This window comes from Vipera berus (assembly GCF_964194415.1).
Source record: "Vipera berus genome assembly, chromosome: 1".
Taxonomy (NCBI): domain Eukaryota; kingdom Metazoa; phylum Chordata; class Lepidosauria; order Squamata; family Viperidae; genus Vipera; species Vipera berus.
The window spans coordinates 350186165-350258253 of NC_138202.1; the positions used below are offsets into that span (position 1 = coordinate 350186165).

At 43.2% G+C, this 72089-nt stretch overlaps 1 protein-coding gene across 1 annotated transcript; it reads left to right on the plus strand.

Moving 5' to 3' along the window:
- Positions 1–26858: 26858 nt before the first annotated feature.
- CCDC92B (coiled-coil domain containing 92B) lies at positions 26859–53406 on the plus strand. Its single transcript, XM_081346630.1, has 3 exons — positions 26859–26991; positions 43929–43976; positions 52604–53406. The coding sequence occupies exons 1-3, from the start codon at positions 26862–26864 to the stop codon at positions 53356–53358; spliced, it is 933 nt and encodes a 310-aa protein (XP_081202756.1). The 5' UTR covers positions 26859–26861; the 3' UTR covers positions 53359–53406.
- The last annotated feature ends 18683 nt before the right edge of the window (positions 53407–72089 follow it).

The following is a 72089-nucleotide window of genomic DNA, read 5'->3' on the forward strand; positions in this document are numbered from 1 at the left end:
GTCAACAGTGTGTTTCATCAACAGAATGTCATCGCTAATGCTGCTCAGCCTTCGTTGTAGAAAATTTAAAAGTTTACCCATAACACATGGGCCAATTGCGCATGCAAGTAATAATAAAATTAAAGGACCAGCTATAGCTGAGAAAAGGGTGGTCAGCCAGGGAGAGAAGTTAAACATTCCTTGATACCAAGTATAATGCTGCCATGGAGTCAAGCACATTCAAAGAAATACTGTTAGTAATACTTCTGATAAAAATAGGCAAGACACAAGGTAAAATAATACATCCTAATACAAGCATACTAATAAAAGCTACAATAGCTTGTAAACCAGGTACTTTGGGAAACCAGGAGCCAAGTAATTCCTGAAAGTTGAAACCATTTCAAGTTTGGACAGGAACATGAGCTACAGAGTTCACATAGATGATGATAGTAGACTCGTTGTTAACAACAGGTTGTTCCTTCTGGGTCCATGCGATGGGCAAAAACAGTGTGAAAAGAGTCATTTTTGACTGGAACCAATGTCAAAGGTGTAAAGAACAGGATGGGATAGCTGGTGAACTGGAGTTGACGTCTGGGGTGAGCTTTCAGATGGAATTGTGTTTTAGTGGCATCAGTCAGTGGTGTAAGAACAAAGCTGAAAAAAGTCACAAACCATGCTGTCATCTTTAATGGGTTCTGCAGTTGTGTTTGTGGAGGCATGATACGAATGAATGTGGCGACCTGGGATCCACAGCACTTTGTCTGGCAGTTGAGTAGCTGTGTAGCCTCTTCCCCAAGTGAGAAGGTCTGCAGGGCCTTTCCAAGTTAGGTCTGGAAGTTGGCGATACCAAACTTGTGGTTTAGGGAGATCTGAAGAAGAAGAAGAAGAAAAATGCTGCTCTGCAGCTGTGGTTAAGAGATGGCCAGTGAAGTTTGAAAAGTTCAGAGTGTAGAGGCAAAGGTTAAGAATTTCTTGCACTGCTGGGAGGTTGGAGTTTCGTTTTCCCCTGTTCTGATTTTTATAGTGATCTAAAGCATGTTTCAAGGTTTGGTTAGCCCTTTCCACCAAGGCTTGGCCTTGGCTATAATATGGAATTCCGAATTTGTGTGTTATTTGCCAATGATGACAAAATTTTGCCATGGCTTGACTGCTATAGGCAGGGCCATTATCTGTTTTGAGTTCTTTTGGACATCCCAGCACTGCAAAGGTCCGAATACAATGATTGATTACATGTTTGGTGGCTTCACCCCTTAGGGGGGTGGCCATGATGAATCCTGAAAAGGTATCAATTGAAACATGAAAATAAACTGCTTCTGCAAAGCTTTGGAATTTTGATGAAAATATGAATGACTTTCCCAGGGGGTGAGGGGTTGCAAGGAACAGGCTGAAGGTCCGGAGGCAGCCTGATCTGCAACATTGTTTCCCACTTGCAAAAAACCTGGAAAAGGGACTAAGAATGTGAGCAAAAAAACAAAAAGATGTTGGCGTGCAAAAAGCAAATTTTGCAAGGTTAAAAAAAGTTGTAACAAATCTGGTTGAATGAAGGGAGATAAATAAGATAAATCACTTGAATTGTGTGATAAACATAGGTTGAAAGGGAAAAAAAAATTTGACAAGCAAAAATTGAAGCAGCCAGTTCAGCTTTTTGAGCTGACCGCTGGGGTGTTGTTTGCTTGGTTAGTGCGAACAATTTGCATTGCAAACGATAATCGGGTGGTGGGTGGCAAGAAACCTTGCCATGCCAATCAGCTAAGGAAAATTGCAATTCACTTGAGGTTTGAAAAAATGATTCCCAAATTTGCAAAGACATAAAAATAATTGAGCTAATTGTGCTTCTCTGGTTAAAACAGAAACTTTGGGCGTATGGGATAAATGAATCTACTCCAAAATTTTCAATTGGTTAAACAATAGCAACATTCGACTCCCATCATGCAACATCTACCTCTCACTTTCTACTACTTCCCATGTTTCTCCCTATAGTGCATTCTTGTTCCTTCAGCATTCTAAGGCTTGTGTTCACAAATCCGTGCAAACCAACTTAAAAACCACTTTTCTGTGTCTCCCTTCTCTTTTCCATTCATTCACTGCCCTTCTGCCATTCTGGCCTAACTTCTGACTTTTCTGCTTCCAGCTTCTATCAACTTTCGCATGAGCCAACTGTTTCTCTTAGCTATTAATCAATCCTCTACATTAATCATATTAACAATCTCAGAGCCTGTTGTAAGGCATAAAATAGTGCAGATTAAGGGAGGAAAATTCTCCCAGATATCACCTTCTATCAATGTGTCCTGCACACAGACACAAAAACATCAAAAACAAGAAAACAAAAACAAAAAACAACTCCACAAAAAGATCAGAGTAATTTCTTTTGGGTGATGTTTAACTAAAACTCAAAGAATTCCAAAAACTTCTTTTGGGTGATGTTTAACTAAAACTCAAAGAATTCAAAAAACTTGTCCAACAAAGAATCTCTCCTCTTTCGAGTAAAAAAAATTGCAAGCTGAAACTGCAAGAGTGGGCATCAAGCTTCACATCCACCCCCCCTTTCTCAGACTGGAATTCTAAGCAGAGAAAAAAAAATGGTTAAAAGAACCAGCCACCCCCCCCTTCTTCTGGCTGTCTCTCCCTTTCTGACTCTTAAAGTAACACAGCAGGGTTGGGGGGGAGTAAAAGAAACTTTACAAAAATCTCACCACCAAAAAAAAATAAATAAAAGTTTGCTCTCCTTTACATGCATTTACTCTCACACATCATCCATGGCTTTTACAACAATAAAATCTGCAGTTTACTGTTCCTTTCACACACTCACATTTACATATCAGCAAATTAACTCATTCACTTCCATTCTGACTGCTTGCATAAACAATTTCACATACAAAAATTTCATTTCATACTTTCTGCAGACAAACCATACATTATTAAATAAGGCCTTTTTGTTTGGTGTTATCAGAGAGGATTTTGACCCTCTTCCAAGTCTTGGAAATAACACAGAACAACACAGACAGACATATATACACAGATACTATTAAAACAACATTTATTTAGACATATGGCTTGTCCTACGAGAGGTGAGAAAAATCATGAGTTGATTCCAACCGAACATGGTTTCTATAGGGCCCTTTAACCATCTCCTATTTTTCTCACCATTCCAAGTCCAAGCTTAATGTTCCAAATGTCCATATATATACATATATATATATACATACACATAAAATAAAACAAAACACACATATCAATTTGGGGTTTTAGGCCAAAACAATAATCCAAAGAGCTAGCTAGATCTCAGGCAGGTCCAGGCAGTTGAAATCAACAGGCATGCCCCTGGATTTTACTGAGAACAGCTCGCCCCAAGAGGCTCTTTCAAGCCCCACATAAGCCAATTTTAACAGGAGTTATCCACAAAGTCTGAATAAGCCTGATTGGGATCTTGATAAACCTTTGCAAAACCTTCCTGTATCAATTTAAAAGCCTCCCTTGGGCTTTGAGCCTGTTGGTCATTAGTAATGAATTGTCCCGTGCCAAACAATTGATCCCTATTTATTCCTTGAGGTAATACAGCAGAAATTTTTCTCTATTTCTTTTTTATTTATATTCAGATTCCCAAACAAGATATTGTGATGGAGTCAAAATCATGTTAGCTTACCTATACTTATTAAAAATCCTTACACATAGTTGATGAATTCATGATGCAAGGGTGAATTGGTTAACCTCCGGCTGCTGGTGGCGGCAAAAAATTAACAAGATAACAAGATGACAAACTGAAAAAGGCTTAATGAAAAAGAGAATCCGTGAGAAGTTCAGATGGGTTAGAAGCATTAAGAGGAGAAAAGAATAAAAAAAATGTCCCGGGGGGGCATGAGCTACAGGCATAGAGTGAACTAAAGGTGCCTCTTGAGTGAGGAGAGAGATTTGGAGAAGGAGGAGGAGGGAAGGGGGGAGGGGGGGGTTTTGAAATAGCAACAAGCTCAGAGGCTTTTTCCTCTTTGCCGAGAGCAGAAAGAGAGACAGGCACAGCAGGGCAAAAATAAAAGGCAGAAGGAAGATTCTCCGGAGGCAGAGCAGAGGGGGGGACATGCACAGCAATAGGAGGAAGTTTCTCTGATTTTTCATAGGGTGGGGGTGGCACGGATGAAGGCAGAAGATCAGAAGAGTGATCAAGAGGTTTAGAGATAGAAGATGTTAGATCTAAAGGAGATGGCAAGAGTTTTAATGCTGCCATCACTGCTTGCCATGCAGACAAAATATCAGCAGGCGCCCTGGGATGATTGTGAAGATATTTACGTAGCTTTTCCCAGGTTATAACAGACAAAGTGCCTGATTCTGGATAAGCCAGACAATTTTTGTTAATATATTGTAAAAGTTTTGTTAAAAGTCTCCTTCCTACAAGATGGACCATGGTGCCATTGTGTTTTTGAACAAAATTAGCCTTCTGCATTATATTAAAAAGTTCGTCCCTATGCCCTGACGAAACTTTGAAAGGTGATGAGCCCGTTTACTCACGAGTAAAGCCTTCTCCGAGGTGCGTGGAAACAGGAATGCAGGTAGCACACCCCTAGACAGGAGTCGTACTACGGAGTTGAAGCTGAGCGATCCAACGGACGAGCCCCCAGTTGTTGCGATGAGCGACCGGTCAGGGTTCTGGCTTCAACTCTTAGAGCCCCTTAACAGGGGTGGGAATTTAGAGAGACCCTCGCGAGGGTGGACACCTTGAGTAAGGAAGGATCTTGCCTTTTACCACCGACCCAGTATGCCGGAAGTTCCGACGGTCATACTTGGGAACTGCGATGATTTAGGCAGAGTTAGAGACAGAGTAAGACAAACTGAGGCACCTAATACAAGAAAGTGAGGGAGCATGGAGTGCTCGGGGTGGATGATGTGTGCCCCCTCTAACAGCTCCACAAACCCTCCTTTTATTAAGCTGTTTCATTTGGGAGGGGTGAAGTACACATGAGGAATTAACATAAAGGAAAAACATAACTCATTGCATACATCTGCTAATGAACATATGTGAGGTCAAAGGAAACAATAAAACATAGTTTATGCTAACAGAGAACTGATAATGAAGAGGGTAAAGGTCATTACAGGAAACAATAAAGCATAGCTTATCATATTACAGAGAATACAAGGGTTGTCATAACTTGAAACATAACTTGAAACATAAAAGACAAGTCTTTGTTATAAATGAAGCAAGGAGCAAAGGTTTATCACAGGAAGGCAGAGGCCCTATCTTGAAGCAAGGACATCTTCAGGAAAACTATATACTGGGCAATTTAAATGAAACAAGTCTTTGTTGTATACACATGTGAATCAGAGACAGGAATGTGGTTGTAAATAAGAAAAGAGTTTTATCACCAGAGGCAGAGATGGAATGTAGGAATGTGGCCTTACAATTGCAGATTTGGAGAGAAGGCAGAAGTGTTAACTTTGCAAATGGGGGGGAAGGCAGAAGTGTTCAAAGAAGGTCTTTTGCAGGCAGAGGAAAGCAGATTAATATAGGAATTAAAAAAGGTCTTTTGTAGGTCTGGGTTCTCTACACCCATCAGGCCAGGCCAGCTTGTTCGAATAGATGGGTCTTTAACCCACGCCGGAAGGAGCGAAGATCCGGTGCCATCCGGAGCTCGACCGGCAGTTGGTTCCATAAAGCCCACAGAGAAGGCCCTCCCCCTGGGGGCCACCAGCCGGCATTCTCTGACCGGGGGCACCCTGAGGAGGCCCTCTCTGTGGGAACGCACAGGGCGGAGGGGAGTCGACGCCGGCAGCAGGTGGTCTCCGAGGTATTCCGGACCCATGCCATGTAAGGACTTAAAAACCATCACCAAGACCTTGAACCTCACCCGGAAGACAACTGGTAACCAATGCAGGTCGCGGAGCAAAGGTGTAACATGGAAATACCGGGAAACTCCCAAGACAACTCTCACGGCCGCATTCTGTACCAGTTGGAGCCTCCGAGTGGTCTTCAAGGGAAGCCCCATGTAAAGAGCATTGCAGTAGTCCAGACGAGAGGTCACGAGCGCATGAGTGACCGTACACAGGGCATCCCGGTCCAGATAGGGCCGCAACTGACGCACCAGGCGAACCTGAGCGAAAGCCCCCCTAGTCACGGCTACTATATGATCTTCTAGAGTAAGCCGTGAATCTAGGAGGACTCCCAAGTTGCGAGCCCTATCCACGGGGGGTAAAAACTCACCCCCCATAGAAAGAGATGGAACATTTTGAGTGTCCCGGGATGACGGGATGTACAGCCACTCAGTCTTGTCAGGGTTGAACTGAAGTCTGTTCCTCCCCATCCAGACCCGAACCGCCTCCAGGCAATGGGACATCACAGAGAGGGCATCACTGGGGTGGTTTGGGGTCAAAATGAAAAGTTAGGTATCATCAGCATATTGATGATACCCAACTCCAAAACCACGAATGATCTCACCCAGCGGTTTCATGTAGATGTTGAACAGGAGAGGCGAGAGGACCGACCCCTGAGGAACTCCACAAACGAGAGACCTAGGGGTTGACCTCTGCCCCCCTGTCAACACCGACTGCGAGCGTCCCAGGAGATAGGAGGAGAACCACCAAAGAACTGTGCCTCCCACTCCCAGTCCCCTGAGACGCCACAGCAGGATACCATGGTCGATGGTATCGAAAGCCGCCGAGAGGTCTAATAGGACTAGGACAGAGGAATATCCCCTGTCCCGGGCCCTCCAGAGATCATTCACCAGAGTGACCAATGCCGTCTCCGTGCTGTACCCGGGCCTGAAACCCGATTGGTACGGGTCTAGATAATCCGCTTCATCCAGGACCAGAGGAAGCTGATGCACCACCACACTCTCAACAACCTTCGCAAGAAAGCGAAGGTTGGAGACTGGACGGAAGTTGTTTAACACAGCTGGGTCCAAGGCAGGCTTCTTGAGGAGAGGTCTCACCACCGCCTCCTTCAAGACAGTGGGGAAATTACCCTCACTCAAAGAAGCAGATATAACTGCCTGGAACCAGCCTCGTGTCCTCTCCCTAGCTGCATAAACCAGCCAAGAAGGGCACGGGTCCAATAAACATGTGGTGGAGCTCAACCTCCCCATAATCCTGTCCACTTCCTCAGGGGTCACAGAATCAAACTCCTCCCAGATAACATTGACAGGACCGCCCGTGTCCTGATCGTCGGACTCTGCCCAGCTGGAGTCCAAACCGGTCCGAATCTGAGCGATTTTATCCGACAGATGTTGACCAAACTCCTCGGCACGACCCTGCAAGGGATCCTCCCTCACCTCCTGATTAAGGAGGGAGCGAGTCACCCTAAACAGGGCGGCCGGGCGATTATCTGCGGACGCGATGAGGGCAGAGAAGTAATTACACCTCGCTGCCCTCATCGCTGCGAGATAAGACCTAATGTAGGTTCTTAGTCGCAACCGGTCGGATTCGGATCGGCTGGACCTCCAGCAGCTCTCTAGGCCCCGTTTCCGACGCTTCATCTCCTGGAGCTCCGCGGAGAACCATGGAGCTCGTTGGGATCTGCACCGGGTCAGGGGCCGCAAGGATACAACTCGGTCAAGTGCCTCAGTGGCTGCCCTTTCCCAGAGGGAGTCAAGCTATTCTCCAAAGCACCTGAGAGCAGGACAAGAAGCAATGGATGGAAACTAATCAAGGAGAGAAGCAACCTAGAAATAAAGAAAGATGTTCTGACAGTGAGAACAATTAATCAGTGGAGCAACTTGCCTCCAGATATTGTGGGTGCTCCAACACTGACGTTTTTTAAGAAGAGGTTGGTCAACCATTTGTATGAAATGTTATAGGGTTTCCTGCTTGAGTAGGGGTTGGACTAGAAGACCTCCAAGGTTCTTTCCAATTCTGTTATTCTGCTATGGTTGTTGAGTCTCATACCAGTTGCTGGTTTGTATCTATAAAGGCCTTCATGGCTTGGCACCCAGATACTTACAAGCAGTGCTTTTTTTGTAAAAGAAAAAGGTGCCGGAACTCACACATGTCATACCTTGCCTACCCTACAAGGTTCTATCCAAAAAAGGTGCCGGAACTCTGAGCATTCTATGAGAAAAAAAGCCCTGCTTACAAGAATACAAGTATGCTGACAAGGGAATTCTGGGAGTTGAAGTCCACACATCTTAGTGGCAAAGGTTGAGAAACACTTCTAGATGACATCCTAGAATCGCAGATCAGTGGTTAAGGAAATCAGGAGACTGTGAATTCTAGTCCCACCTTAGCCATCATAGGCCCCTGGGTGACTTTGGGGCAATCACCAGGAGACAATGAGTTCTAGTTCTGCCTTAGGCACAAAAGCTGGCTGGGTGACTTTGCCCCAGTCTCTCTCTCTCTCTCTCTCTCTCTCTCTCTCTCTCTCTCTCTCTCTCTCTCTCTCTCTCTCTCTCTCTCTCTCTCTCTCTCTCTCTCTCAGCCCATCCAACTTCACAGGGTTATTGTTGTGGGGAAAATAGGGGGTTGAAGGAGTATTAGGTGTGTTCTCTGCCTTGGGCAGGGGTAGGCAACCTTGGCTCTTTTATGACTCATGGACTTCATAGCTGGCTCAGGAATTCTGGGAGTTGAAGTCCATGAGTCATAAAAGAGCCAAGGTTGCCTACCCCTGCCCTTGGGTTATTTCCAAACATAATAAAGTTGGAATACATAAATAAATAAATCATAGAATTGGAGGGGGGCACGTGGGCCATCAAATTATGATATAACTTCTGCTCTGGGCAGGCATCAATAGCATCCAAACAGACTCTTGGCTCTGCTTGAAGAAAGAGATCTCGCCACTCACTGGGTAATCGGATATTTTATTTGTGCTCATGTTTTCATTTATTTCTTTTAGGCACTGAAAAATCAATGAACAGCAATAAAAGAGCCTTGCACTGGTAAAGTTATGCTTCTCTGTTAAGCCTTGCCTTTCCACTTCCATTCACGCAAATTGATTCTTGTTTTTATTTTTCCTGGAAGAAAGGAACCGCAAGGGCAAGGCAAGGCTGAAGAGAAGGAACATCTGGATAATAGGCCAGGCATGTAAGAAGCTAAGAGCCTTGGTGGAGCAGTGGGCTAATGCCTCCTTAAGTAACACCTGCTGCCTGCAATTAGTGCAGGTTCGAGTCCCACCAGGCTCAAGGTTGACTCAGCCTTCCATCCTTCCGAGGTAGGTAAAATGAGGACCCAGATTGTTGGGGGCAATAAGCTGACTTTGTAATAATGCCGCTTGGGGCGTGTGTGAAAGCCCTAATAAGCAGGCATATACATAGAATGAAGGCTACTGCTAAGCTTGTAAGCCGCCCTGAGTCTTCGGAGAAGGGCAGGATATAAATGGAATTAAAATAAAAAATAAATAAAAAATAAGAATAGACACACATAGAGGAGAGCAATTCTGTTGGATCTGAACAGTCTTTCTCGGTATGGACTTAAACTTCCCAAGTTCCCAACCAGGACAGGATAATTCTGGAAGTTGAAACCCACATGTCTGGAGGTTGTTCAGGTTGGGAAGATCTTCAGGCCAGAAAACGAAAAAAGAAAGCTCGGCTGAGACATGTGAAAGATGTATGCACATACATACACAGACACGTACACAGATGCTGTCATTTATCTAAGGCAGGGGTAGGCAACCTCAGCTCTTTTATGACTCATGGACTTCAACTCCCAGAATTCCTGAGTCAGCTATGCTGACTCAGGAATTCTGGGAGTTGAAGTCCATGAGTCATAAAAGAGCCGAGGTTGCCTCCCTCTGGTCTAGGGCATGAGTGATTGCGAGTAGGGATTGTTGGTCCAGGAAAGGGTGTAACCAGAGCATAACTCAAAGTTGCACAAAGGCCCTTCTGGCCACAACTGCCACCTGCTCTTTGAGCAGGAGTCACAAGTCCAGGAGAACCCCCAAATTATTCAGTGGTTCTGTCTGGGGCAGTGCAACCCCATCCAAGACCAAAGATGGCAAATCTCCTTGGACCAAAGAAACCCAACCCAGAGCCACTTGGTCTTGCCAGGGTTCAGTTTCAACTCCTCATCCAGCCCCTAACAGCCTCCAGGCACTGCAAGAGGGAAATTGTGGCATTGCTTAACTCACCATGGGCTGAGATACCCAACTGTGGTCATAAGTTGAGGACTACCTGTACTAACCGGGCCTGACATTACTTAGCTTTCCAAATAACAATGGATATAAATCCTCTCTAAAATTTTATTTAGTGTATAGAGGTTGTGTGTGCTTGTGTGTGTGTGGGTGTGTTTGTGTGTTTTCAAAGTATCAAAATGTGAAAGTGTGAGAAGGAAAAAGAACTCTACTTAACAGATGATGATCAAACAGAGGTTCTGTCTGGTAACACAGGGGTTCCCAACCCCTGGGCTGTGGACCGGTACCAGTCCACGGCCTGTTAGGATCAGGGCAGTACAAGTGAGTGAAATTCATCTGCACATGTGTGGGATCTAGATAGCATGTGAAACCACACATGTGCACCTCATTTGTGGGGGAAAAATCCCCACAGAACTGGTCCCTGGTGCCCAAAACTTTGGGGGCTAATAGATTCTTCTTTTGTCAATCAACTGTAAATAGCAACTATGAGCATCGGATTTTTCAGATGGAAAAAGAGGAGTAACAGAGACAGAATTGCAAAGGAAGGTGCATAAGGGTCTCAGACCTGACCATTTGAATGACAAAGGCCCAACCCTTTGAGGCTTCCTATCCTCCACTGGGAGCTGGAACAGATGGTCCTCCGTTGAGCCTTCCAACCCTTATATTCCAAAACTCTATGATCCTGACAGTGATTCACAGCCTTGCTGAAAACGATAAGGCAGGTGATTTATCACTCAGGCTAGCAGAGCTGGACCCCTATAGTTTTTGTAAATTCTCCCAGCAAATTTAGGAGAAGAGAAATTGGAAGGTTGACAACCCTGCATGATCAGGGAAAAGGAGAACATTTCCAACACTTCTCAATGACAAAAATTCCTCTTTTTTTAAGTATAAGAGTCTTTAAGTAAGGGTCCTCCCTTTAAGTAAGAATCCTGCTCTTGACTGGAAAAAGATTTTTGTTTTCCCTGAACATTTCATGGAAATGAATGGAAACATGGGGAATTAGGGAGGCTGCAGACAAGCCTTTCATGAGAACCCACGTAGGCAGAAGCTGCCATACCTAAAGTCAGGGCTTTTCAACCTTTTCACCCATTGTACCACTTTTAGGATATGGCAACATCCGAGTACCACCAGTCACCTAGCAAGGTGTCAAAAACTTGATGACCAAAAAAAAGGGAAAAAGTAATGAACTACAGGCAGTCCTCAGCTTACAACAGTGACTGTTCGAAGTTACAATGGCACTGAAAAAAGTGCCCCCAAGCCACAGCCGAGCAAGACACCTGCCTGCCCGCCCGGTGGCACTCTTCCTCCTGTCCGAGGTTTTCATTGTTGTGAGCATTTCTGTTGAGGATTGGCAGCGGGGGTGGGGTGGGGGGGAGTTTGGTTTTTATTCCCCCCATCTGCTGGACGGTTGCAGCAGGTTTTGGTCACTTCACATGACCCTGGGACACTGTGACCGTCATAAATATGAATCAGTTGCCAAGCATCTGAATGTAAATCACAAAACCCGGGAGATGCTGCAACATTCCAGCTGATCGGCGCTTCTTCTGGGCTCAGCAGAAGCGCCAGGATCAGCACTGAGCTCCAGCTGGACCCTGGCGCTGACCCTGGTGCTTCCGCTGAGCCCTGACAGACCTGCAGCTCCAGCCATCTCTCGCTCAGGCTTGTGCGGTGCTGCCACCGGTTCAGCTCATTCCCCTCCCCTGCTACCACTTTTCTAGGATGGTCGCGTACCACTTGCCAGGTGTCAATGTACCACAGGTGGTACCCATGCCACTGGTTGAAAAGCCCTGCCTAAAGTGATGCAGGCAGATTCCTGGCTAGGGTGGCTAGCCAGGAATATTGTCTAAAAGATCCCTTCAGCAGATAGATAAGACAGAACCAAGTCGTTAAGGAAACAAAGGAAAAATGTTACTTAAACCAGACAAAAGGAGCTGGGCCTGAGCATATGGGGGGGGGAAGGGAAGGGTAAGGATTTCTCTGCCCAGTCCTATCTGACTTTACGAGGCAGTGCTCATCTCCACTTCTTTCTTGGAAGAAGGAGCCAGCGTTGTCCGAGGACATTTCCGTGGTCATGTAGTTAGCATGGCTTTGCCTTCTCACCAAAGTGGTACCTATTTATCTACTCACATTTGCATGCTTTTGAACTGCTAAGTGGGAAGGAGCTGGGGCAAGGAACGGGAACTCACCCTATTCAGCAACGCTCGGGTCTCAAACTTGGGCTGTCAGCTTTCCAGCTGGCAAGCTCAGCATAATAACCGCTGATCCATCTTGTCCCTTTTTGTTCTCCCCAAATCCCATCAGCAGCTACCAGACTGTCACAAAAGTAGCTGCCAATCTTGTGAGTCAACAAAGCAAGGACTTTGGGGGATAAAAGAGGGCCTGAAGCCCACCCAGTCTTTGAGCTGTCTTTGGATCCAGACTTGGTGGCTAGTGTCTTCCAGTTGAGGGTAAGTGTGGATGAATGGGCTTGTGCATGTGTGAAAGAGCAAATATATATACATTGTAACCAATGAAATTCACTGGTCCTCCATATTTTCTAAAACAGGGGTCCCCAACCCCCAGTCCATGGATCAGTACTGGGCCACGGCATGCTAGCAACCAGTCTGCAGAAAAAAACAAAGCCCCATCTGCGGGATGCAGGCAGCACACAAAACCACACACCCATCGGTCTGCGGAAAAACCTCTCTCCACGGAACCGGTCCCCAGTGCCCAAAAGGCTGGGGACCTCTGTTCTAAAGAACCATTTGTGCCTCAGTGTTCGGTTGAAAGTGATTTGAGTGTGGCTATTTTCCAGGGCGGTATGTGAGTGAATGACCATAAGCCAAACCTGGGAGAACGCAGGGTAATAACACTTATTAACACTTAGCCACCTATAAACCTTCTGCCTGTGCAAAAGCATTATCAACCATCTATAAGATGCACAGAATTATGAAGCTGGAAGGTGTCATGGGATCCAAGCATCTGGCCAGTGCAAGAATACAAATTTTAAGCATCCCAGAGAGATGAGTGTCTAGCCTCCACTTGAAGACCCCCAATGGATGTCTACATTCTTTCCTCTTGGAACCAAAAATTCAGAGCAAATTCACACTCATCATACTAAATGAGAATGAACAAAGGAAAATATTTTTTTTAGCTCAGGGTTGAAATGCAGAGTCCTCTCTGAGTTTGGCTGTTGTCCTGCAGATGTTTCATAACCACTAGTAATGAAGTGCTCTGATGAAGTTACCTAGTTTGGATAATGAAACATCTGCAAGAAAACAACCAGATTCAGACAGCACCAAGGACCCCTCAAATGAGAATCATATGAGGGGGGGGTGGGGGGAATAGAACCACTAAATTAAGCAGGCTCCTTTCCAAATGAGAGCTTTACTCATCAATAGCCTCTTACTCATGACCTGATCTTTGCTCATAGGAAGATGAACTTACAGAAGAAAATCTCTCTTGAGGCCTGGCGACTAAACAACAATGGAAGGAGCCTGTACGGTTAGTTTAAAGAAGAGAAGGCAGGAAAAAATAAAGTCTTCCAAAAGGGACCGTCACAGGGAAGGGGAGGTGGGTTTTTATCTCCAGAGCACTGAAGCAAAAGGCAAGGACAAATGGGCTGAAGTTTTAAAGGTAAAGGTAAAGGTAAAGGTTCCCCCGCACATGCGTGCTAGTCGTTTCCGACTCTAGGGGCCGGTGCTCATCTCCGTTTCAAAGCCGAAGAGCCAGCGCTTGTCCGAGGACGTCTCCGTGGTCATGTGGCCGGCATGACTAGACGCCAAAGGCGCACGGAACGCTGTAACGTAACAGAGTGAGCGCCTGTTACTCGTCCCAGCTTCTGCCAACCTAGCAGTTCGAAAGCACGTAAAAATGCAAGTAGAAAAATAGGGACCACTACGGTGGGAAGGTAACAGCTGAAGTTTTACAGAACCTCAAAATAAGAAGCATGTGGCTGACTGTGGAAGCCACTAAACAGTGGGAAAGTTCCTGGAATCATGGCTTCAGCTGGACATTATCAAGCCAAGATTGGACAGCCATTTCTCTAGAATGGTCTGATGATGGACTGATGATTCCTCAGTAGGGGTTAAGACCCCTAGTGTTGAGACATTATGGGTAGGGAGTTAAGAGCCCTGGATATTATGATCTCTGGATCAGGGGGTTAAGACTTTCTGAGTAGGGAGTTAAGACCTCTGGATGTTATGACCCTTGGGTAAGGGGTTAAGATACCCTGGATAGGGGGTTGGGACCCCTGTGTGTTATGATCCCTGGGTAAAGGATTAGGACACCCTGCTTGGGGTTTAAGACCCGTGACTAAGGAGCTAAGATTCCTTCCAATCTGATAATTCTATTATTCTTTGTTTTTATTATTCTGTGATTCATCAGGATACTATGGGTAATGATTTAAGATACTCTGGGTGTTAATACCCTTGGGCAGAGGGTTAATGCCACTGAATGTTGATATCCCTGGATAGGGTAATAAGACATGTTGGATGTTAAGTCATCCTAAGTCAGGGGTGTCAAACTCAATTTCATTGAGGGCCGCATCAGCATTGCAGTTGCCCTCAGGGGGCCGGGTGGGTATGGCCAGGGTGGGCGTGGCCTACTGGGTGGGCATGGCTAGAGTGTGTATGGCCTACTGGGTGGGCGTGGCCAGCTCTACATCGTTCGCATCAAGGGTGCCTATGGGGGCCTGGGCAGGAGTGGGACAGATCTGAGGGTCTCTGGCAGAAGGAGGGTCTCTGGGCCAGGGCCAAGGCAGTGGGGGCCGTTCCCTCACTGTTTCCAGGATGGCTTCACGGGCCACATGAAACCAGTTCGCGGGCCGGATCTGGCCCCTGGGCCTTGTGTTTGACATGTCTGTCCTAAGTGGACTCTAAGGCCCCTTCCAACCCTATAATTCTACTGTTCTTTGCTTAGATCAGACATGTCAAACTTGTGATGTCATGTGATGTTGTGTGACGTATCAGAGCTTTTTCCCCATTGCCGGCAATGGGGTGGGCCCGCGGGCTGGCAGTTTGACACCCCTGGCTTAGATGATTATATGATTGACACAAATGAATCACTAGAGTCATGCCCTCAACTTGAGCTTACAAAAGTAGATAAATGGTTCTTTCATACTAACCTTCACACTGATTTCAACAATGTAAAACATACATCCTTGGTATTAAACCATATGATGCATTCAAGGCTCAAAATCTGAATAGTTTGTACTGTACAAAAGGATAGCATTCATGAAGGATCTCCACCAAAAACATTTTGGCTCAGCAGAGGAAAAATGGATTGCAGTATAAAACATTTAGCAGGTTGTAGAAAATATTTCAGTATTGACTGCATTGTTTTTAATCTTCTCATAGTTACCTAAGAGGGGTCTCAAGGATAAAGAGAAGTGGGTCCCAAGCTTTAAATAGAGCTGGTTGAATTATTCATTGTCAATAAGAGGATTATGTTGAATAAATTATTCAAAATACCTCATACTCCCACCTGACTAGCTCTGTGAAGGTATGATTTAGCTGGTTTCATCAAGAGCCTGAGAGAGACTCTCAAAGAGAACAGGAATGGAGATATTTAAAGCCCGTATCAAAGTTGTTCAAACATTATACCAATAAATTTAACTGCACTTAGAATACAATCTATTCCTTTAATCAAATGCAAACTGCAGGGTATTATATAGTTCAGGGTGGCTTTGAACTAAGTGGGGACTTTGCTGTGCCAAGTACAAATAGCACAAGACATATGGATGGTGCTATTTTGCTATGCTAAATGTCACTTGAAGGAGATTGTGCATCTGGGTACAATGTGGAGCTAAGTGTGAACTTGATTGGATCATTCCAAGGGTTTGCTGATGGACAGCAATTTCAAAGGCATCAGCACAAGGTCAAAGGTTGGTTTGGGCTTTCCTGTGTGTGAAACAGGAGCTTTGCCACTGAGTTCATCACACTGTGTGATTGAGAAGGAAGCACAAAAATCTTGGTTAATCTTTCCTTTTTAACTCCCATTTTTCCACTGATGTCACTAAACTCTCACTAATGGGTGCATTTTATATACTGCAAGCTGAGAAAGTACTTATGTGTTCTTATTTCCTGATAATAATTCTGTCTTTTTAAAGCCTTCTAAGAGCTGAAGGTAGTAACATCCACTCGTGTTGGAATCTAAGGATGTGTTTGTATCATTTCTTCCCAGCATGATGTATTTATTTACCCTGAACTGTTTCCAAGTCACAATATACACAGCAAAGCAGAAAGTGAAGGCCACTTTTTCTACAATATGTCAATGTAGCTATGGAAGCTTTGTCCAAAATTCAAGAGAAAGGTAGAATGGCTTTTTCCTCCTGTAGTGCTATTTGGCACTACCTCCCCCATCATACAAAACTGGCTTGACCACACCCTGAATGACAGGAGTTGTAGTCTACTCTACTGCAATGTTCTCAACCTGGGCAATTGGAAGATGTATGGACTTCAACTCCCAGAAGCTTCTCCAACTATGGGGGGAGTTCAGGGAGTTGAAGTCCACACATCTTCGAACTGCTTAGGTTGAGAAACACTGCAGAAGATTACCACTCCCATCAGTAGACTATAACTCTCATCATTCAGCTATGCTGGCTGGGGATTTCTGGGAGTTGAAATCCACACATCTTCGAACTGCCCAGGTTGAGAAACACTGGTCTACTGTAATAAATCTGGAAGGCTGCAGATGAAGGAAATAAGTTTTCAGCACCATAGACAGCTCCCGTTAGCCTTTTTTGGACAAGATGAGTTATTCTCATCCTTGTTGGTTTTTACTGCTCTAATCTGTTGTTAGGCTATTTTTCCCCTTTGCTGTGTATTCTCCTTTTCATCCAAGAAGCTCAGAATAGCTTTGGTCATTTGGCAGCAAGCTTTCCATCACCTTTGTTTCACTGGATCCCGAATAGTATTTCCATTCCAGCTGGCCATTAGGAAAGCCACCACAACCTTTTGCAGAAGTGATGAATGCATTTGTGTTTCTTTTTTCATCCCCACCTTTTCTATAATATAAAAAGCTTCGGGGAAGGAACTGACTTGTTTTATTCCCTGCATGGCAACTACTCTGAAAGATTGGGTAAACAAAATTAAGAAACAAGCAATTCTCTTCGCCAGAACAGCCATGAAAGTAGGCTAGGTTGAAAGAGGGAAGAGCTGTTCCATCCTCCTTCCCCCCTCCCCCTTGATTAGTTCCTTAGCTGTGTGTGAAAGAGGAAAGTGAGCTGAGTTCCTTATCAGTAAATTACAGTGATGATGGCGATCATTTTACCTCCCTAGAATGGATTAAGATTGGCTACAATTGATACCCAGCAGAATTCCATGGATGTCTCTCTGAAGGACATCTTGCTCACTTCAAATGCATTTGTGCCCAAGTTCATTCTGTTTTTACAGTTGTTTGTGTACGTTTCAGGGCTACGCACATTTTTTTTATTGATCCACAATGCCAAACCTTTCGTCTTCCTTTTTAACAAACATGTGATTCAATTTTGGCAGCCTGTATCCTCTGAAGCCAGCGTGCCACCTAGCAATACGAATCACACAGGCATTTTTCCATCTTGCAGTTGTATCAAAGATTCCATGCATATCAGATAGACATCTGCTTAGGAGGGACTTAAATGCCAACGGGTGCAAGTTTAGAACTCGGATTCATTTGGCAAATTCAGGGAAATAATCTGCCACACCTTCTTTCTGTTTCGCGGGCATCTGGAAGACAAAGATTTCCTGTTGTTATTTGACTGACCAGATGGAAAGATTAGAATACAATGCACAGGTTCTGACTTTAAGCAACTTACAAGCTTTCTTCATGCTGGACTTTTTAGCAAGCCAGTTGCATTCACACACCATACAGAACTTGGTTAGCGTCGGTCTCGGTTGGTAAGTTTTGTGTGTGAGCGGAGGGGGATAGATAGAGGGAAGGAGAGGGGGGGAGGGAGGAGAGAGGGAGCGAGAGGGAAGAGGGAGGGGGAGGGAGAGATGGGAGCTAGTGTGCAAACTCAGCCCATTTTGTTCAGGAGATTATGCAAAACCAGGAAAAGGGGGCAGTTCGGTAACCAGATTTAAACGGGTTGTGCGTCAACACACTCAAGTGGGTGAATCCGGGAAATGGGTATATACACCGAGCAGGCAGCTGAAGCGCGCTGCGTGAACACAACCGGAGAAAGAGAGAGGAAGGGAGGTTGGATTTGGGCATTCCCAGATGCTTTTCCCGACGCTCTCATCGCCGACGTACCACGTCGGGAAAGCCAGAGAGGAAGAGGGAAAGATGATCTCATCCTCTCTATCTTGTCAAGCGAAGCCGCTACCCCCCCCCCATCACCCCCCTCTCTCTCCCCATTCAACTCCTCCCTCTTTTCTAGTTTGCTGTTGCTGCTGCTGCTTGCTGCTCAAGCCAACCGGGGGCTGATCTCACCAGTTCCGGTCACGTTATTCTGTGTTTACGCCTTTGCTCCATCTCTCTCTGTCTCATCTGCTTCTCCTTCAACCGAGCAAGGGCAGCGGCAAAGCACCTCGACCCGCCGCCGCCTCCCTCTTTCCCACCCCATCCTCGCCGAGGGGGGGTGGGGGTGGTCGGGCTGGCCAACCATCAGCTGAGAGGCCCCAACTTTCAACCCGCTGTCCTTTTACCCATTGCACCAGGATGCTTTGAAGAAGGGGGAGGGAAAGGGGAAAAAAAACCCCAGCACATCAGCATCGGGTTTGAGGGGGGAGGGGTGTCTCTGCCCCCCCCTGCCTCATCTCTGCTCACCTCACCTCACCCCCCTCACCCCACCCCACCCCGGATTCTCAGTCTTGACGTACGGGAAGAAGGTGCTTGGATGGCCCTTGGGAGATCTCCGGAAGCCAACTTGCTCACCTTTGACTCTTCTGAAAGCTCCCCCCTCCTTGATGACCCCAAGTTGTGTCCATCACGTCTTGCTGATGCCTCTTTATTTTGCACAGGTAAGCCCGAGGGAAAGGGGGAGGGGGGAGAGGGGAGGAATTATCTGGTTTGGGGGGGGGAGACGAGCGATCAAGCCAAGGCGGAAACGAAGACCACTGAGCCTTGCCCACTGTGTCCACCTTTGGAATACAGCGAAGGAGTTCAGGTGGCAAAGCTGGACTTCGTAATCTAGGAGAACCACCACAGAACTAGAGACGAGAGGGGGGGGTCCTTTGGAGATCATCAAGTCTAGCCTTACTTGATCTGACCTTTCCTCCTCCGTCTGAAATGCCAAAGTTCCAGTCCCAGTCTGGGTCAGCCTAAATGTTAAGAAATTCCTGGAATTCTAGTCCCAATGTAGGGGGTGAACACAGGGATGGGCTACGCTGGTCTGGCCCAGGGCTGAATGGGTTCTGCTAGTTCTCCTTGGTTTCTGCTAAGACAGGTTGAGCTGAAGATGGGTACTTTTACTTCTGGGGTAGGGGGCGGTGTGTGTGTGTCTCTTCCTTGAACCCAAATGTGTGGACTGAGGTGACCTCCCAGAAAAAGAGTAGCTTTTTTTTTTAGAGAGGGGTCACAGTTCCAGGTAGTCCTCGACTTATGCCAGTTTGCTTAGTGACCATTTCAAGCTACAATGGCACTTTTAAAAAGCAACCCTCGTAGCGCCCCCTGTGCTCACGTGATCAAAATTCAGACTCTTTGGCAACTGACTCATATTTATGATGGTTGTCGTGTCCCGGGGGTGTGTGTGTCATGCGATCCTCTTTTGTGACCATCTGACAAGCAGAGTCAATGGGGAAGCCAGATTCACTTAACAACGGGGTTACTGACTCTACCGCGGCAGCGATTCCCTTAACCACTGTGGCAAGAAAGATCCTAAAATGGGGCAAAACTCACTTGACAAACGTCTCACTTAGGAACAGAAATTTTGGGCTCAGTTGCGGTTGTAAGAGTCGAGGACTGCCTGTAATTGGACAAACTGAAACTATCCTGCTCCTCCCCCAGGGACAAATCAGCGAAGATTTGCGTTGCATCGGATTTAGCACCAACTTTGGAAAAGCAGCAGGCTCCTAGTGCAGGCAAGAAACGCTTCCTTCCCCTGCCTGAAGCTCTAGGTTCAATTTCACATTTGGACACAACCCACCCACCCCCTCTTCCCCATCCGAAAAGAGCCCAGGCAAATGCAGACTCTCTTGTGAAGCTGCCGTCAGTCTCTTTCGGGTTGGAGAACCCAGTGTCCTGGTTTGGGATGTCGGCATTCTATATTCCTGTTTATATATTCAAGTTCAGCTGCGCACACTGCTCAGGTCCAATAGAAGTTTAGCTGGGGATCTGAATCTCTTGCAGTTGGAGAACAGGCTGCAAGCCTCAAGAGAACCATCCAGCTGAGTTGCCATGGCTGGGGAGGGGGGGGAAAGGCTCCATAAAGATGACTCCCCCCCCTTTCCTGTGAGCAGCTGCATTTAAATTCTGGGAAAGGAAACCCCTTGTGGATCTAAAGAACGGAGATGCTGATCCACAGCATCTGATACGATGAGCAATCTCACCGTCTTTAAAGCTTCATCGTCAGAGTCTGCCTTTGCGGCAGCAAAATCATTCATCCCCCTTCTAGGATCTGTCTGCCTAGAGAAAGTAGGGGGGGGACACAAACCCCTGAATATTTTTACTTTTACCCCCACCAGACCTACATCTCCTCGGAGACCCCTATCTCCACAGCAGTGTCCTTTTTTACAGCCCACATCAAGTCTGGCAACCAGCAGGGAACAAAATCTGCATTTCTGAATCACAAAAGTTGCCTTCCTCTGATGTACTTGATTACCCCTGTTAAAAAAATTATTTCGACCTTCCTTTAAGAAAATTATGTACAACACAGACCAAGTAGGACACTTACGCAGCACCCTGAACTCCTTGCAGCACAAGGCAACATCAAGTGAAATTTGAAAATGGCTATAGGCGGTTGATGAATGACGCTCAGATGAGTGATATTTTTGACTGGTGTTGAAAAACTGCTAATGGAGATCCAGCGTGGATCTCTTGAGGGAATGTAACTGGGGTTGCTACCAGGGAAACTAGTTAAGGATTGCATTGTATTTAATTTATTTAGCATATGGCATATGATACATGGAGTAGCAATATATTTTATTTTAAGCTAGATTAAAAAGATCTTTAAGTTCAAACACCAATTCTAGACCATCTGACCATTGAAGCTCAGCACCGTTTATATTTGTAAAAAATCAAATACTGGACCAGTATATGCCCTCAGTTTACAATCGGTCACAATGTGATCTACAATTTCATGTGGGACCTCACAGTCAGACTGAGGGTGTAGAGATCCTCTGAAGTCAAACTGCACAGCCACTGTGTTCTGCATCCCTTGAAATGTGAAACTGGCTGACTACACACTGCTTCCAGAAGTACAGTCTAGGCCTCAGAGGCCTGGAGGAGGCCTCCCAGGCCTAGAACAGTCTGCCAGAAGTGCGTATGTGCCACTTCCAGAAGTCCATTCTAGGCCTGCATCCAATAAAAGAACCGGTTGTTCAGCTATTTGAATCCCACCACTGACATGGATATATCCAGAACATCATCAGGAGTCAAGCTCGATTCAATTCAAATGTAGTCCTGTTAACCATTTAATTCATTCATTAACGGGATTTGAATGATTGAAATCAGAGTTCTGTTCCTGATCCCATTCACTTCTTTTGACTCAGGGCCACAATAACCGATCTGAAGGTTTAATGAAAACTTCAGCCCAGAATTGCAATCTAATAACAATTGCAATGTATGGCAGTGAAAGTTGGACCATAAGAAAGGCTGAGCGCAAAAGAATTGAGGCCTTTGAACTCTGGTGCTGGAGAAGACTCCTGCGAGTCCCTTGGACTGCAAGGCGATCAAACCGGTCAGTCCTAGAGGAGATCAACCCTGACTGCTCTTTAGAAGGCCAGATCCTGAAGTTGAAACTCAAATACTTTGGCCACCTAATGAGAAGGAAGGACTCACTGGAGAAGAGCCTAATGCTGGGAAAGGTTGAGGGCAAGAGAAGAAAGGGACGACAGAGAAGGAGGTGGCTGGATGGAGTCACTGAAGCAGTAGGTGTGAGCTTAAATGGACTCCAGAAGATGGTAGAGGACAGGAAAGCCTGGAGGAACATTGTCCATAGGGTCGCGATGGGTCGGACACGACTTCGCAACTAACAACAACAACAACAAAACAATTAAATGCATCTGTATCTGGGAGGGGGGGACAAGGTTTAAAAAAAAGCCAAGATGGTAGGTGTATTCAACCTTCACCACAGCCTCTGCTCCTGGGGTTTGCTGCCTTTATTTATTAATCAAATCTACATCAACAGCCAGTTTGCTGTAGTGGTTAAATGCACCAGGCTAAAACCTGGGAGACTGTGAGTTCTAATCCTGCTTTAGGTATGAAGTCAGCTGGGGGACCTTGGACCAGTCACTCTCTCTCAGCCCTAGCAAGCAGGCAATGGCAAACCACTTCGGAAAACCGTTGCTAAGAAAACTGCAGGGATTAATTAGTCCAGGCAATCCCCAGGGGTGAAAAATGACTTGAAGGCATGCACACATACTGCACACACGGTTCATCTACCGTATAGTCTCCTTTCATGTTAAGGCACTCAGCAGTCTAATGGCAAAAAGGGGGACTCTATGGCCCTCTGACTATAACTAGGTAACTAGTTAGTTACCTAGTCAGTCAGGTCAAATTTCCTGCTTGAGCAGGGGGTTGGACTAGAAGACCTCCAAGGTCCCTTACAACCTATTATTCTATGTTCTAATTAGCAATTCCAGCAGCACACAAAGAATTAATGGGTCAAAAATAACTTTCTTGGTTCTGTGGACATGTTTGCCAAGAATGTCTCTTGAGTTTTTGTGTGACAATAACATTCACAAGTCCTAATGACAGCATTAGCCCCTTTATCATTTGTTAGGGAAACAGCAGTAAGTGTAGCTTGGTTATTGCAGCGCCCTGAGGTCTGAGAGATATTCTGTTCTTGACAGAGAGTTCTGTAATAGAGAGACCTTCTTGTTCAAGCTGTTCTCTCTCAGCATCTCTTTTTCTTGGAGGTATAGATAGGTACAGTGCAAGTGCCTATGTAGAGTTTGCATAGTTTAATACAGGACTTGGTCTGTTTGGAAATTAAATTCCAGCCTCTGGGGATTAGTTGGCTACCTTGAAAGGAAAGGGTATGTATATCCTCAAGAGTTATTTTTGCCATTTTTGCATACAATACAGAATTTAATGCAATCATGAGAAAGCCCTGAAGGCTGGGCTACTTCTATGTTGATTTCTTTCAAGTATTCTCAACCAGGCCTGCACAGTTTCAGGCAGTTATTGAACTGCTAAGCTTCAACATAGCTCTAAGATTATTTTAATTGAGTCACCTGAGCCTGCCATATACCCAGGAGTACAAAACTTGGAATCTTTCAGAAGCTGATGGATATCCAGTGAGCAGGAATGCAAGGAGTTTTCATTTTAAGGCTTACAAACTTTCGAGTGTATCTGTGGTGTGTGTGTGTGTTTATTTGTGCATGTGTGCATGTGTATACAGGTGTGTGGTTTCAAGAGACCTCAGGGATACCAAATTCGTTGGCAATTTTGTCCCACAAAGACAATGGAAATTCTGACAATACTGAAATCCAGTGGAAGCCTAATATGTGAGGAAACTCCTCAATTTGCATTTATTTATTTATTTGTTTGTTTGTTTATTAAATGTATATGCCACCCATCTCATTGCTGAAGCAATTCTGGGCAACTTACCAAGTGATAAAAAGATAATATAAAACAATTAAAATTAAGAGGGAGTAAATAAGGACTAAACACCCTTAAAATGAAATTAAAACTCCCTTAAAACACCCTTAAGATTAAATAGAGACTAAAAATCAAGAGGATGGGGGACGTAAAGGTGTGTGGGGTCTTCTCTCTACCCTATCAGATACTCCTAGCATGGAGCACCATCACTGGAACTCAGGTCAGCCAACAGACTCAGGTTTGTCTGGCACAAGTAATTAGGAGCATTCGTGGAGTTCAAAACACAGAAGAGTTTATTATTGTTACCTCTAATACAAGAATCTAATCAACTAATAGTCAAAGCTCAACTGATGCTACATAAGGGTCAATGGAATATATGGGTGGGGGGGTTGAACTTACATCTCTTGTGACAACATAATGACTCTAAACTGATGACATATTTAACCCCGCCTTCCAGCTCAATCTCTTCTCCAAGGTTTTAAGGCTCTTCCAGAAGGCCAGGAGAGTGGAGGTCAACCTCACCTCCAGTGGGAGAATATTCCAGAGGGCAAGGGCCACAGCAGAAAAAACTCTTCCCCTGGACCCCACCAGCCAAAATCATTTAACCAATGGGACTCATAGTATGCCTCTTCTGCTGGAGTGAATGGGTGAGGGGTCTGGAAGTTAAACTGTATGATGAACGGTTGTGGGAACTAGGTATATCTAGTCTAACAAAGAGAAGGACTAGGGGTGACATGACAGCGCTCTTCCAATATTTGAGAGGCTGCCACAAAGAAGAGGGGATCAACCTATTTCCTCACAGTTAGAGCAATTAATTAGTAGAACGGCTTGCCTCCAGAAGTTGTGAGTGCTCCAACGCTGAGGTTTTTAAAAAGAATTTGGACAACCGTTTGTCTGAAATAGTATAGGGTTTCCTGCCTGAGCAGGGGGTTGGACTAGATGACCTCCAAGGTCCCTTCCAACTCTGTTATTCTGTTATTTTCCAAGGCACCTGAGGGGAGACAAGAAGTAACAGATGGAAGCTTATCAAAAAAAGGTCCAGCCTAATGCTTAGGAGAAATTTTCAGACAGTTAAAACAATTAAGCAGTGAAACGGCTTGCCTCCAGAGGCTGTGGTGCTCCAACATTGTAGGTTTCAAAAGAGACTGGGCAGCCATTTATCTGGAATAGTACAGGGTTTCCTGTTCGAGTAGAGCGTTGGATTAGAACAGGGGTAGGCAACCTTGGCTCTTTTATGACTCGTGGACTTCAACTCCCAGAATTCCTGGACTAGAAGACCTCCAAGGTCCCTTCCAACCTTAGTATTCTATGTTCTATGTTCTTTTTGTACAGGCTTTCAACTGCTGGTTTTAGCTGCTCAATTTAATAATTAACTTCTATTTTGCTAGTTTTTTCCATGACTGTTTTGTTACTCGCTTCATCGTGCCCTGTTTTAAATGTCCTTTTATTGTAAACTCCTGAAAGATTTAGATAGTGCTCTGGTCCATCAAGTGAAGTCAATAAAATTAATGACATGATTGCAGACATCCCCAGACCTGAGTGGGCTGATCTCGTTCCTCTATTTTTATTCTCCTCCAGTTCATTTCCAGAATAGCAGCTCTATTAAGCCTGTTGCCGCACAAATAACCCCAAATCTTGTTGCCCTTTGAAAAATCACACATTAATTCCAGCAGAAGCTTTCATGGCGGGTAACCCACTTCGTCACAGGTTTGATGAAAGGGTTGGCTGTCCAGGACAACTTTGAACTGCTCTTTGAGATGCCAAGAGGCACCTTAATGTACGTATTTTTTCCCACTCAAAACTGAAATGTATCCATGCAAGATCAGCAGCCTAGATTTTTAAGCCTCAAAGCAGAACCAGAAATAGCCTGTGGTCCTGGCAAAATGACGGAGGCGTTCAGGAAAGAAAAAGGTTGGTAGGAATGCCTGATAGACTTGATAGCAGTATTCCAGTATTTGGGAGGCTGCCACAAAGAGGAGGGGATCAATTTAATTTCCAAAGCACAAAAAGGCAAGATGAGAAACAATGGGTGGAAACTAATCAAGGAGAGAAGCAACCTGGAACTAAGGAGAAATTTCCTGAAAATTAACTGTCTTATGGAGATTCTCAATCATCCAGGTCATGGTTGCCCCAAGGGTGCTTTTTTAGGAGGCAACTGGACTTTCTTGTTTTTCTTTGAGGATGTTTCCCTTCTCATCCAAGAAGCTTCTTCAGCTCTGACTAGATGGTGGGGAGTGGAAGGATTTATATTCCTTGCAGACAGCTGGTCATTTGCATTCTTTCAGAGAGTCCTTGGGGCCATTTGGAGGTTTACCTGTGTCCTCAGGGTCCCCTGAGTAGTGCAAATGGGTCTGGAGCCTTCTTGGCTGTAGGATGTTTTCTGTCCTGTGTCCCTTCACTGTTGAAGACAGGCACAGGCTGTTGGGGATGAGTCTGTGTTGTCTGCATCTCAAACTGAAGCGCAAATGGTTCCTGTAGTCTGCAAGAGTTTTCTGAAAATCCATTCATGCGCCCGCACCATTTGAAAGGTGTTCATGCCAAAGGGCACGGCTAAAGGTCTATGGAAATTCTCAGTCATCCAGATAGGGTTGTCCCAAAGGCAGTGCTTTTTTGTGAAAGAAAAAGGTGCCGGAACTCACACAGGTCATACAACCCGCCTTGCTACCCTACAAGGTTCCATCCAAAAAAGGTGCTGGAACTCCGTTCTGAGCGTTCTATGACAAAAAAAAGCCCTGCCCAAAGGTGCTTTTTTTAGTCAGAGGTGAAGAAGTTTCTTGGATGAGAAGTGAAACAACTTCAAAGAAAAACAAGAAAGTCCCATTGCCTCCTCAAAAAGTAACTTTGGGGTTCCTGAAAGATAGAACAACTAACCAGTGGAACGGCTCGCCTTCAGAAGTTGTGGGCGCTCCATCACTGGAGGTTTTTAAGAAGAGTCTGGACAGTCACTTGTCTGAAATGGTACAGGGTCTCTTGCTTGAGCAGGGGGTTGGACTAGAAGATCTCCAAGGTCCCTTCCAGCTCTGTTCTGATTGATTGATTGATTGATATTGATATATTGATGGATAATGCAAGGGGAAAATCAGCAGCTGCTACAGCCCCGTGCCACCACTGCTGCAGAATCAGCAGTTCACAAGTTCACCTCTGTTCCCTCCAGGCTTAGACTCTTTACTGTGTTGCGATGGAGACTTTGTCCCTGGAGCATCAGATCCAAAGCGTGCAAAGACACATCACCTTCCTCAAAAAGGAGCAGATGAAACTTCTCCACGATTTGCACCTGGAGATCCTGCGCTTACAAAAATACTGCACAGGTGAGTCCCGCATCTGTCATCCAAGGAGACAGAGATTTGAAGGCTTCAGCTCCACGGATTGATAAGTAACTTGAAAAGGTAGAGCCCCATGCTGAGTGGCTCAGCATAGCTTTAATAAACCAAGATCACTAATAAACTATCTTAAGTCTCCCAAAGTTAGATGATGTCACCTTCTGGTCCAAACAAGTCTGGTCCAAAAATACTAGTTCTACCCTTATTATATTACATTAAAAAGATGTTGAGACTCTAGAAAGAATGCAGAGAAGAGCAACAAGGATGATCAGGGGACTGGAGGCTAAAACATATAAAGAACGGTTGCTGGAACTGAGTATGTCTAGTTTAGTGAAGAGAAGGACTAGGGGTGACATGATAGCAGTGATCCAATATCTCAGGGGTTACCAGAAAGAAGAGGGAGTCAAGCTATTCTGGGGACAGGAGAAGAAGCAATGGATGGAAACTAATCAAGGACAGAAGCAACCTAGAACTAAGAAGAAATTTCCTGATAGTTGCAACAATTAATCAGTGGAACATCCTGCCTCCAGAAGTTGTGAATGCTCCAACTCTGGAGGTTTTTAAGAAGAGATTGGACAACCATTTGTCTGAAATGGTATAGCAGGGGGCTGGACTAGAACAGGGGTAGGCAACCTTGGCTCTTTTATGACTCGTGGACTTCAACTCCCAGAATTCCTGAGCCAGCATGGTTGGCTCAGGAATTCTGGGAGTTGAAGTCCACGAGTCATAAAAGAGCCAAGGTTGCCTACCCCTGGACTAGAAGATCTTCAAGGTCCCTTCCAACTCTGTTATTCTATTCTATACTAAAGAAAATCTTGCAAGTTTGAAAGTACAGCTCTCCCCCACATCTTTACAATCCAAGAAACTAGGGAGGGTCCCTGTGAGATGCTTGCCATGCCCAATTCCTTCTGTGTGCTCAGCTGCCTCTTATCTGACCATTCCCTAGTCTATGACTCTTCCTGTTTTCGCCCAAGCTTATTCCCACATACCATTACACTGCAGAAGGGAGGCTTCTGGTTTTTAATATAATAACCCCCTAAGGCTTGCACTGCAGAGGGAGTTGGTTTCTCGACATTGTTGAGCATTGCAGCTTTGGCCAATAAACTGTTATAATCTTCAGCATATGCTGCCAATTAAAGACCTAGAAAGTTAGATTTGCAGAACGTGCTAACCTTGGCGAATATTAAAGTTGACCAAAGTTTTGGGTTGATCAACATATTATACAAATCCAACCCTTTTGGTTAGTGTACACTTCTATGTATTGTATAGACACTCCCACACCCCATCAATTGGATTTAATTTTTCCCTGACTATGTTAAGGAGTACTGCAACCAATTTAAGACTCATGGGTTCAATTCAATATGCCTTCATTACTGCTACAGCAGCTAACTAGGGAAAGAAACACCAGCCTGCATTCTATAGAGCTGAAAGTGTTGAGAAGACGGCATTGAAGCTCTTAATTTCAACATTAAATATCAGGAATTTCCAGGAGCTCTTACTCTCTTTTCAAAACTAACTTACTCTTTATGTAGTCCTAGAACCCGGTCCATTAATCAGACCTTGTGAAGCAGGTCAGGATTGTGGGTCCTTGGTGCTTTCTGAGCTTGGTTGGTTTCTTGCAAACATTTCATTATGAAACTAGAGAACATCATTTGTGCAGGTCAGAATTCCTAGAGCAACGGTGTCCAGTCTTGGCAACTTTAAGACCGGTGGACTTCAACTCCCAGAATTCCCCAGCCAGCATGAGATAGAAAATAGTCAGGTCATGTGACACATATTGGTTGTTTAATTTTAGGGATTTGCTTTATTTCAGTGTTTCTCAACCATGTTGGCTGGGGAATTCTGGGAGTTGAAGTCCACACACCTTAAAGCAGCTGAGGTTGAGAAACACTGGTTTATTTCATCATTTTTAACAGACTTGCACAATGTTTCTGTGCTTCCCCCCTTAAAATGGTTAAAAATAATAATTCTACCCACTTCTGGCAGTTGCAATCAGAAAGGAGTTCTGGTGGCTAAGTTGCCATCAGTTAACTCATTAGACAGCCATATCTTTAAGTGACCTTGAGGCTCACACGGAAGGCTGAAAAAGGAGGTGGCTGCTTTAAAGAGATTCTGCAATTCCATTTCCATGCATTGAGAAGCATCTTTTCTCAATAGTTTCTTCCATGAGAGTAAATTCCCACCCAGTAAAATCTGCTTAGTGCTGTCCAGGGTACTGAAGTTCCTCGTTTTGTCAAGCCTGAAGCTCTTGTCATCGTTGTTTTTTAATACATTTTGATAAACTCAAGGCAGTGGGCATACCTAAATTTCCTGTCCCCTTTTTCCCCAATAACAACAACCTTACGAGATGGGTTGGCCTGAGACAGTGACTGGCTCAAAGTCACCCAGTTTTCATGCCTAAGAGGCCTAAAACTCACAGTCTCCTGCTTTCTGGATCAGCACCTTCACCACTACACGAAATTGGTTTAACACCTTTACTACTATCCGAAACTGGCCCCCATGATGCTAGGTAGGTCCCCATATATTATTCTAAGTAAAAAACAAAGATACTTCGCTCTGTGACTCAATCATTGGGCTTGACATATTGCTTAACATTATGTATTATGTTTTCTGTAGTCCTGTTTCTGTGGATCCACAGTCAGGCTAGTGTTAATCCCAACAAATCTCGAAAAGAATAGATGCCAGGGGCTAATTAGTAATTGAACTGGCTTTTGTAAATGAAGATGACCTTGATGAAGCCAGGTAAGATCCCATAAGGAAAGTGACAAAGGGAAAAACATACCTTAAGACAGGGCTGTCCAACCTTGGCAACTTTTAAGATCTGTGGATTTCAACTCCCAGAATTACAAAGGCACTGGAAAAAAAGACTTATAACTGGTCCTCACAGCTGCAACCACCACAGCATGCCCCTGATCGCATGACCATTATTTGGGTGCTTGGCAACCAGCATGTATTTTGCGGCATCCCAGGGTCATGTGATCACCATTTGCAACCTTCCATCTCACTTCTGATAAGCAAAGTCAATGGGGGATTCACTCAGCAACTGATTTACCCAACTGCCATGGCAAAGACGGTTTTAAGATCAGGCGTGACACATTTACCAACTGCCTTGCTTAAGTCCTGTGTGCCAGTCAAGGACCACTTGTATAGCAGGTAAGATAACCACAATAGGACCCAGGATGATTCTTAGAAAATACTATTTTCCAGACCTTATTCCTACAAGACCTTTTGGCAAAGGTACTGTATATTCCAATTTTTTAAGGCAGATCTAGATTTTGTGCTCATGTTAACTTCTAAGTACATGAACAAAAAAAACATTACAATAAGAGGTAGGAAAGAAAATTACCCACTAGAGAAAATTTTAAGCACGTGTTCCTCCTCTGCCACTTAGAGGTTTTATTGCACAGAAGTTGACTAAAGCGAAATAGAGGCTATTGTTTGTATATATATGTGCTAACCCACCGTCTTTGTACAGACTCTGCATATGACATTTTATAAACATGACTCATCCATTCATTTGGAAATCTAGCTTTTCAAAATAGACAGTGGAATGGGAGCCAGAAGTTTGTGGACAAGCAAAAAAGCTCCCATTTTGCCAAAGGTCAGGTCAGGGGTCAGGTGCCCAGGCATTTGGTTCTTTTGGATGCAGAGACAAAAAGCACAGCAAAAAATCAAGGGATTTTAAGCTTTATTACTAGCTCAATCAAACAGATTTAAAAGCATAACATGAAAGGCATACATACCAAGCAAGATGATGCTCAAATTTCTTATAAGCTGCCAGAAACTCCTTAATAATGACAGCAGAGATATCCCAAGGGCAGCCAGTTTCCAGAGTACAAATTCTCCTCGGGTTATGACCACAACTGAGCTCAATATTTCTGTTGCTAAGTGAGGCAGTTGTTCAATGAGATGCGCCTCATTTTACGACCTTTCTTGCCACAGTTGTTAAGCGAATCACTGCAGTGGTTAAAGGAATCATGCAGTTCTTAAGCAAATCTTAGGTAAAGTCAATGAATTAAAGTCAGTTGAGTCAATTACTAAAGTCAGCTAAGCGAAGCGAGCCTTAGGTCAAGTCAACAAATTCCCCCACTGGCTTTACTTGTCAGAAGCCAGCTGGGAAGATTACAAATGGTGATCACATGACCCTGGAACACAGTGCAACTGTCATAAATACATGCCAGTTGACAAGTGCCTGAATTCTGATCATGTGGCCATGGGGATGCTGCAATGGTCGTAAGTGTGAAAACTGGTCATAAGTCACTTTTTCCAAAGGGACTTTTTTCACGACGCAACTGAACTTTCTTGTTTTTCCTTGAAGACGTTTCGCTTCTCATCCAAGAAGCTTCTTCAGCTGTGACTGGATGGTGGGGAATGGCAGGATTTATACTCCTTGCAGGCAGCTAGTCATCTGCCTTCTTTTAGCTTGTTGTTTAGCCTCTGTTCTCTGAAACAGAGAATAGAACCGAAGCTGGTGGACGCTTCCACATGCCTCCGGAGGCTGGATTGGGGCATCCGAGGCCTTCCCCCCAGTCCGATCCAGGCTCTGGAGGCCTTTTCCAGGCCACTGCCACCTGGATCTGAGGCCGGGGGATGCTTATGTAGCCCTCCAGCAGCCCGTTTTCGAGTGGCAGTGGCCTGGAAAAGGCCTCCGGAGCCCGATCAGGCTGCAGGGGGGTGCAGAAGTGTCCCCCGGCTTCAGATCCAGGTGGCAGCGGGAACCGCAGAAGAGAGGAAACGGATCTTTTCAAGGTGAGTCCGGCGCAGCAGGAAGGCAGGGGGAAGCATGAGGTATCTTAGTGGGTCGGGGAGGCCTTGGGGGCCTGTTCCATCACTAGGCCCTCCATGGCTTTCCCCACCAAGATACCTCATGTTCACTTAAAGAGCCACATGCGTTTTAATGAGCAAGGGAGTGGTATCGTTCAAGGTACGAGATTCACTGTACGAGTTTTCAAGTTATGAGTGGAATGGGCAAGCTCCATTACACTCGTAACTCGAGGACTACCTATATTAGAACCATTTGGCTCCCTAAGTTTTCTGCTCCTAGTTTTACTTTAAAAAAAAAGAAAAGCCCCTGGGGGCAAGGAGGAACAACACAAACAAAAGATCACAGCAACAAAATTCAGCCAAAGTTTCTGCTAAAATTCAGTAGTAATGGGGGGAGGGGAGGAGGAGGAGGAGGAGTACATTGGTAAATTATGGGCAACAGGCTGCCAATCCTTGTCATAACAGACCAGTGACTCTAAGGGAAAGTCAGCTGGGAGGGTTAAACCTGATGGGGAAGATTAAAGCAAAAGGCAACGGCCAGCAAAGCTGACACAATTTCAAAACCCTTTTAAAAGTACATCTGTTTCTACAGTTGTGCCTTTTTCCTACCTAGTCCTGCAAGTAAATGAGCTGGACAAAAAGGGTTGCTGAAATAAAGCAGATTTTCCACCACTGAACTCGCTGCCAAATCAGGCAGAGCAAAGCTGACTAGCTCGGAGCTGATTGGCTGAAGCAGGCAACTCAAGGCAGGCCTACCGATAATACAGGATATAGCCTTATACAGGTAGTCCTCAACTTAAAACCATTTGTTTAGTGACCATCTGAAGTTACAACGGCACTGAAAAAAAGTGACTTATGGCCATTTTTCACACTTACGACTGTTGCAAGATCCCTGTAGTCACGTGATCAAAATTCAGTCGCTTGGCAACTGGCTTATATTTATTTATTTATTTATTTATTTATTATTTATTTATTTATTAATTTAATTTATATACCGCCCTTCTCTCAAGAGACTCAGGGCGGTGAACAGGGCAATACATAAAAATTAGATATTTAGGACAGTTGCAGTGTCGTGTGATCCTCTTTGGCCACCTTCTGACGAGCCAGATTCACTTAACAATGGGGAATCCAGTTTCACTTAACCACCACATTACTAAACACTTTACAAGGGCAAAACTCACTTAACGAATGTCTCGCTCAATAGCAGAAAATTTGGGCTCAACTGTGGTCATAAGTTAGAGATATTGCACAATGTTGCCATTTATTTATTTATTTCAATTTGTTTGCCACCCATCTCACCACAACATGCACAATACATATAATGTGCAAAGTTTCATGATTTTCTAATCTAGCCACTTCCTGAAGAAAATGAGTCGGGCTGCAGTAACTGCCAATCCCTTCATTGATGGATTGATTGATGGATGATTGATTGACTGATTGATTGATTGATTGATTTTGTCAATGGTACCAATCAGTTAAGACTCTGGGCTGTCTTCAGTAGAGGAAAAATAAAACCAATAAGAATAAGTAATAAATAATTAACAGAATTTAATAACAGCTGACACAAATTAACTGGTGCATTTGAATAAGATGATCTTAAGGGCCTTGAAAAAGCAGGGAAGGATGAAACTAAAGGTACCTTCAGGGGGAGGACATACAACTGAATATTAGGGCCATCTCTGAAAAGGCCTTCCTCCTGGCCCACGCCCCAGATACTTGGAGAGTTAGCTTGATAGTGTGCTACCAAAGCTGCATCTAGAGAAATTTGACTAGATCAGACTACTTAGATCCTGTGTACTGTTGTTGTTGTTATTGTTGTTAGCTGCAAAGTCGTGTCCAACCCATCGCGACCCCATGGACAACATTCCTCCAGGCCTTCCTGTCCTCCGCCATTTTCTGGAGTCCATTTTAAGCTCACACCTACTGCTTCAGTGACTCCATCCAGCCACCTCGTTCTCTGTCGTCCCCTTCTTCTCTTGCCCTCAATCTTTCCCAGCATTAGGCTCCAGTGATTCCTTCCTTCTCATTAGGTGGCCAAAATGGTGGTGAACAAGGGCTATATACGGGAGATATCTCATACTCTACATCTTACACACCCAGAAAATGAGATAGGTATTCCCAGAGAAAGTCTGAAGAATAAAGAGGGATCCAATAGGGCCCAGAAACTTATCATATCCTAAGTACAAAGATGCAGAAGGAAAACACATGGATTTAGACACAGGTCTATAAGCACACACCAATGACCATAGAGATGCTGGTAAATGTGAGGACTGGTTTTTAAGTCACGTTTTTCAGCACCATCATAATTTTGAACAGTTGCTCAATCAATGATTGTAAATTAAGGACTCCCTGAATTCTGTTCAGTCTTCTGAGAGATATTGCACCAACAGTCAGACAGAAGCGACCCTGTTTACACAATCCTCCAAACAAAGAACAAAATAAATGCACCGATTACCATGGCACCTAGCTTTTTATTGTTTGATATCTCCAGCTACCTGTATTACACGGGTAAAAGTGCTGCTAACCCATGTTGGAATGAGTCTTTTGGTGCACTTTAATCTGACATTTGCAGGAAGGAATTTGGCTCAGCTCCCATTCTCCATAAAGAGATGCAGAAAATTCTTGCTTTACTATTTCTTTTTATCCCATTATTTCTTAAGATGCTGGATGAGTCTAGACGATGCAGTCTCAGTGGGGTAATTAGTGTGCATTAATTGTTGCCCCCGAACAAAGAAAAATGAAAGTTTTGGCTCATGAATCACAAGACTGTTTTTCCACCAGAAAACAATTGGGGCACTTGATATTTTAGGAACAAATAAAACTGTGAAGACTTGCTCTAATCGTTCGATGAATGGTTGCAGGAACGAAGTATGTCTAGCCTAACAAAGAGAAGGACTGGGGTGAGATACTAGCAGTCTTCCAACATTTGAGGGACTGTCACAGAGAAAAGGGGCCAGCCTATTCTCCAAAGGGGGCTGGACAAGAAGTAACAGGTAGAAGCTTATCAAAGAGAGAAGCAACCTAGAACTAAGGAAAAAATTCCTGATAATTTAGGGCAATTAATCAGTGGAACGACTTGCCTTCAGAAGCTGTGGGTGCTCCATCACTTTTCAAGAAGAGTGGATAGCCATTTGTCTAAAATGATATAGGCTCCCCATTTCAGCAGGGGCAGGACTAGAAAACCTCTAAGGCCTCCTCCAAGCTGTTATTCTATGTTCTGTATTTCAGAAGAAGCTGCTCATATTCTCTGGAAAGGGTACATCAAATAATGTACATACCAAACCTGTTGTTGTTAGCTGCAAAGTCGTGTCCAACCCATCGCGACCCCATGGACAATGTTCCTCCAGGCCTTCCTGTCCTCTACCATCTTCTGGTGTCCATTTCAGCTCATGCCTACTGCTTCAGTGACTCCATCCAGCCACCTCATTCTCTGTCGTCCCCTTCTTCTATTGCCCTCAACCTTTCCAAGCATTAGGCTCTTCTCCAGTGAGTCCTTTCTTCTCATTAGGTGGCCAAAGTATTTGAGTTTTAGCTTCAGGATCTGGCCTTCTAAAGAGCAGTCAGGGTTGATCTCCTCTAGGACTGACCGGTTTGATTGCCTTGCAGTCCAAGGGACTCACAGGAGTCTTCTCCAGCACCATAGTTCCAAGGCCTCAATTCTTTGGCGCTCAGCCTTTCTTATGGTCCAACTTTCACTGCCATACATTGCAACTGGGAAGACCATAGCCTTGACTATACGCACTTTTGTTGACAGGGTGATGTCTCTGCTTTTTAGTGTGCTGTCTAGATTTGCCATGGCTTTCCTCCCCAGGAGCAAGCGTCTTTTAATTTCTTGGCTACAGTCCCCATCTGCAGTGATCTTGGAGCCCAGGAAAATAAAATCTGTCACTACCCCCATTTCTTCCCCATCTATTTGCCAGGAATTGAGAGGGCCAGATGCCATGATCTTGGTTTTCTTAATGTTAAGTTTCAACCCAAGTTTTGCACTCTCCTTCTTCACTCGCAACAAGAGGCTCTTTAGTTCTTCTTCACTTTCTGCCATTAGAGTGGTATCATCTGCATATCTTAGGTTGTTGATATTTCTTCCGGCAATCTTAATTCCAACTTTTGATTCATCTAGCCCTGCCTTTCTCATGATGTGCTCTGCATATAAGTTAAATAGGCAGGGCGACAGTATACAGCCTTGCCGGACTCCTTTCCCAATTTTGAACCAATCAGTGGTTCCGTGTCCAGTTCTCACTGTTGCTTCTTGGCCCACATATAGGTTTCTCAAGAGACAAATAAGATGGTCTGGTACGCCCATCTCTTTAAGAACTTGCCACAGTTTGTTATGATCCACACAATCAAAGGCTTTAGCATAGTCAATGAAGCAAAAGTAGATGTTTTTCTGGAACTCTCTAGCTTTCTCCATGATCCAGTGTATGTTGGCAATTTGATCTCTAGTTCCTCTGCCTCTTCGAAATCCTGCCTGTACTTCTGTATGTACTTTGTACATACCAAACTACTTATCATGAAAGCTGAGTTTATAGTATGTTCATAATTTCTTTGGTAACTTATAGCTTAGCATTTGGGGTGAAACTGATCTCTGGTATGAACCATAGTTGCTGGCTCAAAGAATTGTGAATACCAGCCAGTAATTATTTATTCAATAACCCACAGTCATACCAGCCCATCGCTTAGAATTAATGCAAGGTGTCAGTCCAGCGAAGGAATTAAAAGTATTTGGGATATCAACTAACCTTCCTTGCCCAATTTGTTACTCTCCAGTTAAATTCTTCTCTGCCATGAGTGCTCAATTGGGTAGGAAAGCAAGTTATCAATAAATAATAGTCCAATAGAACTACAACTCCAAGAATTCCAAGCTAGCATAGACACTCTCAGAGAGTGGCTGAAATGATCAAAGAGCCATACTGCAGGTTAGTAGTAAAACTTGAGGACTCTGCTAGAACAAAAGAAAGGATAACATGGGACATCAGGTTTCAGGATCAAAATGAAGAGCAGAAGGGAACACTTTCACCACATCATGGGGACTAATTTCTTGTTTTTAAGTATCTAATCTGCTATCTCTAACCCCCTCCAAAATAATGCAAGTGATGCTTATCATATTATAATTTGAGAGTTGAAGACCACATGACATTTAAAAAACAACACAGAATTGAGGTACCAAATCTTAGGTTGCCAAAATCTTGCTGACCACTAGCTGGTAACAAAGCAAGATCCCTCTGCATCTCTTTCATGCCATCTAGTGGTAGTAAAAGTTTTTACAGTTCAGATCTGTTAGCCTAGTTCAGGGGTCAGCAACCTGAAACAGTGAAAGAGCCACTCGGAACCGGTTCCCTCACAAAAGGAAAAACTGGGAGCCGCAAAAAATGTGTGCGCATGTGTGCACATGTGTGCGCACATGCGCAGAACAGGGTTTGACTGAAGAGTGGAGCCAAGGCGAGATATGCACCTACCCTGCATATTTGAATTGATTGGTTGAACTTTTTTAGTCCCACTTTTTTTTTGGACTGCACATGGCAGAGGACTGGGAGCCGCAGGAGACGGCTAGAAGAGCCGCATGCGGCTCTGGAGCCGCGGGTTGCAGACCTGTGCCCTAGTTAGTACAATGCATAAGGGGCTACAAAGCTACAAACCCCAAGTGAGAGGGGTCCCCAACTCCCGGGCCGTGGCCCACTACCGGGTTGCAGCCTGTTTGAAACCGGGCTACACAAGTGAAGGGTGCTTGTGCTTGCACACAAAGATCCACTCACGCCTGTGCTTGAGCAGAGTGCACTTGCAAGTGGAGCTTTGCACACGAGCACAAGCAGCCTCTGCTAAAGCACCTTCCGCTCGCACACAAAGCTCCGTTTGTGCAAGTGGAGGGCGCGCACCTGCACCACTTTCACATATGGAACTGCGTGCACACATGTGCGCCTGCCACTCACACACCTGCCCCTCTGCCAAGCTGGAAAGGTTGGGGACCACTGCCCTAAGTCATGCAGAGCTTTTTGTTCTTTTTCTTCTGCCTTCCCTAGCAACGTTTTTTTCCTACAAATACAGATATCCTCTTGTGTCTGGGGAAAAACAGATTTCACAGCCTGTGCAAAAGAGAGAACAAAAAAAGCAATGCTTTTTAAAGAACACGTCAGATTGTTACAACCCAGGGCAGAAAAGTTATGCCTAATTTAACATCAGAGTTTTGTTAATTTTCCCTTCACTTGCAGAATCAGAAGCCGTAAGTGGTTTTGCCCTCACTTCAAGTCCTAAATGCCTTGGTGAGAATGTTAGAAGATTGGGGATGAAAAATCCCTGAGAAGATTCTTGATTTATAATATATTTATAAAGGCAGAGGCAACTTGGTCACTAAAGATGGAATGAACAGAGGATAGGGGTTAATTCCACTGCCTCTAACTAAGAGGTAGGACTGAAGACTCCTCACTGTCCCTGCTAAGACTGGACTCAGTGTGAAAATTTATTTTAAAAAACAGAATATGATTATCCTATGGGTTTTTTTTTCTTTTTTAGCTTTTTTAGCTTTTGGCAGCTTCTTCTTTCAAAATGGAATTTTCTAACTCAGCTCTTCAGTAAATCATAATCTGTCAATGCCCTATTTTTATATAGCTTTATTGATTTTCAAAAGAAAAGTACAACGTTAAAAAAATAAGCTGTTCCTGGCCTTGGAAATGTGGGGAGTTAGCAGAGTTGGCTAAATTGACTGCTTTGAGTAAAGAACAAAAACACAGTTACCTTTGTTTCTACTTGGAAACCACTTCTGGACTTTGTGCTTGAGGTGGAAAAAAAATGAAAGCCTTGGTGGAGCAGTGGGCTAATGCCTCCTTAAGTAACACCAGCTGCCTGCAATTAGTGCAGGTTCGAGTCCCACCAGGCTCAAGGTTGACTCAGCCTTCCATCCTTCCGAGGTAGGTAAAATGAGGACCCAGATTGTGGGGGACAATTAAGCTGACTTTGTAATAATGCTGCTTGGGGTGTGTGTGTGTGAAAGCCCTAATAAGCAGGCATATACATAGAATGAAGGCTACTGCTAAGCTTGTAAGCCGCCCTGAGTCTTCGGAGAAGGGCGGGATATAAATGGGATTAAAATAAAAATAAATAAAATAAATTTTGGGTTTTGCCAATTAGACAGGTGTGTTGTTATAGAAATGGCTAGTTTATATGATTATGCAAAAGTAAAAAGTTGAAGTTTGGTGTTATTGTCTTATTTTACTTCACCGAAGGGAGTCAGAAGTCAATGCCTTTTTTTCTCTTTTCCCCCTTTCCCCTACACTTTTCTTTTCCCTTCTCTCTCCCCTATTTTCCTACTATTTTTTATATTTTTGTATCTTATATTATAAACTAATAAAAAAGAGAATTAAACAAAAAAGGAAATGTGGGAAGTGTGGGGAAAGACTGAAAACTAAAGCAAAAGTTGCAAGGGAAACCTTATATTTCAACTGAAATCCAAAATCTGGAAGGTCATAGGATTTCCAACTAGTACAGGGGTCTTCAAACTTGGCAACTTTAAGACTTGTGGACTTCAACTCCCAGAATTCCTCAGCCAGCTGGCTGAGAAAATCTGGGAGTTGAAGTCCACAAGTCTTAAAGTTGCCAAGTTTGAAGACCCACTAGTACCTTATAATAACATATCACCAAACCTTTATTACAGCCTTTAGGTCAGAGTTATGATGATACTTGAGCTTGACTAGCTGTTGGAGATCTTTGGACTTCCAAGTCTATCCCACCTTTGTGTTCAATCATCAGGGCTGGCTGAGGAATTCTGGGAGTTGAAGTCCACAAGACTTCATAAGACTTAATCACTAGTCCAGGGGTCTTCAAACTTGGCCCTTTTACAACTTGTGGGCTTCAACTACCAGAATTCCTCAGCCAGGCACACTGGCTGAGGATTTCTGGGAGTTGAAGTCCACAAGTCTTAAACTTGCCAAGTTTGAAGAGCCTTGGTCTAGTGATTAAGGCATCAGGCTAGAAAGCAAAAGACTGTGAGTTCAAATCCCATCTTAGCCATGAAAGCCAGCTGAGCCAGCTTGGACCAGCCCCTCTCTCTTGGCTCAATCCCACATACAGAGTTGTTACTGTGGGGAAAAGAGGAGGAGGAAGGTGTGTTGGATATGTTCACCACCTTGAGTTATTTGTAAAAATAATACAAGTGGGGTATACATACGTACATACGTATATGCATACATATGCATATGCATATGCATTCATATGCATATGAACGTAATCACTTCATACACACTGCTGGCTGTAGCCTAAGCTGAGTTCTGTTTTCTCAGTGTGAATAGCCAATAAACCATAGTGGAATAAGGAAGGTGATTTTCAACTGTTTATTTCTGCAGAAGGGCCACATCAAGTGCCCTGGATAAGATAAGATAACCTTTACTGTCATTTTTTATTGTGAGCACACTGGCACACATTAAAAATGAAATTCTGTTGCCTGCTCTCAAAGGAAAGTATATATTTACCCATACCCATGCATAATACACATATACACATACTATATACATACTATATACATACATACATACATATACACCCAGACACCCAGACACACACACACACACACACACACCCAGACACACACACACACACACACACACACACACACACACACACACACACATATATATATATATATATATATATATATATATATATATATATATATATATATATATATATATATATTAATCACTGTCCATTTTGAATACATAGCGGAGAGAGGAATTTTGAGAGTTCACAAGGCTGATGCTGTATGGAACAAAACTGTGACTGAATCTGGATGTTCTGCTTCGGATACCATGAAACCTCCTCCCGAAAGGTAACAAGGAAAACAGGACGTGAAGAGGATGTGTAGTGTCCCAGACAATCCTGGGGACCCTGCTCAAGCAATGCTTATGTGCCATGTCCTGGATGGAAAGGAGTGAACTGCCAATAATTTTTTCTGCCATCCTCACCACTTTCTGCACCGCCTTCCTGTCTGAAGCAGGGATGCTTCCAAACCAGACTGTAATGCAATATGACAGGATGCTCTCAATCGTCCGTCTATAGAAAGTGGTAAGGAGAGGGGAAGGAAGATGTACTTTTCTCATGCAATGCAAAAAAATGCAGGCACTGCTGTGCCTGCTTCAGATCTTTATATAAAAGGGTCTCTTTGTGCAACATGTCAATCTATGTGATTTCTTTCAAAAGGCTAGCATTCACACTTGGTTGATTACATTTGTCGTTTTGGGTACAAGATTTCATTTCTCATATTTAGTACCCAATTACTTGTAGACTTGAAACCTTCCTAATCCTATCTCATTGTCAGAAGTTTCCTGCTGTGTGCCTGGGCTTGTTTGTCAGTTTCACAAGAAAGCTAGCAAAGAGAGGGGAAGCTTTGACAGTCTGGTGGATAATTTAATCAGTTCTAACTTTTGGTGGCTTGTTTCTGCATAGTTGGATTAATTTCTGGGTGGCTTGGTGTTTTAAAACATTATAAACAAATATGCATATTTGCCCGAAACATTAAGCCATACTGGATAATTAGCATGACCCTGGTACAAGGACTGGATGTAAGTCACTTTTTTCAGTGTCATTGCAATTTCAAAAGGTCACTAAATGAACAATTATAAGTTGCAGACTTTTTAATTTGAATGTTGTACTTCTCACTTTTGAGAATAAATACATAGGTTTCTAAGTTAGAAAATTAATTAATTTAATTACCGGTAATTAACAATTAATCAGTAGAACAAACTACCTCCAGAATCTGTGAATGCTCCAACACTGGAAGTTTTTAAGAAGAGACTGGACAGCCATTTGTCTGAAATGGTATAGGGTTTCTTGCCTGAGCAGGGGGTTGGACTAGATGACTTCCAAGGTCCCTTCTAACATTATTGTTGTTGTTGTTGTTGTTACTACTATTACTATTATGATTACTACTATTACTACCACTACTGGTTGTTGTTGTTGTTGTTGTTGTTGTTGTTGTTGTTGTTATTATTATTATTATTATTATTATTATTATTATTATTATTATTATTATATAAGGCATATTGAAAGTCTGCTGGTTTCTAGATCTCTCCAAGATTAGGAGACCTGAGCACAACTAAAGCTGATTTCAAAATCAGTGCATATGTATATTAATTCCAGGACATGTTTACAGCAAATGTAGGCAGTGTTGTGCTGTCCAGATGTTATAGACTGCAATACCCAAAACATTTTAGTGTTTAAAATTAGAGGGCCTCAAGATATTAATAAAAACCTCTGGACAGCAGTAGATTTGCTTATTCCCTATGTGGAATAAGATGCATGATTATTACTGAAGCTGGTATAACAGAATGTGCACTTCTTATAGCTTTATAAGATTCTGTCCATTAGGTTAAGACAAAGAATTGGACTTGATTGGATCTCACTGGGTTTGGGTCTGACAACCATCCCTTGTTGAACACACCCTGATTGATTTGATTGATTGATTTAATTAGATGCATAGTTGCACCATGTCTGCCTGTCCTGTTTCAGTGTTATTTTTGCAATGCCAAAGTGGGAATGATCCCCTTTCTGGAAACCACTCTACTAAAAGCCCTTAATTAAAAACAGTTTAGAAACCTCTAAAGGGAAACCACTCAATTGAAAGCTCTTAATTAAAAGCTGTTTACAACAGACCACTGAAATCATTTAATGAAAAGGTCTTCATTAAACCCATTAAATAAACCCAATAGAACTGACCTGACTAAGACAAGAGAATCCCTAAAAGTTTGCATTTCAAAGCACAAAACCTTTGCAACTCTGGACATGGGCAACATTACCATCCTGGGTATGACATATAGATATATATCTTCTTCCAACCCCCTGCTCAGGCAGGAGACCCTATACCATTTTGTACAAATGGCTGTCCAATCTCTTCTTAAAAACCTCCAGTGTTAGAGCATTCACAACTTCTGCAGGCAAGTTGTTCCACTGATTAATTGTTCTCACTGTCAAGAAATTTCCCCTTAGCTCTAGGTTGCTTTCTCTCCTTGATTAGTTTCCATACATTGCTTCTTGTCCTGCCTTCTGGTGCTTTGGACAATAGGTTGACACACTATTTCTGTGGCAGCCATTCAAATATTGGAACTCTGTTATTATGTCATGTAGATGTCTTAATGAAACTACTGTTTACTTCAAATATAAAGAAAGTCTGTTTGGCATTCCTTGGTAGCTGGACTAAGCCCATTTTCTGCATTCAAAGCAACTATATCATCAACATTTTATTTTATTTTATTGATTTGTGTTGTTCTGTTACTTTTGCTTTCCTTTTACTTTCAGATCTCACACTAGGAAAGTGACATAATATTTGAGTAATTATATGACCTGATCAAATATAATTATTGGGATGGCCCTGCCACTTTGGGAATGAGCCTCACTCAATACAGTACTCAAAAGTCCCTGGAACGATGTGGATGTGAAAACGTCAATTCCCAGAATTCCTCAGCCAGCACTGGGCATTCTGGGAGTCGGATGGCACACATCTGGACCAGATGGAGGAAGGCTCCTGCCACTGAGTATGTTGAGGAACATTTGAAATTTCATTATCCCAGTTCTTAATTATTATTTTTTACACAAATTGTGGATTATGAGTAGATCCCAAATGAGCAATGGATAGAATTAAAGCCCATAATGGGCAAAGTCAGAGACAAAGTGGATGGGATTCTCCTGAAATCGAGTTGCGGTCTACATACAATACAGCTTTTAGCCCTGTCAGCTGCCGCATTATGTTTGCTTGTGCTTTACCACGGCGACAGTCTGTCATGAACTGTAGGGTGGGGGGATGAAGAGGGGAATGCTTTGGGAAATGAAAGTAAGTGCTGTATCTCCTCAAGATGCTGCCTCAAGGTCACCCAGCTTGAACAAGGAGGGAGCTGCATACCAAACTGCCCATTAAGAAAACATCTTGCTTGAACCAGATTGGTTACACTGGGGGGAACAATGAGAGAGAGTTAAGGGAGGGAAGAGTAGAATTTAGGGATTTTGGCAGACAATTTTCAGTTCCAGCTTTGCATTACACCTTTCTCAACAAATGGAGCCAAGGATTGGTTTTATTTAGAGGTTTCAGTTGTGGCGGGTCTGTCAAGCCCTTGCATTGATCTGTCAAATAATAAACGAGATCTCACGTTTAACCTTCCTGCTTTGTTCTTCTTCTCTTTTAGAATTGACCCATGATCTTGAAGTGAAAGAGTTGGAAGCCAAGCAGCAAGGTAAGGAAGAAGATAAATTTCTCCTTTTTCACTGAAATAAAAAAACATAAACTAGGAATGGTATGCTACAATCTACACATGGCTTGAATCCATTGTAGAAAAGGCATTTGAAGTTTGATTGGATCGCATGGCTCTTCTTTGAGATTATGCTAGCAGTTGAGCTGTCTACTGCACTTCCTCTTATCCTAACAAGGTAGATGTGAGGATGGAAAAGAGAGAACTTGGGTGTTTAGCAAATTGCAAAAGCAACAATAGTTCCAGCCTGAGCATATGGGAAACCTTTGTTCCTTTAAAATACAGTTTACTAGAACAATGGGAGTGAAGGGGATTGTTAACAGGAGTCTCCCAATTGCCTTTCTCCTTCCTCTCTTCTCCACTACATGATCCCTTTCATTCAAGTCTCCAATTGTAGCCGGTGTTGTTGTTGTTAGTTGCGAAGTCGTGTCCGACCCATCATGACCCTATGGACAACGTTCCTCCAGGCCTTCCTATCCTCTACCATCTGCTGGAGTCCATTTAAGCTCACGCCTACTGCTTCAGTGACTCCATCCAGCCACCTCCTTCTCTGTCGTCCCCTTCTTCTCTTGCCCTCAATCTTTCCCAGCATTAGGCTCTTCTCCAGTGAGTCCTTCCTTCTCATTAGGTGGCCAAAGTATTTGAGTTTCAGCTTCAGGATCTGGCCTTCTAAAGAGCAGTCAGGGTTGATCTCCTCTAGGACTGACCGGTTTGATCGCCTTGCAGTCCAAGGGACGCGCAGGAGTCTTCTCCAGCACCATAGTTCAAAGGCTTCAATTCTTTGGCGCTCAGCCTTTCTTATGGTCCAGCTTTCACTGCCATACATTGCAACTGGGAAGACCATAGCCTTGACTATACGCACTTTTGTTGGCAGGGTGATGTCTCTGCTTTTTAGCGTGCTGTCTAGATTTGCCATGGCTTTCCTCTCCAGGAGCAAGCGTCTTTTAATTTCTTGGCTACAGTCCCCATCTGCGGTGATCTTGGAGCCCAGGACAATAAAATCTGTCACTACCTCCATTTCTTCCCCATCTATTTGCCAGGAATTGAGAGGGCCAGATGCCATGATCTTGGTTTTCTTAATGTTAAGTTTCAACCCAAGTTTTGCACTCTCCTTCTTCACCTGCAACAAGAGGCTCTTTCCTCTTCACTTTCTGCCATTAAAGGTAAAGGTAAAGGTTCCCCCGCACATGTGTGCTAGTCGTTTCCGACTCTAGGGGCCGGTGCTCATCTCCGTTTCAAAGCCGAAGAGCCAGCTTGTCCGAGGACGTCTCCGTGGTCATGTGGCCGGCATGACTAGACGCCAAAGGCGCACGGAACGCTGTTACCTTCCCACCGTAGTGGTCCCTATTTTTCTACTTGCATTTTTACGTGCTTTCGAACTGCTAGGTTGGCAGAAGCTGGGACGAGTAACAGGCGCTCACTCTGTTACGCGGCACTCGGGATTCGACCCGCCAAACTGCCGACCTTCTGATCGACAAGCTCAGCGTCCTAACCCACTGAGCCACCGCATCCCTCTTTTCTGCCATTAGAGGGTGCCAAATGACCAGGCATGTGTGATATTGGTCAGGTGGCCTCTTTCCTCATAGCATCTTCCAGACTTGGAAGGTTCCCAGTTGAACATTGTCCTGTTCCAGCGGCTGATTTGGTTTAGTTTCATGTTATTTTGTGAAATTGTGACCTAGTCTGGAAAGCCTAAGCAAGCTGGCCTTGCAGCCTTCAGAATCATCTCAGGATCTTCCCTCCTGCTGTAGTAATATAGTAGAAAAAAGTTAGACCAGCTCTATGATCCACTTCAGGAAGCATACAAAAGCTATGGTATATAAACAGGAGGCAAAGCCCACAGCCACTAGCGCTGCTGATGTTATCCAGTTGGGTAATGAAACATCTGCAAGCAAACAACCAAGGACACCAAACTGAGAGTTTCCAATCATCTTAATAGTTGTAATTTTAACTGTATTTACTTTCATGCTCTTTTTCTATGGATGTATATCATCCAAAGTCACATTTGTCTGAGCTGATTAGCCTTATAAATGCCATATGTAAATAAATAAATCATTTGTATTATTCTTATTACTTTTCTTCCAAGGAAGAATAAATATCTTGACTCAACCAGTGCAGCATTCGTAAGCAGAGTCCAAAAACATATCTTCCTGTCAAAAGAAAAACAAACAAAATTAAGTTTTGTTAACAGCATATTTATTTATTCATTCGTGGATTCATTTGCAAGATTTATAAACTGTTCAATCCCTTAATGGCTCTGGATGGCTGACAGTACAACAAGACAATCAAACATCCATTCAAATAGACCTGAAATCATAACAGATATAACAAAGAAATTAAATCAGTATTTTCAAACTAGAGGAAGAAGGAAACTTGGTTCACCTTCAGTGGTCATTTGTTTCAAAATATTTCTACTCGTGTTTCCCTGAAAATAAAACTGGGTCTTATTTTTGGCTCCAAAAGACGCATTAGGGCTTATTTTCCGGTTAGGGCTTATATTCAGAGAAATATGGTACTAAATGCATCCGTGTGGCTGACCATCTTAAGCGGGGCTTATTTCTGGGGTGGGGCTTATATTATGAGCATCCTGAAAAATCACGCTAGGGCTTATTTTTCGGTTGGTTCTTATTTTCAGGGAAACACGGTAGATGTATTCAAGGGCTATCCTACAAAAAACACTCTGTAGTTCAGGTTACCGACCTAAAGGTGTAGTCTTCCACTTATGACCACACTGAAGCCCAAAATTTCTGTTGTTAAGTGAGACATTTGTTAAGTGAATTTTACCCCATTTTACCTTCTCTTTTGCCATAATTGTTAAGTGAATCCCTGCAGTTGTTCAGTTAGTGACATGGTTGCTAAGTGAATCTGGCTTCCCCATTGACTTTGCTTGTCAGAAGGACGCAAAAGGGGATCATGTGACCCTGGGACACTACAGCTGTCCTAAATCTGAACCAGTTGCCCAAGCGTCTGAATTTTGATCATATGAACATGGAGTCGTAAGTGTGAAAAAGGCCACTTTTTTCAGGGCCACTGTAAATTTGAATGGTCACTAAATGAACTGTTGTAAATTGAGGACTACCTGTATTGAAGCAAGATGTTGCCTCTTCCAGGTAAAGAGGTCCCAGATTTATCAGCCAAAGCTGCAATAAAATCATTCATGCACACACGTGTGCATGAACCCCATAGTTCTACACAGCTCTCGTGTCAGTGCCAGATGCAGGAAGATTCTTAATTGCAAACCTCTTTTTCAAGGTGGGCAACCATCCAGAACAGATGTCTCTCTCTCTCTTGCTCTCCAAACAAACAGGGAGCAGCTCAGAGCAAAACAAAAAACAAAAAAAACTGAATTCCATTTCCTTTACATTTGCATTATTTTCAAATTACATTTCATGAAACGGTAAACCCTCCGGTCATGTAGTCAGTCATATTTTTTTTCTTCTCATGAGTCAGAAGAAATTACAACTTGGATACCATGCCCAAAGCTTCAAAAGACCGCAATGAAGCCCCAGACAGGGTTTCTCAAGCTTGGCAACTTTAAGACACGTGGACTTCCACTGGCTGGCTGGAGAATTCTACGGGTTGAAGCCCAGGCATCTTAAAGTCGCTAAAATTGAGAGACACCGCCCTGCACCTTCCTATTGTATATTTCTGCTTTCTGTTGCAAGAAGTAAAAAAATCAAATCAGAAATCAAGGCTAATGAGATTTGGAAGATCTGAACAATGGGGTCTCGTGGTTTCAACTGCTCTCCACAAAGTCCAGGTTTTACTTGGCCATGCCAGGTTCCGCCCTCAGCCTCGGGGCAAAAGGTGAGGCTGTTAGTGCAGCAAAGGAGGTGTGGAGAGCATCAGATAGTCTAATGGGAATGGAATGCTGATGGAAGACAGTCCTAGCAAGACAAACCGCAGCTTCCCAAGGAAGCCATCTCTGGCCACGCCTGGCTCATAAAAACATATCCAGCTGGTACCGCCTTGCCATCTTCTTTTTAGCTTCTTGGGTCAGAACAGAACACAACAGAATGACAGAGTTGAAAGGGACCTTGGAGGTCTTCTAATCCAACCCCCTGTTCAAGCAATAGACCCTCTACCATTCCAGATAACTGGCTGTCCAACCTCTTCTTAAAAGCCTCCAGTGATGGAGTAGCCACAACGTCTGAAAGCAAGCCGGTTCCACTGGTGAATTGTTCTCACTGTTAGGAAGTTTCTCCTTAGATCTAGGTTGCTGACTTCCAGAAGTGGTAGAAACTAGATTTTAGATTGTCACCACAAATTTCTGATCCTCGAGATTCCATTCTTCAAGCTTCTGTACCCGTCTCAGTAGTAGGTACCTGGTTTAATAGTACTAACTGTGAGAAGGTGCTTGGGGTTCTAGTGGACAACTGCTTAAATATGAGCCAGCAATGTACTGCAGCTGCCAAATAAGCCAATGCAGTCCTAAGTTGCATTAATAGAGGGAAAGAATCAAATGAAAGCAAATATATGTTCCAGGATAGTAGTTCAGGATCTAATCTGAGTCAGTTACCGGGACCAGAGGTTTAGTCTTCCAAGCTTTTGGACTTGTGCTGAAGCCCATTCTCCAGAACATACGTAGACAGAATCTATATATGGATAGAATAGAGATCACGTGAATGTTAGTACCACTTTATAATGACTTTGTAAGGCCATACTTGGAATATTGCCTCCAGTTTTGATTGCCACTATATAAAAAAGATGTTAAGATGCTAGAAAGAGTGCAGAGAAGAGCAACAAAGATGATTAGAGGACTGGAAGCAAAAACACATCAAGAAGGGTTGCTGGAACTATGGGCGACATGATAGCAGTGTTCCAGTATCTAAGGAGCTGCCACAAAGAAGAGTGGGGGTAAAATCTATTCTCCAGAGTGCCTGAAGGCAGAACAAGAATCAATGGATGGAAACTAATAAAAGGGAGAAGCAACCTAGAAATCAGGAGAAATTTTCTGACAGTGAGAACAATTGATCAATGGAATGGCTTGCCTCCAGAAGTTGTCGGTGCCTTGGAGAATAGGTTGACCCTTAGAAGACTAGACTAGAAGACCTCCAAGATCCCTTCCAACTCTGTTATTCGTTACAGTATCCTGGGCATATGATGACAGAAAGACTCAGCATTTTCTAAGTTCTTCAGTGGAAGTGGCCCTGCTAGGCTTAAAGAGAGAGGAGGATAAAGGATGAATTAGCATATTTATTGTTTTGCTGACATCTATGGAAATGGCTGACTCACTCCACCAGCCTTCCCTCGGGAATTTTTCATCTTCCAGCATTAACAGCTCTGTGGTTTCTTAACCTACATCATTTGTTCTGGGCCTTTCTTGACTGTTTTCTTCTGACACCGTGAAAAGTGTCTTTGTACAACCGTTGAAACCATTCTTTTACGGGTCCCTATGTCATAAGTGAAGAAATGATGTCATTAAGTGGGTTGGGTGAAGAATATGTTAAGGAAGGAAAAAGGGAAGATATAGACTGGAACACCATTTGGGCAGGTTTGAGCAATGGTAAATTTTGTGGCACGGATATAAATCCAGAAATTTGGCTTGTGCATTAGAAAGCCTTTTTTAAAAATGAAAAAAGGTCGCATGATAGATCTCTGCCTAGTTCTTGGACATACATAGAGCACTTTTTCTGGTTTGGCTACAGCTGTCTTTAAATCTGGGAGTCTCCAACCTTGGCAACTTTATGATTTGTGGGGCTTTAAATTCCAGACCCCTGATTTAAATGATTGGGAATTAAGAGGGAGGCTCTACTTCTAAATAGGCTTAAAAGGACTTCCAAATTGTTTTTTTTAAAGGAGAGGGGGGAAATGGAGGATTATCAACAACACTGCTACAAAGAGGAAAATTTTATCAAGGAACCATTTTAAAAGGTTGAGTTTAGATCATATGATTTTTTTAAAAATCCATTTTTAATTAGGAAAGCTTATGGAAATCAACCACAAAATGTCCTAGGTGAAATTTTAGATAGTTCAAACAGATTGTCTACTTTCTTAGTAGTCTGGGTGTTCATGATCTTTGATGGGATAATTGTGTGTGTGTGTGTCTGTGTGTGTGTCTGTGTCTGTGTGTGTCTGTGCACATACATGGACATGGTTTGGATTACTAATCTCCTTAAATTGCTAATTTTTGAATGCAGAATGAAATGTGCAATCCATTTGAAATTCGGATTTCCTATCCTACTCTAGATACCAAATCTTAAGAAGCAAATACTGAAATTTCCCAAAATGCATTCATTCCTTAGTCCAAGAGCAAAATAACTGTACATTTAAACAGTACCTTAATCTATTGTGTTTTTTATTTAATACATATATGTGAATCTTTTAAAAATGGCTAAAAGGTTCGATAGTCTCACCGTAGTTAAGTTCTTGTGAAGATTTGTGCAGGAAGGTTGAGATCTTGCAAAATACTATAGGATTACACCAAATTCAAGGGAGATATTACTGGAATGCTCAAAGTTCATGTGAGCTTTCACACAAGAATATTTAAAACAACTGACCATTTTTCATGTTGGATTTCAGCATTCACAACGACAAATGCAGGGCAAGATGGCAAAAATCTCATGAGCTTTTAGAAATTCATGAGACTTCAGGCTGCTTGCAGTTGCACGCCATCATTCAATTATGATCCCAGAAAATGTTGTCACACTGTTATGTGCTCCTGGCAACTTTCCTTCATGACCAGAGGCAAGTTCGCCTGACCAATAACCAGTCAAGACACAGTGAAGGCCTTTTGTTTCGTTTATTGCAATAAGTGGGGAGAGAAGCTATAAAGCTTGGTTCTCTCCAAAGTTTCAACCCAAAATATTTCCTTCTTTATACAGCCCTGTCCCTGCCGCCACATCCCTCCTCTTTCCCCATTGACTGAGGTACTATGAGGTTACACTCTTTCTGACCACCTCCTACCTATTTCCTGCTACATACTAAATCATACATCACATGTACATTAATAATATAAAATATTGTTGTTGTTAGTTGTGAAGTCATGTCCGACCCATCGCGACCCCATGGACAACGTTCCTCCAGGCCTTCCTGTCCTCTACCATCTTCTGGAGTCCATTTAAGCTCACGCCTACTGCTTCAGTGACTCCACCCAGCCACCTCATTCTCTGTCGTCCCCTTCTTCTCTTGCCCTCAATCTTTCCCAGCATTAGGCTCTTCTCCAGTGAGTCCTTCCTTCTCATTAGGTGGCCAAAGTAAATAAAATATTAGACATATTCAATTGTTGGTTTGAGTTCTGGGCCCCGTAGAACAATAGGTTCTTTCCTGTTTTTCAGTTTAGTTAAGTTTTCCTGGCTAGCCATTTGCTCTTACAGATGTTTTTATAGCTTTCCCACTCTAAGACCCAGCTAATTTTTGCCTACGTATTTATCTTACACCCTGCCTTTATGCTATCATTTCCTGTTTCCCAGCCATTATAGTTTTTGGTAAGCTTGTTTGTCCAGGCAATAAGTTTCCACTGCAGCAAATTTAATTTTAAATTTCTCTTTCAATATTAAATTTTGAAGACCTTTCCTTTCCTTATATCAACACCAAAGTGTGGTGCTCTTTGAGCTTTGTTGTTTTCTTGCAGACATTTCATTTTACAACTAGGTAACTTCATCAGTTACATCAACCAAGCTCAGGACCGCACAGTTCAACCTTTAGTTACAATTACAGGTAGTTCTCGACTTGCAATCACAATGGAGCCCAACATCTAATAAGCCCAAATAAGCCCTAATAAGCAGGTATATACATAGAATGAAGGCTACTGCTAAGCTTGTAAGCCGCCCTGAGTCTTCAGAGAAGGGCGGGATATAAATGGAATTAAAATTTAAAAAAAAATCTTCGTTGCTAAGTGAGACAGTTAAGTGAATTTTGCCCCATTTTATGACCTTCTTGCCACAGTTGGGTAGAGCTCCACACCAGTCTCTAATCCTGAAGGTGACTGTTATCTATTATTTATTTATTTATTTATTTTATTTAATTTCTATACCGCCCTTCTCCCGAAGGACTCAGGGCGGTGTACAGGGCAATACAATAAAAATACAATATCTATAGCAGAGCCCCCCCAACCTTGGCAACTTTAAGACTTGTGGACTTCAACTCCCAGAATTTCTGGGAGTTGAAGTCCACAAGTCTTAAAGTTGCCAAGGTTGGAGACCCCTGATCTGCAGGTAGTCCTCAACCTATGACCACAACTGAGCCCAAAATTTCTGTTGATAAAAAGGACAGTTGTTAAGCGAATCACTGCAGTCGTAAAATTAGTAACACAGTTGTTAAGTGAATCTGGATTTCCTCTATGACTTTTTCTTGTCAGAAAGTCGCAAAAGGTGATCCCATGACCCCGGTACATTGCAAGCGTCATAAGTACATGCCTGTTGGCAAGTGTCTGAATTTTGATCATGTCACCCCAGGATGCTGCGACGGTTTTAAGTGTGAAAAACAGTCGTGAGTCACTTTTTTTCAGTGCCGTTGTAACTTTGTATGGTCGCTAAGCAAGTGGTCATAAGTCAAGGACCACCTGCATTCACTTCCAGAGATTGTCAATCCCTATCTGAGAACGGCGAAGGTCATGGTGAATTTTGAACTCAAATCTGTTCCTTTTGTCTTTCCTTTGTCGCTTGCATTAGACGTAATAGACCAGGAACTGGAAGAAAAGTGCAAAATCATGGAAGCCCAATTGAAAGAGAAAAAGAAGGACAATTTGGAATTGCACAAAGAGCTGAGGCATAAAGAGAGCTTAGTGGCTGCCCTCCGGTCCAACCTGAGGAACAAAGAAAGGAGATTCTTGGAAGAGCTCAAGAGGAGAAGCCACCGAGTGACCGTCCTCAACACGGAGCTGCAGAAACAGACGGAGGCGGCCGCTTACCTCTCCTTCCAGCTTCACTCCACCAAACAAAAACTTCATGGCACCCGGCAGAAAAGCACGGCCCAAACCGAGAGACCCCCGGAGAAACCCTCCGTCCCCCAACCCAGTGCTGAGACTAGGCCCAAAAAAAGGACTCAGAAGTCCCACACCCGGCGGCAGGCGAGCAGCGCTTTCCATTGCAAAGGCGCCTTCAAGGACATTGTGGCTCGCGAGCGACTTGGCAGTTTTGAAGACCTCGAACCCATGCCCGACCCGGCTCTCTTTTTATACACCACACGACCCCACCCTCCGTCCCGTCGTCAGAAATCAGAGCGCAGCACGTCGGATCCATCCTCCAAGGAAGGCCCCGAGCAGGGGAACCGGAAGAGCAGTTGGAAAAAGTCCTTTCAGCCTCTCGCCGAAGAACCGGCAGCCGCTGTGAGTCACGTCAGGACTTTGGGTCACCGTCGGCCCCCCTCTTCCAAAGGGGAACCGCAGAAGCAAAAGAGCACTAGCGCTCACCCTGCAAAAGACTGAAGGACCAGAGGGAAAGTTATGGCACCCTTTTGAAAGTAGCTCGTCTGTAGGAACCGACCCGTCTTGAGCACATCCGTCAGTCAAGGACCCACGGGGCAGGGAACGCGCCACTCCTAAAGCCATTGAGATGCCATCATCTTGGGACTCTTACCTTGCTTAAAATTCCAACATGCTGTAGCTGTGCATCCCCTGGGAATGGCGTCAGTAAGAGTGGACTGACCCAGCACCAGGAGGGCCGTGGAGTCATTGGCTGTGGTTACCATAAGCAACCTTGCTCCATAATTTGGCAAAAAAAAAAGAGTTCCGAAAAGGGAACTTCAAGTTTTTTGTGCCTTGCTTGCTGGCTGTGGTTTTCCTTTAAAAAAAAAAAAACTCGGATGGAAGTTTTGCCATCGGCATTTGGGGAGTCTGGCTTTCATCAGCGAGAACAAAAGCCAGCATCGGGTATCCCCTAAGCTGAATGTGTGTAGCTTACCCCTCTCTCTTGGATGTGGTGTGGTTTAGTTTGACATTGCCATGCTTAGAATATCATCCATTGCTGGAGAAGATGGCCATGAAGGGCGAATGTGAGTGTTTGGGGGAGGGGAACATGGCTTTTCTAGGATATTGGTTGACTAATTGAATTTATTTGCTGCCCATCTCATAACAAAACAATTTCTGGGCAGCAAATAAATAGAAAGAAAATATGGGGTATTTTGACATCTGTGTTTTGAGCAAAGCAGGGATGTGCAGTCTCAGGCCTAGGGTTACAATAGTTGTGGAAACCTTCTGTGTCACTGCTCGAGGTGCTCAAAACTTGCCACCAGATTGTAATTTTTACAGCAGCTGAAATGGGAAATGATTAAAGCCATGGAGAGAAATCATATGAATTGTGTTGCAACGCCATAAATTAAAATTAGTTAAAGGTGAATATAAATTTGGGATTTGCCTGGGAAATCCCCAGTTTTTAATTCTCTTCCCCTTTTTTACAATGCAGCCACGTTCAAAAACCAAGTCCAGCCCTCGGACCAATAACTATTGTGCGTCCCTACTTTGTAGCACAATACAGGTAGTCCTCGACTTACGACCACTGTTGAGCCCCAAATTGATATTGTTAAGCCAGTCATTTGTTTTACAGCTTTTCTTGCCACAGCTGTTAAGTGAACCACTGCAGTTGTTAAGTTAGCAACACAATCGTTAAGTGAATCTGGCTCCCCCACTGACTTTGCTTGTCAGAAGGTCACAAAAGGTGATCACATGACCACTGGACACTGCAACCATCATAAATAGGAACCAGTTGCCAAGCGTCCAAATTCTGATCGCGCGACTATGGGGATGCTGCAACAGTTGTAAGAGTGAAAAACGGCCATAGGTCACTTTTTTCAGTGCCGTATCTTTGAATGCTCACTAAATGAATGGTTGTAAGGCGAGGACTACCTGTATTCTAAGGGGGACTTCAGTTAAAAAAAGATGAGGAATCTGAGCATTGGGAATTGCCTTCCCAGTCCTCCCAGTCGCCGTTCCCATTCTCCTTAGCAATTTCATCACTGGTCTTCCTAAGATGGATCTGAATCATTGTTCTTTTTAAAACAAAAAACAAAAAACCAAAAATAATGACAGGGTTTTCAATTTCCAGACCTGAAGCCTTTTTCTAGCTTGGTGGTCTAAATTCGTGTTTCCCTTGCCATCCCTGGGTGTTGATATCTTCTAATTCATATCAAACTTTTCCAACTCGGCACTTTGCAAAGCATTGGGGGGGGGGGAGGGGGGCAGTTCTCTCAACTGCCGGTCTGCACAATCCAAGTGATGGAAATTCGGCAGGAATTTGGTGGGAGGATGTTGATATCTCTGTATATAAGCTTACGGGTAGTCCTCCACTTACGACCACAGTTGGGACCAGAACTTCAATTGTTAAGCAAGGGGACTGACGCGCACTAGATTTTTATGGTCCTTTTTGCCACGGTTGTTAAGCAAATTGCTGTAGTTGGTAAGTGAATCATGCAGTCGGGAAGTGAATCCGACTTCCCCCCTTGGCTTTGCTTGTCTGAAGCCTACCAGAAAGATTGCAAATGGCCATCACATGATTCCAGAAGACTGCAACCATCGTAGATACATGCCTGCTGCTAACTTTCCAAATTTTGATCAACAGACTCTGGGGATCCCAATGGTGCTTTTTCAGGAGGCAACTGGACGTCCTTGTTTTTCTTTGAAGGTGTTTTGCTTCTCATCCAAGAAGCATCTTCAGCTCTGACTGGGTAGTCGGGGAATGGAAGGATTCATACTCCTTGTAGACAGCTGGTCATTTGCATTCTTTTAGAGCAGGGGTCTTCAAACTTGGCCCTTTTATGACTTATGGATTTCAATTCCCAGAATTCGGAGTTGAAGTCCACAAGTCATAAAAGGGGCAAGTTTGTAGACCCCTGTTTTAGAGAGCAATTGAGGCCACTTGGAGATTTGTCTGTGTCCTCAGGGTCACAGATAATTTCCTTTTAGCAGTTCCAGAAGGCTCCACACTACTCAAGTGACTCAGGTGACTCTAATGGCACAAGTGGTCTCAACGACTCTCTAAAAGAAGGCAAATGACCAGCTACCTGCAAAGAGTATGAATCCTTCCATTCCCCACCATCCAGTCAGAGCTGAAGAAGCTTCTTGGATGGGAAGACAAACTTCTTCAAAGAAAAATAATAAAGTCCAGTTGGCTCATGAAAAAGCACCATTGGGATAACTATGACCCTGGATGAGTGAGAATCTCCATAGACTTTGGGGATGCTACAATGGTCAAAAATTGAGGACCAGTTGTAATTCACTTTTTTCAGAGCCGTTGCAACTTTGAATGGTCACTAAATGAATGATTGTAAGTCAAGGACTACCTGTATGCAGAGGAGAAGGGGTAACTAGTGAAATTGCACAGAATTTGGGGAAAGTGAATGTAGAAGAAGCAATGAGCTTCATTCTAGGGTGGGGGAATCTCACTCTCTTCCACAGAATTCCAGGATGGATAGATTTGGTTCTCCAGATCTATAAATGGATCAGTTTATGGTTTGAAATTTTTTTTTAAAAAAAAAAGTCTGAATGACAATCAAGATGGGCAAAAGGATATGCTGTTGGTCTTTGTTTATGAGGGTGAAGGAACAACCAGACATTATTGTTGGTTCCTGACACAGTCAGCCAGATGTTTAGACCAGATTTGGCATTTTTATTCCACCTATTAAGTCTTATCAAGGACCTGGGATAGGCAGATGTGGATGTTTTATGGTATTATTATTATATAACATGAAACTCAGTCAACTGAACACTCAAATTGACTGGCACTAATGGTTGACACGGGTTGCTGCCAGCATCCTAGGTATCAACCAGGTATCTCCTTAAAATGTTAGATGTTCCGAGTAGTGCAGTTTTTTGTAGCTTTGCTGGAGTTATTGCAGGAAGTTACAAAAAACTGATATTATTATTAATTATTATTATTATTATTATCATCATCACCATCATCAAATTTATTTGCTGCCCATCCCCTGGTTCAAGATGACTCTGAACAATGTCAAGCCAAGAAAGCCTAAAAATAGTCTATACTTTAAGAATAGAATCATGGGTGCATTTCCTTTGTCTTCTTCCAAACTGGTGCAATTTGAGGCCATAATCCCAAGTGCTCTTAGCCTGTAGATTTCTCTATAGCTGCCTCTAATGTGGGTAAAAAGAGAAAACTAGGGGATATAAATGATTGAATGGAAGGAAGGAAACCATTGAAACATGAGTTGGGTCTGCAACGAGAATGTTGCTGTCTAGAGCAGTGTTTCTCAACCTTGGCCACTTTAAGATACGTAGACTTCAACTCCCAGAATTCCCTAGCCAGCACTCCTATTGAGAATCCCCATCAGCCAATCAGCTAGATCCTGTTCCAGTATACCCCATTCACATTCCCTTCCCCTACGGTCTTTATTTGAGCAATATGGGGGGTGAATTACTGTATTATTACTATTATTACTATTATTATTATTATTATTATTATTATTATTATTATTATTATTATTATTATTATTTACCATGTTATTATTAATAGTAGTAGTAATAGTAGTAGTACAGGTAGTTCTCGACTTACAACCATAGTTGGGACCAGAATTTCCATCGCTAAGCAAGGTGAAAACCACAGTTGTTAACCAAATCACTGCAATTGTCACGTGAATCATCCGGTTGTTAAACAAATCTGGCTACCCCTCCTTTGACCTTACTTGTCGGAAGCCGGCTCAGAAAGTCACAACTTGTGATCACGGGATGCTGCCACTGTCATAAAAACAGTCTGGCTGCCAAGCACCTAAATTTTGATGATGTGTCCAAGGGGACATTGTAATGGTTGTAAGTGTGAGGGTGGTCATAAGTCACTTTTTTCAGTGCCGTTATAACTTTGAAGGTCTGTAAACATGTAGTTGTAAGTCAAATAATATCTCTAGTATTAATTTCTTTAAAACTGAGGCTTTGTTAAACCCCTTAAAATGCATAAGTATCCACCATTCGGACCACACAAGGACTGGTGTTCAGGAATTGAATATTCCAATTAACCTCCTGTGGTTTGTTGCAATGCTTTCCACACGCACACACTGCATGAAAAAGTTGCCCAGTGCTATGATCCTCAAGACTAATTCACACATTCGTTCATTCACTTGAATGTACTTTTCTTTCTTTTTTTCAAGTGAGAAACAAAGAATATGATGTCTGGATGGAGCAGGAGTGTATGTCCTTCACATATCTTTTTTAGAAGGAGGCAGTGAGGTGGAATTCTCTAGTATGCACGCTCTACTCGCTCTGTGCTATGTATGATCTTCCTAGGTATCAGTCTTATTGCATTCACAGGAGTCTTGCCATCAGTGACGAATGCACTTTTGTTAAAAATAAGGACTTTGTAATAACGACTCAAAATAGTAACTGCTAGGTTACTATTAAGTTACTACTGGCTTCGCATTCACAGGAGTCTTGCCATCAGTGACGAATGCACTTTTGTTAAAAATAAGGACTTTGTAATAACGACTCAAAATAGTAACTGCTAGGTTACTGTTAAGTTACTACTGGCTACTAAGATAGAAACATGCCATATATAAAACCCCCAGTACCTCTCACATGTCCAAAGTCTTACTCAGGGGTCCTTGGTGCTCTCAGAGCTTGGTTGTTTTCTTGCAGACATTTCATTACCCAAACTAGGTAACGTCATCAGTGCTAGTAAGGAATGGGGAGACCAGGCCCACCAACACTGACAGGGCAAGTATTAGAACGTAAACTGAGAGCAAACCCCACTCCCTACTAACACTGATGATGTTGTCTGGTTTAGGTAACGAAATGTCTTCAAGAAAACAACCAAGCTCAGTAAGTACCAAGGACCCTTCATTTCAACCATGAGCTACAAATATTCTCCTTAAAATCCTACTGAAATGATCAACTATCAATCCCATGGGTGTTTTTTTTCTTCATTGTAGGATTAGGTGGTAAACTGGGTGCTTCAGTTCTGCAGTATTGAAGGCTTCCATTCCTACTTTGAAATTCCTCAGCCAGACTTGCAAAAAAATCAGGCGGAAAAGGAGCAGGGATCATTCAAGCCAAAGATTTTTTTTCCAATCATTTTGCCACTTAAATTTTTGCTCCCTCAATCTGCACAATCTAGTGGCAGAGCTGAGTTGTTTTGTACATAAACAATAGCTGAGCATGTCAAGTCCGTGGTTTAGATCACTGTTTCTCAACCTTGGCAAGTGCAACATGTGTGGACTTCAACTCCCAGAATTCCCCAGCCAGCTTGACAAGGTTGACAAGGTTCTTACACTTGACAAGGTTGAGAAATATTGCCTTAGATTAGAGGTCTTCAAACTTGGGGCCCTTTTATGACTTGCGGACTTCAACTCCCAGAATTCCTCAGCCAGGCACACTGGCTGAGGAATTCTGGGAGTTGAAGTCCGCAAGTCATAAAAGGGCCAAGTTTGAAGACCCCTGCCTTAGATGGTGTCTAATTCAAGTATGACATAATTCTCAGTGATGATGCTTATAAATTTCCCATTTGTGGCAAAAAAAAAAAAGAAATAAGAGTCCCTGCTTCTCTGGAGCTGAGCCCAAAGTTTTATCTGAGCTAGGTGTGGGAAAGGAGTAAAGGGATTAGCTGCACTTATGACAGAATCTTCTATTTTCTGAATACCTTTTGAGTTAAACAGAATATGCTCCATCTTAAACAAGTCTAGGATTGCCGACTTTGATCCTTTTTAAGCTTGTGTTACATGCATTATTTGTCTAATCCCTGAAAAACACACTGATGTAATTTGTACTGCCCTGTCAAGTTCTAATGTGCCTCAGTAACCAGGCTCTGTCCTGTAGCCGATGATCCTATCCTTTACAGGTAATCCTCGACTTATGATGACAATTGAACCCAAAATTTATGTTGCTAAGTGAGACAGTTCTTGCCACAGTTGTTAAGTGTGAATAACAATCTTAAGTCATTTTTTTCAGTGCTGTTATAACTTTGAATGGTTACTGAACAAATGGTTGTAAGTGGAGGACTACCTGTAATCCTACATTTGCTACAACCTTAGTCTGGAAAGTATCCAGTCATGTCACAGACACACACACACACACACACACACACACACAAACACACACACACACACACACACACACACAGAGAGAGAGAGAGAGAGAGAGAGAGAGAGAGAGAGAGAGAGAGAGATCATCCCAAAAGATTACAGAGAAATAGAGAAAATTTGCAAATTTGATCCCATTGTCTTTGCCAAGATGAGATTTAAGAAGAGTTTTAAGACTTTATTCTGCTTTTAACAGAATAACAGCTTGCTGTCGGTTTTTCTTTTCTTCTTTTTCCTTCCATCTTCTCCAGCATCGGAGCTGTCTCTTCAGAGCCGTCTCTTGGCATACTGCCGTGTTTCTCAACCTTGACAACTTTAAGATAGAATAACAGAGTTGGAAGGGACCGTGGAGGCCTTCTAGTCCAACCCTCTGCTCAAGTTGGACACCCTGTACCATTCTGGTCAAATGCTTGTCCTTAAAAACCTCAAATAATGGAGCACCAACAATTTCTGAAAGCAAGCTGTTCCGTTGGTTAATTGTTCCCACAGTTAGGAAATTTCTCCTTAGTTCTAGATTTTTGATATTTTCCTTTCTGTGTCTTTAAGAAAAAAAACAAGAATGGTAGCCCTCAAGAGAAACAACAGGTCAGTGGCATTTTGCATGGAAGGTCACAGCTTCAGTTCCTAATACAGTATTCCAACTTAAAACAGGGGAAGGCAGCCTCTAATCTTGACCCACAATGGGTCACGTAGCTTAAGTCATTTTGGTTGATAGCCTAAAATCCTCTTTAAGCATAACTCTTGAAGATCAGTGGCATCTTGCACCGCTTAGCCATCCATCCATTTATCCATCCATCTGCATTTTTACTGCATTTTATATCCATCCTACTGCATTTTTATACCACGATATAAAAAATGTTGAGACAGCAGAAAAGAGCAACAAAGATGATCAGGGAGCTGGAGACTTAACACTTGCAGGAATTACAGTGCAGGAATTACATATGTCTAAGGGACGCGGTGGCTCAGTGGGTTAGGATGCTGAGCTTGTCGATCAGATGGTCGGCAGTTTGGTGGGTCGAATCCCGAGTGCCACGTAACAGAGTGAGCGCCTGTTACTCGTCCCAGCTTCTGCCAACCTAGCAGTTCGAAAGCACGTAAAAATGCAAGTAGAAAAATAGGGACCACTATGGTGGGAAGGTAACAGCGTTCCGTGCGCCTTTGGCGTCTAGTCATGCCGGCCACATGACCACGGAGACGTCCTCGGACAAGCGCTGGCTCTTCGGCTTTGAAACGGAGATGAGCACCGGCCCCTAGAGTTGGAAACGACTAGCACACATGTGCGGGGGAACCTTTACCCTTACCTTTAATTACATATGTCTAGCCGAGTGAAAAGAAGGACTAGGGATGATATGATAGCAGTGTTTCGATATTTGAGGGGCTTTCACAAAGATGAAGGGGGGAAACTATTTACCAAAGCCCCAGAAGACAAGACAAAAAGCAATGGATGGAAACTAATCAAGGTGAGAAGCAACCTAGAATTAAGTGAGAACAATTAAACAGTGGAATGGCTTGCCTTCAGATATTGTGGGTGCTCCAACATTGGAGGGTTTTAAGAAGAGACTGGCCAGCCATCTGTCTGGAATGGTATAGTATAGGGCCTGCTGCTTGAGCCGGGGGCTGGACTAGAAGACCTCCAAGATCCCTTCCAACTCTGTTATTCTATGTTCTATAATTTCTTTCCTACCTTCACTCAACAAACTCTAGGGGCAGGCTACTTCTAAAACCAATAATGAGAATTTAACATATTTTTACAGCCAAGGAGAGGGCGGGGGGAGTCTATGCATGCTTGTCCAGGTTTTGACAGCATGCTCAGAAGGTCTGTTTTTTACTTTAAGGATTTTAATGGTGATTCGGAAAAATCCTCTAATGGGTGGAGAAAGAGAAGAGTCAATATAATGAGAGTCTATTAACAGTGAGCATGCTTTCTCTGATTTTTTTCCTCTTTATTTCTCATTTATGTAACTCTCAGGTTCACAGGAGTTGAAAATGGAAAAACAAGCCTCTAAATAAGTAATAAAATCACCTTTTGTGACATCTCTATTTCATCAGGCAGCCAGTGACACCGTAGTCTTAGACAATTAAGCTAGAATTCAAATTAAAGGAGCAAGAGGCACTGGGCCAAGATATATGTGGGGGGGGGAGAAATAGCTCCTGTAAATGAGATGTCTCTTTTCAAAATCAGTGGAGGAGTTAAATCAAGTAGATATACTTAGAGTTTGTTCTCTGGATATAGAAAAGAAAACATATGTAAATAAAAATGTCAAAAACATTTTTCAGGAATCAGATTTTTGAAAATGAAAGAATGTAAGGACTGGAGGAATCATATGAAATCTTTACGTGGGGTCTGCTGAAAGAGATATCACCGATTGCATTCAACTGAGTTGTTAACTAGGACATTTCTGTGACGTGCTGAAGAGGCAAATATAGAATAACAGGTGGTCCTTGACTTATGACCACAATTGGGACAAGAATTGTTATGCAAGTCACTGCAGTTGTTAAGTGCAATTTAACTGCAGTTGTTAAGTGCAAGCAGTCCTTAAGCGAATCTGGCTTCCCCCATTGACTTTGCATGTTGGAAAAGCTCATATCATGAACACGTGGCCCCTGGATGCTGCAGCTGTCACAAATACATGCCCTTTGCCAAGGGCCTGAATTTTGACCATGTGACAGTCGGGATACTATGATAGTCATAAATGTGAGGACAGGTCATGAGTCATTTTTTTCAGTGCCATTGTAACTTCAAATGGTTGCTAAGCGAATGGTTGTAAGTCAAGGATTACTTTTAATATCTGTTGAATCACAAATCCTGATAGAAATGCAACTTCTGGCAGCAAACACAATCCGGTCATGGTACATGCAAAAATACCTGGGTCTTGAATGAACATAATTGCCACCAATGTAAAATGGACCTAGTATGATCTTCTCCTGAACAAATGCCCCGAGCTAGAAAAATATAAAATGTTAGCTGAGTTTTTATTCTAACATACTAGAGGTTGACATGGATGAAAGAGGGTTGTTTTTCTGCATTCACCTGAGTGCACAGCCATAACCCCCCAGTTTTAAACCAAGTTAAAGAGAAATAGTTTATAGTGATACAAGTCAGGCAAATTTGCTGTTTGATTGAGAGTTTATGCACTAGAGACAAAATCCTTGTGTGTCCAATCACCTAGTCTAGTCTACAGTAGTCTAGTCCTAGTCCTAGTCCAATTCTATTCTAGCAACCTGGGAAAAACACCACAAGCTTTGCAGATCGACAAGAGATAATATCACTGCAGAGGAATAGGGCCATGTCTTCTGCTTGGAAGCCAACACACTGTGCTTCTCCTTGTAGCAAATGTCATCATAACGCTACTTTGATTCTGTTCTCCTTCTACTCTTTAAAACATCGCATCCTTTTTCTAACAGCAGTGTAAGAGATAGTCAGAATATTTCACTTCTTTCTAATTCATCTGCTTGTTTGGGATGTATATGTACATCAGATATGAAACCATAGCTGCCAGTTCTTTACCTGGGATTGGCCTTCATACACATTAAATTAAAAGCACGGCCTTTTGTAGTTAACAGAAAGAAATTTTATTTATCTAATGTTGTTAATGCAGATTTTCTAAGCACCATCCAAGATTTTTTGGCATGGCCCCAGTGTACCAATAACCGCTGGGACTCACCATGGCCAGTTTCTGCCATAATCTTTAGTAAACTAGATCTTTAGAGTGGATTTGGCACTTTTATTTACCTATCAAGTCCTTCCTAAGAATCTAAACTAGGCAGGCGTTTTGTTGTTGTTATTATTATAATGAGAATTGGGGATCATAAAAGTAACATCTAGTAACCACACAGTTCTTGTTTACACATGGGCTGTTTTAAGATATTCCAGAATTAGGCAGGTCAATTTTTTTCTACATCCTTCTGTTATTGCACCTAATACCAATAATAATAATAATGACAATACCTCCAAAATTAAAATAATTTTTCAAGCTAATCAGAGGTTTCCTATACCTTGTTTGCCTTTTTACTACTGTATGGGGGAACTGCAAAACCCATGTTACTGAATTTGAGCATTTTACTTTCCCATTTTGATATTGGAGACTGGGGAAGGATGGGCTTCAGGAGAAGCAACAGAAAGATGCTGGAGATGCATTTGGCTCACAGCCCTGGATTCCCTCCACCTGCTTTTAATCATTGGCCAAGAAAAGGAATACTATGGAAGTCTTGCATTATTGCATAACAATAATACTATTAGGTGATAGAGATTTTCTTACGCACCTGCCTATCCATTTGCTTGCTATTCAATTCCTTCACTGCTCAAGCAGAGGTTTTGACACAATCCCAGAGTCCCTGTGGTTCAAACTGGGGACTAATGCTCCAGTTCCTAACACTTGGCGGGGGGGAGGCTGCGCATGCCCAGTGAAGGTTTTTCCAATTGCATGGCCACAGCCGAGCTCAGAATGGGAACCGCTTTGGCCCGCATGACGCTCCATGTTTAAACCAGCAACAACAGAGCATGCAAGAAGTCTTGGTTCACTTCACAGCAGTGAGTTTAAATGGATGTGTTTAAAGCAATGTAGCTTTTGTTGAGAATATCTACATGCATACATACACAGGTAGTCCTCAACCTACAGCCACAATGAAGCCCAAAACTTCTATTGCTAAGTGAAATATTTGTTAAGTGAATTTTGCCCCATTTTCTTGCCACTGTTGTTAAATGAAATCACTGCCGTTATTAAGTGAGTAACACGGTTGTTAAGCGAATCTGATTTCCCCATTGACTTTGCTTGTAGGAAGGTCACCAAAGGGGATCACATGACCCCGGGACACTGCAACCGTCATAAATACATGCCAGTTGCCAAGCATCCGAATTTTGATCATGCAACCATTGGGATGCTGCAACGGTTGTGTGAAAAATGGTCATGAGTCGCTTTTTTCAGTGCTGTTGTAACTTTGAAGGATCACTAAATGAACTGTTGTAAGTCAAGGACTACCTGTATACACAGACAAACACACACACAAACATACAGGCGTGTGTGTATAGACAATATGTATGTGTGTGTCTGTGTGTACATATATATAGCGTATGTATAATTATACACATACAGTATACACACACACACACACACACACACACACATATATATAATTTCTAGAAATACAATCAGTGGAGAAGACATGCTCACTGTTTCCACATTTTTAATTCAGGAGGTCCCTGCATCTGAAGGAATAACACATAAACACACCTGATGAAATGCAGAATATCTCATAGCTGTGGATGGGTGACATATGGACTTATTTGTGTAATCTACAGTGCTTACAAGATATTTTTACAATGATTTTTTTTCCGCAACTTTCTGTCATACGTTCCCTATGAAATAAGTATAAATAGTTGGTAGAATATACGTAATTATTTACATAGATGTGTCTATGTGTGTGTATGCACAAACATGATATACACATGCATATCTTTATACTGTATTTACATTTATCAGGGAACATACCAAATGAAATCAGTCGTGCTTTGTATAAAAGAGACCGATGTTTCTGGGTGAAATTATCTTGTATCTTCTGGAAGACAGAAGTGAAGCAGAGCAATAACTTGTTGTTGTCGAACCAAAATGTCATGTTTGATTTGCACATATCAACCAGATCTGGGCTGTAGCTTCACCTCACCTTCTCTGCCCTAGAATTGTACCACCGGCGCTGTACAGGTAGTCCTCGACTTACGATCACAATTAGGACCACAGTTTCTGTTACTAAGCAAGGCAGTCGTTAAATCCAATTTTATGACTTTGTTGCCACGGTTGTTAAGTGAATCATGTAGTCATTAAGCAGATCCAGCTTCCCCCATTGACTTTGTTTGTCAAAAGCCAGCTGGGAAGGTCTCAAATGGCCATCGTGTGACCTCAGGTTGCTGCAACCATCGTAAGTGCGTGCCAGTTGCCATTTTGAATTTTGATCATGTGACTGCAGGGACTCTGTAATGGCCGTAAGTGGGAGGGCCGGTTGTAAGACACTTTTTTCCTATGCTGTTGTAACCTTGAATGGTCACTAAATGAGTGGTTGTAAATCGAGGACTATCTGTACTTGTTCTTCATATTAATTGCAAGTTTCCACCCCTGAAAATGCTCTTTGTTTTCTTCTTCCATCATATCTGTGTCAAGCATTTAATGTCTTTAAGAAATTTGTTCCATCTAAAAGGGAAATTAGGGAGGGGCTATGTGCAGTCCCTGGGGGAATCCTTTCCTTGTGTCTGTGTAATGTAACTAATGATGTACAACAGGAAGGCACAAGTTGAGATCCTCAAGGCCCTGGACATGACTCTTTAGTACAACTGCTGGAAATCTCCAAAGGTTCCTACAATTTTTCAATCTTTCATGTGTAGGAAGTGAGAAATTTCAAAAGCCCAAATTCCTATCTGGAATATTATCATACTCACTGTACTTAATTTCAATTAAATTTTATGTGTAAATGAACTCAAAGACAATGTAGTTTTTATTTCGGCTTTCGTTCACTACTTTATGCCGTAACTCCTTGTACATAGAAATCCTTTTCATTCTAATATATCTCTTCCCAAAGGAAAAAGTCAAGGTAAACTGGCAAAATCAATATATTGTCCTGGGAATTTTCTCCCCTGTTTGAGGATGACAGCATCAAACAGGACAGGACTGTGTATTCCAACAGGTTTCACATTGTGAACTCCTTCTGGAATGGGGAGTTGTCCTTAGCCTGCTCTATGCAGTCCACCTTCTTTCACATAAACTCAGACAGAAAGGGATAGATGCTATTGTTTCCTCCAGGGCTTTTTTTCTCATAGAACGCTCAGAACGGAGTTCCGGCACCTTTTTTGAATGGAACCTTGTAGGGTAGGCAAGGCGGGTTGTATGACATGTGTGAGTTCCGGCACCTTTTTCTTTTACAAAAAAAGCACTGGTTTCCTCATTTTGTGAGCTTTTGTGTGTCTTCCACAACTACTCATTTTGGAAGGAGGAGGGGGAGGAAATTCCCTATTTTAACACAAGAAACATCCCGTATTGTGTTTTTGTTCTGCTTGGAACTCATCAGGACTCATCTGGATGGGGGAAATAGACAAAATACTTACAATCCTCTTGGGTCTGAATATCCCAAAGTTGCTTTAGATTCTGTCAGAACTGAAGGAGCTTTTTGGATACAAAACCAAACATCTTCAAAGAAAAACAAAGTCCAGTTGCCTTTTGAAAAAGCACCTCTGGGACAACCTTGACCAACTTTTGATCGATGTGGACCAAGGCTTCATCATCATAAACCCTTGAGGGACACCACATCTATGGTTAACAATGAAACACCTGTATACACCATACCATATATGATTTCTCCCCATGGATAGCATCCAAGAACTCAGGAAAGAACCACAGAACTTGGCCAAGTGAGTGCTTTGTGCTTTGTCAGATTTTGGCCATTTAGTTATCCTTTTATTTTGATCTTTGCACCAAGGAACACCTTCAGGATTAGGGTTTACCAAAAAAAAGGCTAGTCGTTCCAAGGCAGTGTTTCTCAACCATAGCAACTTTAAGATGGGTGGACTTCAATTCCCAGAATTCCCCAGCCAGCTTTCTGAACTGAAGAAGCCTCTTGGATGAGAAGCAAAACATCTTCAAGGAAAACAAAGTCCAGTTGCCTTTGGAAAAAAACACCTTTGAGACATGGGCCTTTTATGCCCTCAAATCCACAAAATTACTCTGTCGAAAGTTCAAAGCAGAATGCCAAAGGATAGCAATGCATTTTCATCCATCCACTCTGGTCCCATTTTCAATAGGCAGCTGTATGTCTATAGAGATTCTCAGTCATCCAGGTCATACTTAGCCCAAAGATGCTTTTTCACAAGACAACTGGACTTTCTTATTTTTCTTTGAAGATGTTTCGCTTCTCATCCAAGAAGCTTCTTCAGCTCTGACTGGATGGTGGGGATCTTAGGCAGCTAAAAAAAAACTAAGCCTTGAAGTATACCTATACTTAAAAGAAATGGAAAACAAAGTGTCCCCAAAAAGTGGGAGGGAAGAACCAGAGCATAAAAACCATCCTGACACTTCTGGTGACATCATTACATCATGTCTGCACTCACAGCAGTCCCCTGTAAGCAAAATAAATTCATCACAACAATAACCATAATGATTTGTAATGCAGTGTTTCTCAACCTCGGCAACTTTAAGATGTGTGGATTTCAACTCCCCAAATTCTCCAGCCAGGATGCTAGCTGGAGAATTCTGGGCGTTGAAGTCCACACATTTTTAAGATGCTGAGGTTGAGAAACACTGACATAAACAATCAGTTGCCCAGACTTTGCCTGCAAGGTGCCACCAACTGGAATTTGCTTACTATATACACCTTAGAGCAGTGTTTCTCAACCTTGGTCACTTTAAGATGGGTGGACTTCAATTCTCAGAATTCCACAGCCAGCCTGGCTGTGGAATTCTGGGAGTTAAAGTCCATTCACCTTAAAGTAGCCAAAGCTGAGAAACACTGGTTTAGAGCAGGGCTTTTCAACCAGTGGTACGTGTACCACCTGTGGTACATTGGCACCTGGCAGGTGGTATGCAACCATCCTAGAAAAGTGGTAGCAGGAGAGAGGAATGAGCTGAACCGGTGGCAGCACCACACAAGCCTGAGCGAGAGACGGCTGGAGCTGCAGGGTTGTCAGGGCTCAGTGGAAGCACCAGGATCAGCGCCAGGCTCCAGCTGGAGCTCGGCACTTATCCTGGCGCTTCTGAGCCCAGAAGAAGCACCGATCAGCTGGAATGTTGCAGCATCTCCAGGATCTTGTGATTTACATTCAGATGCTTGGCAACCGATTCATGTTTGTGACGGTCACAGTGTCCCAGGGTCATGTGAAGTGACCAAAGCCTGCTGCAACCACCCAGCAGAGATGGGGGGAATAAAAACCAAACACCGCCCCACCACCGCTGCCAATCCTCAACAGAAATGCTCACAACGAAGAAAACCTCATACAGGAGGAAGAGCACCGCCGGGTGGGCAGGCAGGTGTTTTGCTCGGCTGTGGCTTGGGGGGTACCTTTTTCAGTGCCATTGTAACTTCGAACAGTCACCAAGCGAACTGTTGTAAGTCGAGGACTACCTGTACTTCATCACTTTTTTCCTTTTTTGGGGGGGGTCATCAAGTTTTTGACACCTTGCTAGGCGACCGGTGGTACTCAGATGTTGCCATATCCTAAAAGAGGTACAATGGGTGAAAAGGTTGAAAAGCCCTGGTTTAGAGCACTAGATGGTGGCATCACTGGATGAGTCACATCCCTAATTCCCTCCATGCAACGCCTCCACTGGAATGTCTCCTGCATAAGAATTATATTAGCAAGGCAAAGCTACCTGCAGCACACTACGTCCAAAATGTAATTCCTCCCTTGCTACTAGCATGGATGCACTTAGATGAGAACCACTGAAACCACTTCCATGTGAAGAGGCTTTTCACATAAATTTAGAGCTGCCCTTGACAACATTTAAGTAATTTTTAAACAACTTCCCTCCCCATTCCAGTAATACCACCCCCAGGGAGACACTGGTGCATTCACCTGAGATTCACCAACTTTCCAGCTTAGCATACTGGCATTTGTTTTGCATTTCAAGCAAGTGAAACTAATACCCATTTGTTCTTTGGAGAATGTGGTTAGCTCTGTTTCCTTTAGCCAGATACCTGCTCTCCAAACATGGTGGACTACTGCACCTGAGCCACAAGCTGGGGTAAGCGTAGATTACAATAAACGCCAGTGCCCACCTTATTCCGGTTCTTTCAGCAGTGAATTCATTGGCTCCCAAGTTTGATAGTCATTTAAGCAGATGCTTTGCTGAGTCACCTTTTCTGATTACAGGCCAAATTTGCAGGACAGCCCTTGCCAAGAAAGGCGGGTGAGGAGGATAAACACACCTTTATTACTGTACGCTACAAGTTCAGGCTGATTCCTTGTGTCAGCAAGGGATAGAAACAAAATTGTAGTTGTAATGGGGAACAAGAGGCTTGTAAAATGAACGTAACAGAGGCTTCCTGGAGACTTTTCAAAAGAGGCTTGCTGTCCACCTTTCTAACAACTGGATGCAAAGCTATACAGGTAGTCGTCGACTTACATCCTCAGCTGAGAATTTCCACTGCTAAGCAAGGGAGTTGTTAAGTGAGTCTCAGCCAATTTTACAAACTTTTTTGCCAAGGTTATTAAGCAAATCACTGAGGTTTTTAGTGAGCCACATTGTCCTTAAGCGAATCCAGCTTCGCCCACTGACTCTGTTTGAAGGGAGCCAGATGGGAAGGTTGTATGTGGTGATCACATAACCTGGGATGCTGCAACTGTTGTGAATACCTGCTGGGTGCCAAGCACCCAGTTTTGATCACTCGACCCTGTGTGGATGCTGCAAAAGCCACAAGGACAGGTTGAAAGTCACTTTTTTCAGTGGCGTTGCAACTTCAAATTGTCACTAAATGAATGGTTGTAAGTCAAGGACTACTTGTACAGCAACTCAGAATATCCACAAAAAAGTCAAAATGGTGGCCACAAAGCATGCAATTGAATGCCCATTCCCATTTCTTTTACATTCAACCATATGATTCTAGCTGCCATTTTGACTTTTGGGGAGGGTGCTGCAGATACCTTTGCGGCTACTGAGTCAGTAGGAGCCAATTTGGTCTAGTGGTTAAGGCACCAAGCTAGAATCCAGGGGACTGTGAGTTCTAGACCAGCCTTAGGCATGAAAGCCAATTGAGTAACTTTGGGCCAATCACCAGGAGATGATGAGATGTAGTCCCACGTTAGGCATGAAAGTGGGCTTGATGACTTTGGGCCAATCACTAGGAGACAATCCATTTCTAGTCCCGCCTTAGGCCGGAAAGCCAGGTCAGTGACTTTGGGCCACCCCACCTCACAGGGTTGCTTTTGCAGGGAAAATAGGAGGAAGGAGGAGTATTAGATAGGTTCACCACCATCAATTATTTATAAAAAATAATAAAGGCAAGATGAAAATAAATAAATAAAAATAAACTGCATGGGGAGCTTTCTCATGGGTAAAACAGATGAGGGGAAATTCACACCCTCTATTTTACTTCCTCGAAAACCTGGATTTTGAATGCCTATCAAAATTAGAGAATTATGCACAGTGTAAAAGTGTTTATTTTGTCTCCAGGATCTGTAGATTGTTGGCTAATCTCCAAATCTCCTCTGATTCTAACATTATGAGAAACAAAAGTGGGAAGGATGTTCTCTTTTCTAAACCACTGCCCTTCAGATGTGTTTATTTTTTTTTTAATTCCACCTTTATTGCTTTATAAGTAACTCAAGGTGGCAAACATACATCATACTCTTTCCTCCTCTGATTTTCTCCACAACAACCCTGTGAGGTGAGTTATATCCAGAATTGTAAATAAGTAGGAATTCTGGGAGTTGCAATCCCAACATATGCAAAAGGTTTTGCTCTAGCCATCAATCATCTGCTCTATTTCCAGCAAATACCTAGAGATGTTTCAGTTTTCTGCCGTGCAAAACTAAGTGGCAGGTTGGTCATTGAATTCTGACACCTTGCCAAAGAACCCTGATGACAAAGACAAAAAAAAAGGTGGACGAGTGGCAGATACCTTATCCAAGCTCACCTCTTTTACTAAATCAACAGTCGGTACCATTTACTGTGGTACCTTGCCCAGTATATATTATATTGTACATCCACAAAAACCAGGGTCTTCTGGAATGGCCCTGTGGCTAAAAGTCAATCAACAGGTTATAGGAGAACTTGGGTATAGTTGTCCACAACTCTTAGAGCAGAGTTCCTCAACCTTGGTAACTTTAAGATGTGTGGACTTCAGCTCCCAGAATTTCCTAGTCAGCATGCTGGCTGAGGAATTCTGGGAGCTGAAGTCCATGCTTCTTAAAGTTGTCAAGGTTGAGAGAGAATTCTCTAGGACAGGGATTTTCAACTTTTTCACCCATTGTACCACTTTTAGGATATGGAAACATCCGAGTACTACCAGTTGCCTTGCAAGGTGTCAAAAACTTGATGACCAAAAGAAAAAAAAATGGAAAAAAGTGATGAAGTACAGGTAGTCCTCGATTTACAACAGTTCATTTAGTGACTGTTCGAAGTTACAATGGCACTGAAAAAAGTGCCCCCCAAGCCACAGCTGAGCAAG

Bases quoted from the DNA above. Each gene is read 5' to 3' on its own strand.
- CCDC92B (XM_081346630.1), top strand. From the start codon at position 26,862: ATGGAGACTTTGTCCCTGGAGCATCAGATCCAAAGCGTGCAAAGACAC. The intron at 26,992-43,928 runs GTGAGTCCCGCA...CTTCTCTTTTAG, and splicing joins CTTACAAAAATACTGCACAG to AATTGACCCATGATCTTGAA. The intron at 43,977-52,603 runs GTAAGGAAGAAG...CGCTTGCATTAG, and splicing joins GTTGGAAGCCAAGCAGCAAG to ACGTAATAGACCAGGAACTG.